Genomic DNA, 62,731 nt, shown 5'->3' with positions numbered 1-62,731 from the left:
CTCCTACACTTCAGTTAGTCTATAAGGTGCCACAGGACTCCTCGTCGCTTTTCTAGGGAAGTAGTGGACTCTCCATCTCTAGAGGTGTTTAAGTCTCAGCTTGACAAAGCCCTGGCCGGGTTGATTTAGTTGGAATTGGTCCTGCGTAGAGCAGGGGGCTGGACTTGATGACCTTCTGAGGTCTCTTTCAGTTCTATGATTTGTATGTAATTCTTTTGGGACTCCCAACAATTGTAATCATGACACCCTGTACATTACTATTGCTGTAGCTGTGGTCCTAGCTGCTGTATCCATCACATCCATTGCAGCCTGGAGAGCCAGTTTTTGCTATGGATTGGCCCTCTTTGATGATGGATTGGAGATGGTCTCTTGTTTTCAGGAAGGTCCTGTAAGAGATCTTGTAATCTGGAGTAATTGGCATAATCATAGTTAGCTAGGAGGGCAGTGTAATTTGATACTCTGAACTGGACAGTGGCAGAGAGTATATTTTCTGGCCCAACAGATCCAGTCATTTGTGTTCTCTCTCAAGCCATAGACTTGTTTTGAGGGTGTTTTGATCTGCGATGAACCGAGTCCACAACCAATGAATTTCGGTGGGGATGTGAGAAAAGAAAATCCATCTCTTTTGCCAGGACAAAGTATTTGCTAATCTGCTCTCCTGTTGGTGAGAGGGACAGAGGCTGGCATCTGATGGCTTCATGATTGTCTTATTGATGGGTAGTGCTAATGAGGATATAGCCAGTTGGAGTATTTTGAGCAATTTGTATTGTCTTGCACGTCTTGGAGTGCAATGTCCTGAGACTGAGCCACTCGCTTGAATAATTCTTAGAATTGTTTCAGGTTGTTTGCCAGTGAAGAGGACGGTACTTGAAAAACTGTCTCACCTGGAGAAGCAGAAGACTGTGGGGCTTCTGAATCAGACTGAGGTAAATTCTCATCATTGTGTGCTGGATCTGCCTTGGTTATTACCGAAGAAGGGGGATGAGAAAACGATGAATGTGCTGTGGTAGCCGGAGACTGTATAGCTGTATGCGCTGGTGTATCTCATGAGTTGTGGTGATGGGAGGAGTGGGGGTAATATTGATGCTGTGGCTCCCAGAGAGGCCACTGAGGGTATGTCTAGACTTCATGCCTCTGTCACAAGAGGCATGTAGATCAGACTACCCGGCATAGGGAAATGAAGCGGCGATTTAAATAATCACCACTTCATTTAAATTTAAATGGCTGCTACACTGAGCCAATCAGCTGTTTGTCAGCTCAGCGCGGTAGTCTGGACGCTCTGCGGTCAATATCAAAGGCATTTGTCGACCTCCCCAGTATGCCTCGTGGGATGAGATTTACTGGGGAAGTTGACAAATGCCTTTGATGTCGACCGCGGAGCGTCCAGACTACCGCGCTGAGCCGACAAACAGCGGATCGGCTCAGTGCGGCAGCCATTTAAATTTAAATAAAGCGACGATTATTTAAATTGCTGCTTCATTTTCCTATGCCGGATAGCCTAATCTACATGCCTCTGACAACAGAGGCATGTAGTCTAGATATACCCTGAGGTTGAAACTGTTGTGGTGGATATTGCCATAGGTGATTAAACCACAGAAGTTGTCGGGGTTGCTGAAAGGGAGGGTGCCGAGTGGAGTGCCATGAAGCCACTGATCCCATTGGGGATGAGTGGTATGACGAAAAATCTACTCCCCTGCCCCCTGCCATGGTCAGTTTGCTTTGACAATGGTGTGGGAGAGTAAGAAACCATTTCTGCACTTTGTCGATGTGGGCTGGAGTGAGATGTTGGTGAGCCTGGTGAGACTACTTCCTACACATATTGAGATGGTGCACTTGAGTGTAAGGCTTTTTGTATGTGGCACATCTTGTTAGCCGCTTTCTTATGCTCCAGTGCCAGAACATGCTTTAATTCCAACTGCCGGGAACCAGCTTGTTTGATTGATGCCAGCGGCAGCATGTCTGGTTTTGTCAGTGCCAGTCAGTTAACGGCATCGGTGGGTGCCAAGGGAGCAGTTTACCATTTTGGTTCTGACTTAGCTCTTAGGGGAGATCAATTTTCACTTCTCCATGGTGCTAGATGTGGATGGTACCGTGGAACGAGTGGCCTGGGACGTAGTGGGCAGTGATCATGCCAGAGAAGCCCATGGCACCCGAGAGCGTCTGGGGCGATGAACTAAGTCCTCGCACTAGAGGTGTTGAGTGTGCCCGTGTCTCTGGGGACTTATCCCCAAGTGGGTGGAGAGATTTCTCCCAGAAAAGATTCTTTAGCCTCATTTCCGTCTTTCCTTGTTCCTTTCACCTAAGCATTTAGTACAGGATGCATGTCCGTCAGAAGCCAGCATTGAGTCCCTACATAAATCACATTTCTTGAAGCCAAGAGAGCCTGTCATGTCGAACAAACAGGAGGAGTCAGAACTTGGAGAAAAATGAAGTAGAGGGGGAAAAAACTAGGGAAGCGGGTTCCCCCCTCCCTTAAATAAAGAGCTAGGTAAAGCTGACTAAACTATTAACTCGTAAACTAAACTACATTTAAAAAATTGTCAGAAAGGAGAGCACTGTTGTGACTCTGTCTTCAGCCGAGGATGGTAGAAAAGGAACTGAGGGAGGCTCGCTCCACGTACGCATCTAACAGAGAAAAACAGTGCAAGACAGCGACTGCTCATGTGCAGCACAGGCAGGCACTACTAGGCAAAATCTCTGATTAGTGGTGCAAGGACACACCAAGACTTGAGTGGAGCACTCATAGGGACACCACTTGAAGGAGAAAGAGGAGTTTCCTACTGACTTTTTAAACCTAGAAACTGCTATTTATACATCATACTAGGTATAAATAGGAGTAGGATACGGTTACTCAAATCTGTTTAGACTATTAACATTGAAAAAGGTACACAATTATTAAAATGAAAGTTTTGCTAGTTTATATGGCGTTTGTCAAATGCCATGCAAAATCTAGAGATAGGACAGTGTGCCAAAACGACTCTGATCCCAGACAAGACGTGGGATAGTAAATACTGGAATAGTAAACACTGGGAATATAGTCTGATAAAGCCTTGTGTTAGAGCCAAAGCTAGAGCAGCCTGGAAAACAAAATAATTTAATGCTTATAGGACAGTGGTGAGCTAATTTAACAAACTAAGCCTTCAACTTTAAATATTTATATCTTTATTGAATCAATTTTTATTCCTTAAAACCTAAAATTAAAAAAAACCCACCAACAACAAAGTTTGACATCTTCATTCAGCCATTTGGCTTATGCATACACAGATGGGAAGTGTATATTTTATATGTTTAACAATGTAACCAATTTTTTGATGTAAAATAAATCCTGAAAAAAAAAATCTCAAAAATGGGCACAGGTACAGCATTGGTTACATGAGCTCTCACATTCTGGCCCAAAATATGTCAAAAACCAGGCCAAGAAACAAATCTCATCCCAAAGAGACTAATCATGCAGTCTGAAATCACAATCCTTGGCTTCTCTGAGATTGACAAAGATAAAAACTCCATTCATCTGAAGAAGTGTGTGGTGGGTTATGCCCACAAAAGCTCATGATACCATCTACATTTTTTGTTAGTCTCTAACGTGGTGCAAGACTATTTGTTACGTTTTTCCAGTTACAGACTAACATGGCTATCCCTCAAACTTTTAAAGATAAAATTATGTTACAGAATGAACTAAGTCCACTAGCTCATTTCATAAGTGACACTAAAGTCTTAAGTGGATTTTCTCATTGGCATGGGATGAATTGAAGATTGTAACTACTCTACTTAAGAATCTATATACACAATACAGATATCCTAAGCTATTAACCCAAGCTTCCCATCTTCAAAATACATTAATATCCATTGAAAATTATATTTTTCAATACAATGTACATTCACATTAAACACACTCCACTTTTTAGTGATAATACAGCTACTTTAATAACTCAAATAGAGGCTCAGTGTGTTTCTTGTTTATTATACATGGTTGCACAGAGGCAGGTTAAATACAATCGATTTTCAAAGTCTCTTGTAATAGTTTCCAGATTACAACATGCAAGTGATCGTGAAAATATTTGGCATTTTTTTAAAAAAAATTCTGAACAGGCACTTACACGAGGGAGTTAAATTTGCACTCGTCCACATTTAAGAGAATTATTCAGTATAACTACACAGAATCTTCATCTGCTTTATCAAAGTGCCATAGTAGTAAAACATTTTACAGAAGTGTAATTCAATTATTTTGCTTACTCATAAAGTAAGGTCAACCAATAACACTTGCATTGAAGTTTAGAAAGAGTCTTGTCCAAGTGAACTACAATTGCAAGTAGCCTTCCACACAGCAGGCTTCATGTTGTGCTCAATCCACATATATTATGTCTGATAGCAGACTACGTGATTGTGAACAAATGGAGGCTAACTTTAAGTAATTTGTTCAAAGACTAACCTCAGACAAGAGATGATCAAAACAAAAGTGATCTGTTTTATCCTGACAAATTCCTGAACATTTACAGAACGCAGCCAATTTAAAAAAAAAAAAAAAAAAAAAGTTGTCTCCTACTCAGTTATAGGCCTAGATGAACAAGAATAAGTATGTTCTGAGAGGCTGTCATTTTTCTTCCTTCCCAAGGATGGCAAAGGAGTAAACGGCAAAGAGTGGGTAGATTTATGAATACAAGAGGAGATGAGTAAATATTGTGCATGTAAAAAGCTGATTTTGAGCACATAACACTGTCTTTGTTTAATCATTAAGAATCAGCTATGTTAAAACATTTCCATCCCTGCACCATCTTAGTTAAAGGAAAAACAGCAATGGGTGGGAAAATTGAGTTTCACACTTACTAGAAAAACAGACTGGTCAGTAAACTGTTTCTGGAAGTTCTAAGTAAAAACAGATATGGTTAGAGTAAATTATAAGAGCCCCCACAAATCTAAAAGGATAATCTTGGGAACAAATTTGTGAACATTCTTGTGAAAGATGCAAGATTCAAGTCTTCTGAGAACCACGGTATGGTCTTAAAAGACTCCAAACAAGTACAGTAAGTTTGTGGTATGTATATGTATGTGGTTTATAAAGTGTTGAACAACAATTATATGTATAGAATGAGGCATTCTTAGGACAAAAGATCCACCATAAACCCAGATTTTTAGTGTAATTTAGACAAGTATACTTATCTATTGGTTTCAAAAGAAGTGCAGATTAGCAGCATTGGAAGTATGCATGCGATAAGTGACATGAAGGGGAGAAATGCTTTAATCTACATATTATAAGTGATTAGCAAAAAATAAATATACAAGCCTACATGCATGGAAATATATAACTAGATTTGTCTAAGTTTTATGCATCTCAAGAGCATAACATTATCAAATAAAAGTAAAATGTGCAGTATAAAATAGTAGCTTAAGAAAGTTCCAGTGTTTGAGAAAGCACTTTATTTTAAATGTATATACACACTTAAATGTTTGCTTGACGAATGTTTTAGTAACACAGTAAATGCAGCACTGTAAGATGAAGGAAGACAGTAGTAATGTGAGTTTTTGCCTTCTCTTTTCCCACAGGCTGCTGCCATCTTTAACCTGCTGAAGTGTCAATAGTTTTTTCATCTCCAATACTAGTTCACATTTCAGGTTGCTCAGCAGATGCTTGTGGTTCTGGAGATTCAAATCTCTGGTGAAAATTTGTTCGTTGTTTCCTCAGTTTCTCAGGAGCTTTTCTCCAAAGAATTATTTCCTATTTAGGAGAAGCAAATGCTCAGTTAGTAGTGAGCTGTTTGCTCAAATATTGACCCCATAACTTCAACATGAAATAAGGTTCTGTGGATACAAGATTTTCAAAATATTTTGTATCACTATTTCTATTCTATAATAAGCTATGTTTCATTAAATCAGGTAGATTGATTTGAAAACACAACCAATTCAGTTTAGGAATATCAAGATTGTATATCTATGGCTATGTCTAGACTGCAAGCCTCTTTCAAAAGATACTTTCGGAAGAGCCTCTTTCGAAAGAGAGCGTCTAGACTGCACGCGGAACTTTCGAAAAAGCAAGCCCTTTTTCAAAAGAAAGCACCCAGTGAGTCTGGATGCTCTCTTTCGAAGAAGCCCTATTTACATTCAAGAACGCCTTCTTTCGAAAGAGCACTTTCGAAAGAAGGCGTTCTTCCTCGTGAAATGAGGTTTACCGCCGTCGAAAGAAAAGCCGCGTTCTTTCGATTTAATTTCGAAAGAACGCGGCTGCAGTCTAGACGCAGGTGAAGTTTTTTCGGAAAAAGGCTACTTTTTCCGAAAAAAACCCTGAGTCTGGACACAGCCTATGTGTCTTGTGCTCTCTCCTAAGTCAGTTCCTTCCTCTCTGGCTACATCAATTCTCACTTTGTTCATTGTGAAATATTCTTGCTCAAAATATGAATCATGCAGCTCCCCTCTTCTAATTCTTCTGGCTTCCTCTTGGTTTCAGTTTTATTCCTACGCATATTTCCTCTTATGGCCACAAAGCATCCACCCTGCTCTTTATATCCAGAATTAACCCACTCAAGGGAAAAGATGATGCCGCACAGCTAGTAATTAAAAAAAATAATGCTCCAATAATCTCCTTTTAGACATGCAGCAATTTGTACCAAATTGCATCAATATTGTTTTGACAAGCTATTTCGATTGCAAGGTATATGGAGCATCAGTCATGCTTTTCTTGCATTTTGTGCCACACTAACACCTCATCTGTACTAAAAGTAGTTGCTCAAGGAGTTCTGCTACCATTCATTCATGTGTGATTGGCAGTCTTCATAGCCCTTCATAGTGTCCATCCTCCCATTCTTGCTCCTTGCTTACAAATTTTTTGTGTTCATTAATCAGCACAGAAAATGGGAGAAAAGAAAGCCTTTCACATTTCTATTTATAGCACAGAATTTGTAGCCCACCCGAGTGCCAATGAAAATAAACTCGCATGTCACTGATGGCATGCCAACCCCAACACAGTTTACTCATTCTGCTTCCAAACATAAAAGACTAAAACAAACACGTACCTATTCACAACAAAAGCTATCTTGCCACAAGACTCCAGCTTTAAAACACTATACCTGTTGTTTGAAGTACCGTCTGTCTTCTTCATCCACAAGCACTAGATTCAAAAAGTATCTCACTGAAAATTTTTTATTCACATCCCTCATTGTAGGAGTTGGATCATAGCCTGCTAAGAAAAGTCTTATAGGAATTGATTCACCTGGAAGAGGAAAGAAAAAAAAAGTTAGAATTAGTTTCACCTGAAAGAACTTTGTTTTGTTTTTTTAAAAACAACTGGTCACCTGAAGAAGTTAGCTGTGCCCATGAAAGCTCATACCACCATCTACATGCTTTGTTAGTCTTTAAGTGCTACCAGACTATTTGTTGTTTTTTAAAAGTTTGTTAAAATATATTCCACAAAATACATGGGATACGCAGGGGTCTGTTTTGGGACCAGTTCTGTTCAATATCTTCATCAACTATTCAGATATTGGCATTGAAAATACACTTATTAAGTTTGCAGATGATACCAAGCTGGGAGGGGTTGCAACTGCTTTGGAGGATAGGGTCATAATTCAAAATGATCTGGACAAATTGGAGAAATGGTCTGAGGTAAACAGGATGAAGTTTAATAAGGACCAATATAAAGTGCTCCACTTAGGAAGAAACAATCAGTTTCACACATACAGAATGGGAAGCGACTGTCTAGGAAGGAGTACAGCAGAAAGGGATCTAGGGGTTATAGTGGACCACAAGCTGAATATGAGTCAGCAGTGTGATGCTGTTGCAAGAAAAGCAAACCTGATTCTGGGATGTGTTAACAGGTGTGTTGTGAGCAAGACACAAGTCATTCTTCCGCTCTACTCTGCACTGGTTAGGCCTCAGTTGGAGTATTGTGTCCAGTTCTGGGCACCATATTTCAAGAAAGATGTGGAGAAATTGGAGAAGGTCCAGAGAAGAGCAACAAGAATGATTAAAGGTCTAGAAAACATGACCTATGAAGGAAGGCTGAAAGAATTGGGTTTGTTTAGTTTGGAAAAGAGAAGATTGAGGGGGGACATGATGATAGATTTCAGGTATCTAAAAGGGTGTCATAAGGAAGAGGGAGAAAACTTGTTCATCTTGGCTTCTGAGGATAGAACAAGAAGCAATGGGCTTAAACTGCAGCAAGGGAGGTTTAGGTGGGACATTAGGAAAAAGTTCCTAACTGTCAGGGTGGTTAAACACTGGAATAAATTGCCCAGGGAGGTTGCAGAATCTCCATCTGTGGAGATATTTAAGAGCAGGTTAGATAAATATCTATTAGGGATGGTCTAGACAGTACTTGGTCCTGCCATGAGGGCAGGGGACTGGACTCAATGACCTCTCGAGGTCTCTTCCAGTCCTAGTATTCTATGAAATGGGTAAGAATGGGTAAAAAAAAGTGATGGTCTTCTATCAAAGCACTCTTCAGATTCTAATGGTGTAGGCCTTTATCTGAGAAACCCAGCACGGGTCCCAAATTTTAGAAAGGTATCTGCCAGAAAATGGCATAGGAGAGAAGCTGTTTCACCTAGCTGAGTTCCAGATCATTCACGGCTTTAAAAGACCAAGACTTTGAACACCAATTTTATAAGAAGTCAGTGTGTCAAATACAAACTATCACCCTTTGTATTACTCTTTTGGGGACCTCTCATCAGTTACTAAATGATCTAAATCTTGTCAGCACTCATGTGAAAATGCTCATATAGCTCTAAATCAGTAAGAGCAAAACTCTCTCAAAACCAGATCAGACAACTATTGATCTGTCACTTTTCTTCAGTTTGATTCAGGCATAACTGATTTGGATCTACAGGATCCAAATTCTATTTGGAGCTTTTACAACACCATCTTCAGTTAGCTCTCTCTCAGGATCCTAAAAGTAGTTGCGCAAGGCGTTCTGCTACTATTCATTCACGTGTGACTGGAAGTCTTCATAGCCGTACATCCTCCCTACCTACTTCCTTTCTCCCAGTGATTTTTCTTGAAGAGTTTAAAACCTCATGATCCTTCTTTTCTTCTACCTTTACCATCTCCCTCCCTAAACTCTTCGCTGAAAGTATGTTTGAGAATCATTAGCAGCAAGCATCTGCCTCCAGGACTCCTAATTTTCCACAATCTCCCCTGTTGACTGAGCGAACCAAGTTTTAGAGTTCCTTCAAGATGCCAATAGGGAAAAGGAAACTTTCTAGGGACATGGCTACACATGCAAACTTGCACCAGCTACTTAAATCTCTGTGTGGACACGCTTATAACCAGTTTTAAAGAGGTATCTAAGTATAGCTTGCCCTTTAGGGGCTACCAGTTTTAAAACAGATAAGTGTGTCCACATCAGCTATTTAACCTGACATATTTTAGTTTCCCCAACAAATCTGAACCAACTTAACTAAAATAAGTTAAAAAACTACACCATTAGTTAAACTGGTTTAGCTTAATGTTTAGACTAAGCCTAAACAGTATCTTTTCATCCAGTAAATTTCTGTAATTGAGGCACCCAAATTTTCATAGCACAGTGGCTATCCATGATCCCTTAGAACAGTGATTCTCAACCTTTCCAGACTAATATATATCTGATTTGTCTTGTGTACCCCAAGTTTTACTTCGCCTAAAATCAGACTTTTTTTTTGTATTTTTATCACAGCACACAATTAATGAAAAACTACTTGTCTGTATGAAAGCTTAAGTTGTACTTGCACTGCTTGTGCTTGTTATGTAGCCTGTTGTAAAACTAGGGAAATATCTAGAATTGGTGTACTCCCATAAAAACCTCTGTGTGCTCCTGGTTTAGAACCACCACCTTGTGAGGTTCAACAAGGACAAATGCAGAGTCCTGCACTTGGGATGGAAGAATCCCAACCATTGTTACAAGCTGGGGACCAACTGGCTAAGTAGCAGTTCGGCAGAAAAAAAGGACCTGGGGATTACAGTGGATGAGAAGCTGGATATGAGTCAACAATGTGCCCTTGTAGCCAAGAAGGCAAATGGAAAATTAGGCTGCATTAGGAGGAGCATTGCTAGCAAATCTAGAGAAGTGACTATTCCCCTTTATTCGTCACTAGTGGGGCTTCATCTGGAGTATTGCTTCCAGTTCTGGGCCCCCCCACTACAGAAAGGATGTGGACGCATAAGAGAGGGTCCAGTAGAGGGCAACCAAAATGATTAGTGAGCTGGAGCACATGACCGATGAGAAGAGGCTGAGAGATTTGGGCCTATTTAGTCTGCAGAAGAGAAGATTGAGGAGAGGATTTGATAGCAGCCTTCAACTTCCTGAAGGAAGGTTCTAAAGAGGATGGAGAGAGGCTGTTGTCAGTAGTGACGGATGGCAGAACAAGGAGCAATGGCCTCAAGTTACAGTGGAGGAGGTCTAGGTTGGATATTAGGAAAAACTATTTCACTAGGAGGGTGGTGAAGCACTGGAATGGGTTACACCTAAGAAGGTGGTGGAATCTCCATCCCTAGAGGTTTTTAAGTCTCAGCTTGACAAAGCCCTGGCTGGGATGATTTAGTTGGGATTGCTCCTGCTTTGGGTAGGAGGCTTGACTTGACCTCCTGAGGTCTCTTCCAGCCCTAGGATTCTAAGAGCGGCTGCAGATCCTGATAGTAGGCACTAGCTAGCTTGTGCTCAGAAGTTAGCTGATGAGTCTGCTTCCAGAGAGGCAAACATGGTGGAGATGAGAAGTGGAAGTTCTTAATACTTAAAAGGAAGGGAGCACATAGTAGCAAAGTGAGAGAAAAGAAAGACTGTTTCCCCCCTTTTCAGGGGGAATATTCTTCACTTCCTCCTAGATAGGGAGTTAGGTAAAAATAGGTTTGAACTGGAATCCCAAATAAGATCAGATATATTGGTGGGAGGAAAAGTAGGAACAGTAAGAGGACTGAATGTCAAATTTCATGGTTAGAGCCCCCATCTCCAGATTAAGTAATAACTATTGCCACACACAGTTTTGGGTGTTCTCTACCTTACTATACCATTTTACAAACACACAATTTAGCTTTTTCCCCCCAATACAATCAATTCCTATCCATACAAAAGCAAACATTTCAAAAACCTGGTTACAATTTTTAAATACTAGAACACTCTTGAAAGTTCAAGTGCAATTATTTACCTTTGACTGGTGCACCATCCATTATTTCATACTTAGCAATGGTTTCTGTCTCCGTTGTGGTACTGGGCCCTGATTTAAAAAAAAAAAAAAAAAAAAAAAAAAAAAGGTGCAAGGTGTTGATTTGAGACTTTTGGAACATTTACCCGATATGCTTTTCTAGTGCAACTATGGGACTTCAAACTATAGTCTTATGGCAATTCCTGCCCAAAACCAGTGTTTTCATTATAAGTAACATACTTTTTGGTTTCCCTTTGTATGTCTAAGAAAGATTGTGTATATTGAGGTTTTTTCCCCCTTAACTTTCAATAGTGTTTATATTCATAAGTGACAAAAAAACCCACTAGGCAGAGCTATATGTTAGTGATGTCATCATGTAGATGGCTGCATGATTAACCAATAAGCTTGAGTTTATTGGTTAATTTCACTGACTACAGGCATTCCCACCCCACTCCCTCAGCCTTGCTGCCTCTGTATCAGGTCTGCATCAGAGACAGCAAGACAGGCGATGGGGGGATGGGAAGCCAGTGCCAGTGAGAAGCTGTCTTAAAAGGCAGCAGTGCGGAGGGTGAGGGGGGAAGACTGGAGCCAATATGAGCAGCAAGCTGGTTTTCAGGCAGGCTCCCCTCATGTGCCAAGTTCCCGGACCCACCTCGCACCCCTTGTTGACTCCTACAGAGTCAGCAGGGGCAGGCAAGAGCCCTCTGCCACACCACTGCAGCGTGGGGTGAAAAAGGGCTCCCTGGGAATGGGACTGGGAGTGCACTGGCTGCTGCCCCGTCCCGGGGACTACTGTATAGTTACGTAACTGCTAAAACTTCATTACACAATATCTAATATCCCTACTATATATAGTATGAATAAATATTTTGCAAGCTATACCTGGCAATCATCCATCTACTCCTGCTTCAAACCTCTTTTGAGTTAACACTTAATTTACCAAATTGTATTCTGATTTCAAGAAATTGAAATATCTACTGTAATCCCTCAAATTAAGGAGTCAATTGAAGGGCTCTGTAGCAAGTCCACGAGTCAAGAAGTATTTAACAAAAATGTAGTGCTTGAAGATCTAAACATTGTCTTGAAAAACAAAAGAAATTATTCATATCTTTTCTGACATATTACAGCAGCTTAAGTTCCAAGGAAAGAAGTTTTTCTGCTTCTTAAAAACCACCACACACACACACACACCCTACAACAGCACGTTTCAAATTCTTGTAGACCCTGGAAAATCGTAACGTGGTAGAAGAGCTTGTAAAATTTTGGCATCACAGAAACTTGCTTTTAATAACTCCTATTTAATTCGAATGACTAATGGACATTCAAAGAGAGAATGTCTTTTAAAGATGCTGCATCAGTAACTCCTCAGATGAAGCATGAGTATTCAAACATCACTTCCAGTCATCCTTCCACACAAAAAACAAGAAACTCAACACTGATATTTGTAAAGTTAGATTTTTCTTGGAGGTTTTTTTTTTTCCCCAAAAGTCTTCCAGTTCTTATTGCAAGAACTGAGCAGCTGAACAAGCCACATGTCACAGTCTCACATATGCTTTCCATATGTATCTCCTTTAATGTAGATGAAGGGTAACATTTTCAAAAATACCTAAATAACATAGGCTTCTGAGAGTCCCTTTTTCAACAGTTACTTATAAAACTTCTGTTAGAGGTCAATGGGACTTGAGCATTTTTTGGAAATTTTACTCTAGCCTCATAATTATCTGTAGTTCAAACACCACCACCTACCTCCTCAACAGTAAAAAAGGCCAATTTCATATAGGGTGTGTCTAGACTACAGAGTTTTGTCGCCAAAAGTGGACTTTTGTCAACAAAACTATACCTGCGTCTACACTACCACTGAGTTCTGTCGACATAACTCAGCAGTTTTGTCGACGCTGGTAAACCTCATTTTACGAGGCATAACGCCTTCTGTCGACAGAATTCTGTTGACAGGTGTTATTGCATGTAGGGTTGTGTCTAGACTACAGGGTTGTGTCGACAAAGCAGCTTGCTTTGTCGACAGAACTGAATGTAGTCTAGACGCTCTTTGTCAATAGAAGCTTTGTCGACAGTATCTATCGACAAAACTTCTGTCGACAAAAGCCTGTAGTCTAGACGTACCCATAGACTCAAGTGAATAACCATGCCAAGTTATAGTTTGAGTGTTAAGAGTGTTATTAATAGTGTATAAATTTAAGTGATATAGGATGAGCTCTCCAATCTCAAAGCAAACTTTGTATTCTAGTTTGAACTACATGTCTACTACTAGGTATAGCTAATTCTATACTAAATAGTGATTTTTATTCTAAACCCTAGATGAACAGAAAACCCAACAAAATGTTGGATGAAGCTTCTTACCAGTAGGTTTGAATCAACCTTAACTATACAAATGACTAGCTCATATTTGTGGGGGGTTTTGGGGGGGTTTTTTTGCACTCATCTTACCAATTCCAGTGATCTCCTTTTTGATCAGCTGCAATTCCATGTGCTGAATTTTTATTCTTACTAAGAGGAAATAAATTTTTCCAACAATCACATCCTTTAAGTGATACCTTTAGGAAAACAAACATGGCTTTCAGTTAAAGGCTCACCTAATAAACATTAGCTAAAATCATGTGTAAGAAAACAACAAAACAGATTTATCATTTTTTATTGCTGAAACTGAACTGAATACTACCCTTCTGTTAAGGTGGGCTTCACACTCACCCAAGTGAGGCTAGAACATCCCTACCATTATAGATTCCAACTGACAGTATAATACAGAAACACAAATAGAGAGATTGATTCCAGGAAATAAATTTAAGTCACTAGCAAGTTTGCAAGAGACTGAAGGCTAAGCACTAAAAATGGCATTTGGCAACTATTCTAAAAATTGAAGTCTTTGCCATCATTTTGTTTTTACATCTCTAGGATCTTTCAAAAATATCTGAATTCAAGAATCATTATGATAAATCATTCTGAAGTCATCTGTATCACAAAGGTTTCTCTCTTCTTGGTCAGTTCAACTACTACTATTTGTGTAGGTTTTGAGTCACACTTACTTCGACTTGTTATATTCAAATTCTATATGCAGGCAGTCTTCAATGCCTACTTCCATTTTTATAGAGTTGTTAACATCTGGATATGTCGCAAGCTGATGAACAATAAGGTCGTATTCTTTTACCAGGTCTGACAGTCGTCTTACTATTGTCACTTTAAGAAAATACCTACAAAGTAAATAGTGCAGTTAATAGAAACTCAGTTATGCAAGACATTTTTTATGGATAAAGTTGACACTAATGAAATAACTAAAAACCAAAATAAGACAAGAGGATAATTGTATAGTCAGTAATTAGACATTTCTTTTTAAACCCAACATGCTACAGAATTTTATCCATTGTTTTACTCATTGGCTAGTGAAGTAAATGCATCAGCAACACATATGCCTTCAGTCTCATTTCCTTTAGTTACGCTGATACATATCAAGAACCAGAACGCTATGAACAAAAATCCTCCTTATGATCACACATTTATAAGATTTCTTCACATACATCAAAGTGTACTTTCTATCTTGGCGTTCTTCAACTTATACTAAGTAGTGGGTGAAATGTTACTTTCTTACTTAATGCTCTTTGCTAACTAGAGATATAAGGGAGTAGTCAACTACGTGATAAACCTATGTTTTGCTGCAACAGCCCTTGCGTGTGGGAGGTCCCAACTGCCCGCTGGGACCCTCTATGCAGGGACTGCTGCTGGCAGCTCAACTCAGTCCCAGCACGTGCCCGGTGCAGGACCAAACCCTGCTGCGGCTCTGCAATTTAAAAGGCAGTAGGAGCTAGGGGGATGTAATCCAGCACGAGCAAGAACTGAGCTGGGTTGCCTATTGACTAATCAAGTAATCGAATCAACTACTTGATTAGTTAAATACCTGCCTCTTGTTAACAGGAAACAACCAAAACATTGTGATGAATCCAATCTACTTCTCACTAAGTTAACTATCAATTACAAAAGGGGGCATACAGTGATTTGATAGCCTCTAAAACCAAGAACAGAACTAAAAGGTATTTTGAACTCAGAAGCAGCCTTGGTATGAGAGTTTTGGGAGACCAATCACATGTTTTGAGTTGTCTTTGGTATCATGTGATCCTGATGCTTCCAAAGAGATGAGCCCACTACAAAATTATCCCCTTGGGAAACCTTCACTTTACAGAAGGTCTGGACTTCATTAAAAGTGAAATGAATAAAATACCAACCCATTTTCTATGTGGGAGTTTCACTGTCCATTCACAAATAAGTGCTATTTTGTGTGTGAGAACAGTAATATCCTTTAGTACCATATACAAGGTTTGAGAAAAATGCATAGTTTAGTTTGGTAATACAGCCGTTTCACAACATAATGGGAAACAGACTTGAAAGGATTACCATTCTGTTGAACACATACTCTGTTTTACATGTAACCTAACCTGACTGCTTATATGCATATTATCATACCTCAATCTGACATTGGCGCCAATGTAGGATTCATATGGCTTCTCAACTTGCATAAACTCAAAGTCATAACTTCTGCTTTGTGTCAGTTCTCCTGGTAAGGCCAGTTCTTTCACTAGGTTTACAAATTCATGAGTATTGCTCTTGTCATTGAAAAGTTCTGAAATTGAGAAATCAAAACAAAGTTTATTAACAAATTCAAATGTTGAAGTGAACATCATCTGAAACATTTTTGTAGCTCTAGTCTTTTGGGAGTGAGAGGAATATGGAGGGAAGAGACGAGACAGTGGAATTTAAAACACATTCAGCCATCTTCAGCATCAAATTACAACAACTAGATCAGAAAGGTAATTCATAAAAGTAAGAAAAGGCCCCAATTATTAGAGATATTAAAAACAAGAAAGGATTGTGTGTGTTGAACCTGTAATGATCCAAACTGGCCAAGATATGATTTTTTGCTAAGCTGGCAAATGACAATGACATCTCTTGTTAAAGAGTATGAAAAAACAAAGCTTTTACATGGTTCATTGCCAATATCTGCCTCATCAAGCTGGAGCCACCCAATACAGGTCTAAGCATTCCTGCATTTATCCTGTTTGTAAACATTTAATCAAAATACTTACAAAGTGTTTTTGTTACTGTCTGGATGCAGTAAAATGCTTATTATTTAGAGCAACAGTATAAAGATCATTAAGAATTTCGGGACTAAATTAGTATTATACTAACACCCTGCATAAATCATACAGATCCAACAGATCATAATGGAGTCTCCATGTGCACTCAGCATCTGGCAGTTACAGCAAAAGGGCTAGAATACAATTAGCAGCAACATGGACACCACCATTTAATCTCCTATAATTATTATTACCAACCAGTCACTTAGATCCAATTCTGGCATGCTATAAACTAGGGTTTCCAAATCCCATTGAACTCATTAAACATGACGGTTAACCAATTTAAAGGGAGGCAGGCTGAAGTGCCCGTCCCTCTTACCACAGGCAGGGGCTGCTCCAGCCCAGCAGGAGCAATCCCTGCCTGGGGCCCACCCACCATGTATGATGCTTCCACCTACCCCTGTCGGGGTAGAGCAGCCCCCTGCCCATGGAGCTGCTTCAACCCTCACAGGTAACCAGCTATCCTGTCAGAGCCTTACTATACACCACACACACTGTATTCAGTGTGAGCCTTAAAAAAGTGCTTATCTTTGAGCCACCCAGTGTTCACATGATGCATATTTTTAACTTTACAAAACCTATGAGAAAAACTATTTCTACTTCTAAATTGTTCATTACTGAATATATTTTCAGAAACTCATTATTACTCTAAGCAGGTTCATAATTAAATATTCTATAACCCAAGAAATAATGCATCATTAAATCAGCTTTAGAAATACAAAAGAACAATATTTAAGTGATAGACACTTAAGTTACTGTTTTTGCATGTAACAAAATAATTATAAAATAATGTTAATGTATTTTGTTTGTTGCTTAATTTTAAATTATACTACATGATTTACTAGTACATTTACTATTGTGTTGTGAAACTATATGTTATCTCACTATAACCATTTTGTTATTTTTTTGTTGAAGCAAGGAGAATAGTTTTGTATAAGTCAGGGAAGCTCTTCTGTGAACAGAAAAAATGGAATTTCATAATAGATCTAAGGTGTATAGAGAGTATATTTCAAGTATTTTTGGGTAAAGTTTGTAATAGACCTTTGAACCAAACCAAATGATGCAGAGATTCTTCACAATTTTAGTTTCTAAATCAGAATTTAAAAAACAGAAATTTAGTTTAATGCAATGTTACCAGGCTATATTATATACAGTCTTTGCACTTTTGAAATATTTAAGACACTAAGTTAAGTAAGAGTACACAACTACAAATTAGAGGATTGGTAGGGCCACAGAGGTACTTCTACAAAAAGAGGTAATTATAGACCACTATCACCTTTTTTCTTGTGCTTCCTTTCCTTCTAAATCCAGGATTAAAGATTGCAAAAATTAATCTGGGCACACACTTGGCATTTAGCTTGATATTCTAAAGACAACGTGATAAATGAGCAGGGGAGAGGTTCTATTTTACATGCAATTGCCACTCGTGATTTTTTTAAAAAGTCTAAAATTTTCCAGGTCTTAATTTAGAATATACACATTTGATTATAAAATCCCATCTAGACTGCGAACACCAGTTCTGCATAGGGATGTTAAGGACTAGTCAACTATCTGATAAGCAAATCCCTATTGGATAGTCAACTAGTCGCCCCACCCTGCCCACCCCATTGCTGCCTCTATCAGATATTCTCAGGTGCTGTGCGGCGAGGCCACTTTGAAATGCCTTAGCAGCATTTCAAAGGGGTGCTGCTGCATGGAGCCTGGGATCAGCTGTGCGGCGCTTTCAAAACGCCAGTGCCATGTGGAGCCTGGGATCAGCTTGGGAGTCCCCAGTTGATTCCAGGCTCCATGCAGGTTTTCAAAGCAGAAACATTGCACTGAGCCTGGGGTCAGCTGGGAAGTCCCCAGCTGACCCTGGGCTCTGTGCAGCATTTCAAAGTGGCAGCACCACTTGGAGCCTGGGATCAGCTGGGGAGTCCCAGCTGATACCAGGCTTATGCGGTCTGCCAACTTTGAAATGTACAGAAGTCCCCAGTAGGGGCTTTTGTGCATTTCAAAGAGGAAGCGCAGCATGGAGCCTGGGGTCAGCGCGAGACTAGTCCCTTGCTGACCTCATGCTCCATGCAGGCGCTTCTGATTTGAAATTCACAAGTGCCCTTTCAGGGACTCTTGTACATTTCAAAGGTGGAACACAAAAGCGCTTATCGACTAGTTGAGTAGTTGATGGAAATTCCAACGACTACTCGACTAGTAAATTAAACATTAGTTAACATCCCTAATTCTGCAGCCATCGCATCTGGTAGTAAGTTGTGTAAATGGCAAGCATGATGTCTGGCTGGCCTTATAATGTTTTTCCAGTATCCCGTAAAAATAATCAATTTTTAAATAGACTAGTGAAAGATGAAAGAGGAAGATACACTGGTCAGAAAGGATGCATCTACACAGCAGGGCTGAACTCAATTGTGCAGCTTATTTCAAAATAGCTTATTGTGAGTAGGGGAGCGTCTACACAGCACTTATTTCAAAATAGAGCGCTCTTCCTCCAACTTCCCTTACTCCTTGTACAATGAGGGTTAAAGGAGTCAGAGAAAGAAGTCCCCCAGCTTGACAGTATTTCAACATTATTTCGAAGTAATTGCCTGCTGTGTAGACACGAACTAAGTTATTTTTGAATAACGCTAATTATTTCGAAATAATGTTGCTGTGTAGATGTACCCAAATTGAAAAAGCAAAGTGGCACATTACTTCTAAGTTAGAATGATTAAGACATTGTCTTACTTCAGCACTTGGTAATCTCTTCTAATATAGTCATGAGGACTAAGCCTGAATGCGGACCATCACAATTGTAAAGTTTCACTAGGGGGCTGTGCCCCATGCTCACTAAGTACACCAACTCCTCTCTTGCTGGCCACTTTTGAAGCCAGAGTCCCTGTTAATTTTGCACTGAGCCCAGCTGCATTCTCCATGGCCCCAAGACACTTGCACTCGTCTTGACTCCTGCCTACCACACCCCTGGATGGGCCCCTCTATCTGAACGCTCTTGGTCTATCCTGCCCACTCGTACCCTTCAATCACCATCCATTCCCTCTTACCCCCTCACCAATAAAATAGTTCACTTGCGTGCAGAGTTCGGAGACTCTCCTGTTCAGATAGCTCGGGGCTACGGAGAAGTGACCTGACAGGAAGGGCCATGCTCTGTGGGCTTGCGGGCCTCACGTGTAAACGAAAACCAAACACAATCAATAAAATGGAGCCCAACTCCAAATTAATCCTCTTTATTCTGGGTATTCCTAGGCACCCAGCTTGCTAGCAAGGGGCAAGGGATAGATTATGAGTGAGTGGCCAGGTACGGAAACAACCGGGCATGGAGAACAGGGAATTACTGCCTCTCTTTGCAGGGTGGCAGTGCTCCACATGTGCCATTCCAGCTGGTAAGAGAGCTCCTGTTGCAGAGGTGGGACATACTCAGTGAAGACAAGGCACAATGGAGAGACATGGAACCATAGGGGAGCCCCCATCTTTACAAACCTGCACCCGACTGAGAACCAGATTTGGGTCATGCAGGAAGAGTCCAGTGGGATAATCTGGGCCGCTAGTCCTTATCCTGGAGCTCCATGTGGGGAGCTGCTCCAGGTGCCGTGACAGCCGGATCTGGGATCTTGGCTGGAGAGAAGGGGCAGCAAGAGTGGCATTGCTGGGGTACCGTAAAACAGAAAAGGGGAATGTCTGTGGGCAGAAGAAATTGAAAGGAAGCAGAGAAAGAGGCTGGAGGGAGGTGCAGAGAGTGGGATTGCCTGTGGGATGCCAGGTTGAGAAGGGGAGATGGTAGTCTGTGAGGGGGCAGGAGAGGGGCTCAGGACACACATGGATGGAAAGAGGACCAGGAGGGTGAGGGTGGGGTGTGTCTGGGCACCATCATGCAGAGGCAGCCCTCCTCCCCCAACTATCCCAACCTCACTTGGCCATGTTGACAGCAACTTCAAACACTGACGGGCCTCCCTTGTGACACCTCAGGGATTGCCAGGCTGCGCAAATCAGCCTGGCGCTGGACACACAACGTGGCCACTTGGGGCATGGTAGAGGATGGGGCTGCGGGTGGCTGGGGAAATGGAGCACGTCTCCATTCCCAGCATGAGTGGGCCACACCCTATGCCTTCCACCAGCTGAAGTTGCCCCCGCTTGGGAGGAGCACGACCTTGTGGCTTCCGTCCCCAGGTAGTGAGCCAAAGGTCAGCCTGCCCCATACATGCAGTTGTGCACTATAAGCCACCTCCAGAAGGGGATGTGGCAGTGGTTGCTTCCCCCAAGTAGGGGGTCACCAAGGCCAAGTTGGTGTGCAGCCAGTGCCTCCCCTCAGCCACCAGGCCCCAGGCCACTTCCCCTATGGATCTGCTCCTGCATGGCACCTCAGAATCTCTGGCCACTGAGAAGGCCCCCCCAACATCCCTAAGTCCAGCCTCCCTGGAACCTCTACCTGGGCTCTCCCCTCACAGCAATGGCAGCAGTGCTGCTGCAGCCCTGTTCCCTGTGGCAGGCTGATGCGAAGTGGCACCCTGGCCCCAGATACAGTCACTCCCTGCCCTGGACATTTTTCAGGAACCGGCAAAGCCACCTGGCAGCCCAGCCCGGGCAGATTCTGCCTCTTGAAAGGCTGCGGCCAGAGGCGAGCGGGCAGGATCTTTGGGAGGTGGAATATGTGCAGGTTGGGCTGCCAGGTGGTTCTGTCGGTCCCCAAACAGCGTCCAGGGCAGGGAGGTCGTGTGAGGGCAGAGCCTGTGGGACACAGAGAGACACACACACACACACACACACACACACACATCACATCACATCTGCCTACACCCCAGTGTCAGTTTCGAAACTCACCAATTTGTCCTACAAATTCAATTCTAATTCCTTGGTGCTCTAACCTCTTTCCATGCTGTTTAAAGGCTATGTTCACCTGGAAAACAAACACAAAAACCAAGAATAGTAGTTAGAGACTTTCATACTTTTTCGCTGTAGCACTATAGGTGTTCACTTTCGTTTCTAGACAAAGATCAGTTATTTGGGTGTGTCCAGACAAATATCTCCTTACTTCATCTTTTTCCACTCCATGACTTCTAAGGACTTAAGCTTGTGTAAAACCTTAAGGATTATATGCAAGATAATGTATTAAGGGAAAATAAAGACCATTCAAGGAAGTTTAAAACTGCCATTAAATCAGGGTAGATAATTGATTTTTTTTTTAAATAAAAAATGTATTTTGATTTTTAAAGAAAATACTAAATTTCTCATTTAAAATAAATTACAATTAAATTTCATCACAAATGCGCCACACACACACACACACAAAAATCAATTAATTGCTCCAGTCTGTCCAGCATAACTACTAGCTCTTCCCTTGCATGTTCTGGGCTTCTAATTTCTATTTCTCAGCAGACTAAAAGGTAATGTATGCAAACAGACACAAACTGGATAGGACTATTTTTGTTCTGTGTTTATATGGCAGTGGACCTTAGCCAAGCAAGGCAGAGGAGTTAGTTAAGACAACGTCTTAAGACGGAGAGACAATAAAGTCCAGAGGAAGCATAGGAAAACAGTGGAAAAATTGACCAAAAAGAAAAAGGGAAGACATTCAGTACACATACACCTTCCTATATTCCCCTACACTTTTGCCACAGAAAAACTATCATGGTTTCTGGGAGCAAGAGAGACCCTATCTGGGAATATTTTGAAGAAGTTTGTTCCCTGGGAAAAAAGGAAAATGTATCAAATGTAATCAGTACAAGATAATGATGATGATGCAGGGCATACTTGCAAGAATGTATCATCATAAAGAAAACTGCTTATTGGGAGAAAATGATGTACATGAAGCTGTGAATATGGCTGAGTGGATCAGCTGGTTAGGAACCTAAATAATTCACTTTGTAATGCATCATTCTTCAAAACTGTGACATAGTATAAATGTGATTTGATTAGTAAATTTCCAAGCTGTTTGTAGTATTGGATGTTGATAGAAAAAAGAGTTTAGCCTAGCTAATCCCTATGGCTTGTTTAATTAGTTAACTAGGTTTAGAATCTGTCATTCAAATATACAATACAGAAAGCTGCAATAAGAGAGATCTAGAGTTGCAGTGATCAGTGGCATTTTTTATTACATAAAATACATGCCCCTTATTTTGGGGCATCATGGTCACAGACCATAATGGTGATGTCATAAGTCAGATTCATCCTTCCTGATCCCAAAATTGAAGGAGCAGACCAAATGATTTTCTTCCAAGAGGAAGGCCATCAGGCCCTGATCTTGCTTAAGGAAATTTGTTTACCTAAAAAAATTGTTTTTCATCATGACATCCAGTCCTCAGTCAGAATATCCAATTACCAACACTGCAGAGGTACACAAGATCCTATTTTGTCTTCCATCCCTGTTGTAATACTTTCTGCACCATTTCCTTCCTCCTGTCCTTTTTAATCAGCTTTTCATCAAATCTTGAAATCAAATGCACTGCATCAGCACAGCAAGATGAGTCGGTCACAACTCAGCCCCATGTAAGGAGAAAGGACTTTATCGGATGGTTTTCAATCAGATCAGAGACATCATGATTCATGCAGTAGGTGTCATGGTCAACCCGCCAACCAAAGCATCCATTTTTAATTAGCCAGCCATCCAAAATTCTAAAACTCAACAGAAGCCATATTCCCCACCTCTTCTTGCTAGTATTTCCACTAACTTGTGCCTGTTAAAAACAGAAGATGTGATTACGCCTCACACATTAGCACTAATAACAGAATTACTTTTCCTTTTAATCAAAAAGGTAGTTAATGAAAGACTGATTTTTTGACTCCAAAAGGAAAGAGAATTCAGATTAAAGTTCTGGGATTTTTGCATAATTATTCAGTTTCAATATAAATACTTTTTATTTATTATTCTCTCTTATGTTTGATCAGTAAGCTTTCAACTTTAGATGGAAAATACCCAAAAGCAATCATTCTAAGAAAACGAGTGAATCATAGCCTCTATAAAAACCCTAAACTTTGTATCACTGTTTTAATGTTGGACAGTAAAAGTTTATAATACTTTTAACTCTTTTGACCTTTGAGATTAAGACCATCTTTCTTTCCCTGCCCCTTCTCTCTCCTAATCAAGAAGACGGCAAGCCAAAGAAGCCTAGCAGGGCATCAAAACCCCATGGAGGAGAAGCCAGGTCAAGCCTGAAGACATCACAGCTCAAGGGTAAGAGCTATGGATGTGAATGGCTAACTGGTGAGCGACCCCACAGTGGGAGAGCTACTCCAGTCAGGCTGATGCAACCTCCACTCTATTTAACCAGTTAACCAATTAAAATCTTACATCCATCCCTAGTAGAAACTCCTCTAACAAGTATGCTGCCAACTATTAAAAAAATTAAGGAAATGTTAAAGGTATTGTAATTCAGTGTTTAAATAATTTTTGGAATACAAGCTATTTTATTAACATACGTCACTCCTTAAAAGGGGGAAAAAAAAAAACACAGAAGTTTAAGGGCTAACTTGACAACTCATGACAGTGTTAGCACAGAGATGCATTTGATTTTGTTTGCCTGCAGAGAACTCAATTTTCAAGATTTTTGTAAAAACATACTATATTAAGTTGATCTTATGGAGTACTGAGCTCTCTATTATTTTCTGATCCCCCTTCACAGCCCCAGGCAAGTATGACTTTCTACCAGGCTAGCTGCCTAATGGCTGTCCCTAGAATAAATGGAGGAGGAGAAGTCTGAGCAGCCTCCCAAGTAGCCCTTCTCAATACAGGTGACTTTGAGCACAATGGCTGAGGGGAGAAAGGGGAAGTAGAAGGGGAGAAAAGCAGCTTTAGAAGAACTGGTGAGAAAAATTCTATTGCTAACACATTCATATGACATAACCGCATTAGCATTTTGAACTGAGGGGCAAGCGTATTTATTGGTGGAAACAGATCAAAACAAGTTAGCATAGGTATTCGGTAGCCTAGTGGGGGGAAGACTTTGCCTTCCTAAACCTGCTGTTCTAGGAGCAGAATGTTGCTGCTCTCAGCGCTCACCCTCCCCTGGTGCCCCAGGGAGGTGGGAGCTGCACTGCATGCTCTCCTTTCTCCCCTACTGCTCTGGGCCAGGGCGCTCCTTTCATCTCTTCTCTTCCGGGGGGGGAGGGGAGGGAGGGACTATGCACTCGGCATGCTGCCCCACCTCATCCCCTCCCTGTGGAGGGGGAGGGGAGGAGGGAGAAGAGGCGGGCCTCGGCAGAGGGAGTGGGGTGGGGGGCCTGCCTCCTCAGGATGTAACAGTGTAGTCGATTACCCGAGAAGCAAAAGCTTTAAGGTTAATGCAGTGGTCTCCAAACTTTTTACATCCAAGATCACTTTTTAAATGTCAGGACAAGCCAAGATCTACCCCATCCCTTCCTTTTTCCCCTTCTCTCCATCACTTGCTATCCCCAGCCCTTACAGCCTCTCAGGGTACAGCTACATTGCCGCCACTTTTTATCCTTATGTTTGAGGAGATTTTTCCGACGTTTGGCCTGTCTAGACTGGGCCAAATGTCAGAAAAACCCCTTCTCTTGGAAGCCCCCTTATTCCTCGTGGAACAAAGAATACAGGGGCTGCCAAAAGAGCATTTGCGCCGGAAAAACTCCTGTAGTCTAGCTGTACCTTCACTGGGTTGCAACAGCAGGTACAGGCTCTGGGGTAGAAACGAGGGATTTGGGTGTGGGAAGGGGTGAGAGGTGCAAGCTCTGGGAGGGAATTTGGATGCAGCAGGATGTGGCGAAGGGAATGCTGGCTCACGGAAGGGGCTCCACGCTGGGGAGTGTTCAGCTCAGGTGAAGGGTTGGGGTGCTGAGCAAGCCACAGGCTTGTGGATGTGGGGGTACAGGAGTTTGGGGATGGGAGAGGCTCAGGACAGGGGGTTTCAGTGTATGATAGGCTCGGATTTGGGATGGGGGGGTACAGGAGTGTTCTGATGCTGGGGCCAGATGAGGACTTAGCCCCAATTGGGGGCTTGTTGGCCAGGCTTCGTTTGTAAATAAAATATGTCAAAACACAAAAGATTTCAGCATTGTCCTTAGGAGGGGGCAGGGAACCTGTTTTGACTCAAGGGTCACTGACCTACAGAAAAGTGAGTTGGGTCCACACAAGTGAGATACAAAAACACAATCCCTCCAAAACCTTTGTCCATCATTATATGAAATTAAGGATTACCAAGGGAGGTGACAGAAATTCCTTCCTTTATGTCATCTCGTATAGTGGCGGAGATGCCCCTTAAATGCATAATTTTAGAAACAATCCACTCACAAGCCAGATAAGCCTGGCTACTATTCAGTTTAAGATGTGAATCCTGTTAGGTTAACTGTTTCCACGCTAGGGATGTAAAAGGTTAACCCATTACACGGTAAGTATTAGCCTTACCAGTACACCAATTAACCGTAGGGCTGGCTGAAGCAGCTCCTGCCCTCCCCCCCGCGGTGTGGTGAGATCCTGGTCAGCTGAAGCAGCCACCCACCAGAGCAGCCCCTCACCTGCAGCAGGCAGGCCACACCCCAGCCACACAGTTAATTGGTTAAACAATTACAATTATAATCGTTTAACCAGTTAACTTTAAGGGATATTCCACACAATTTTGATCCATCTTCTATGGATATTTGCCCCTCAAGCAGACTGTGCTGAGATTTATTTTGTTTAAGTCTAGTAAACATAAATCCCTCGTAGCTGGGAATGGAGCTTGCAGCACGGTTTAAAAGAATATTGGGGAAGGGGTGGGGGAAAACACAGAAAGCATGATGTACTGTCAATTTTAAACTATTTAAGCCACCTTATTAGTGTTCAGGAATCAAGAATAAGTCACCATCTCATCTCCCTGGGGCTAGAAGATCCTTTCTATGGAAATATGAAGTACACAGTATTTCCTTGCTTACAGCTGTGAGCTCATGAATTGTTGTGCCTTGCACTTCAGAATGTCACTAGTGATCTGTTAATGTCTGGGACAGAAAGTGCAAGAGATCATGCAAGCAGTTATCTTATGGTGAAGAGGAAAAAAGGAGAAGGGAATGGAAGTTGCCTACTGAGCCAACTGTCTTCAGATCCAGTTGCAACTGCTTTAGTCTAAGCTCCACAGGGACCTCCCAGCAATTAATAAGCAAAGCACAGACTGTCTCCTTTTTTTAAAAAGTATCAGCAAGTATATAAAAGATGATGCTTACTTCCTCTTAAAAAACACACTAGCTCTTGAGTGTTAGACATTTCACGAGAAAGTTTCAGTTCTCTAGAAAGACATTTCAGGAACTCCTTGATGTCTGTGTGGGGAAAGAAGGCGGTCTGAAGAGTGGCAGCATTTTCTAATGGTGAACAGGTGCCTTGAGAAAAAGGTTGAGATACTGCTTGTATTTAATCAACTTCTGCTCAGTTTCTTTGAGGGAAGAAATTGATTAAACACAAAATGTAATCCACAGCGTGAAAAAGCTTTATGATGACAAAACAAGAATAGGGTAAGACACTCTTCAGCAAGATACTGAATGATTAAGAATTCCCTGACTCCTTGCTGGAAGCAATTTGGGCTTCCTAATCCTCGCCTAAAACACTCTCTCTACAGAACTGGTAGTCAGCTGAACGAAAGATTCCTTGAGGTACTACCAGATGCCACTTCAGGATATGAGCATTAACTTCAGGATGTATAGAACAAGCGAGTAATTGAGGTCCAAAGACTATTGCTATAAATGGTGCCTTCTTTTCTTCAGATTCCAAAGATTATTGCTTCCAACAAGAAAAATTATTCCAAAGTGGCATGGATGCCTTTGGCTGCACCAGCCTCTTTAGAGACAGGAGGAAAACAAGAAACGAAAGGAAGATTGAAGTGTCATAAATATATCAATTTGTTCCAAAACCTCTTCCTAACAATAACAAGTCACCGGGACCGGATGGCATTAACCCAAAAATTCTGTAAGAACTCAAATGGGAAATTGCAGAACTATTAATTGTGGTTTGTAACCTATCCTTTAAATCGGCTTCTGTACCTAATGATTGAAAGATAGCTAATGTGCCGCCAATATTTAAAAAGGGCTCCAGAGGTGATCCTGGCAATTACAGACCGCTAAGTCTAACATCAGTACCGGGCAGATTAATTGAAACCATAGCAAAGAATAAAATTGTCAGAAACATGGATGAATTAATTTGCTGGGAGAAGTCAACATGATTTCTGTAAAGGCAAATCATGCCTTACTAATCTGCTAGAGTCTTTGAGGGGGTCAACAAATATGTGGACAAGGGGGATTCCAGTGGATATAGTATACTTAGATTTCCAGAAAGCCTTTGATAAGGTCCCTCACCAAAGGCTCTTAAGTAAAGTAAGTTGTCATGGGATAAGAGGGAATGTCCTTTCATGGACTGATAACTGGTTAAGAGACAGGAAACAAAGGGCAGGAATAAATGGTAAGTTTTCAGAGTGGAGAGAAGTAACTAATGGGGTCCAAGGGTCTGTCCTGGGATCCATCCTATTGGACTTATATATAAATGATCTGGAGAAAGGGATAAACACTAAGGTGGCAAAATTTGCAGATGATACCAAACTTCAAGATAGTTAAGACCAAAGCAGACTGAAGAGCTTCAAAAAGATCTCACCAAGCTAAGTGATTGGGCAACAAAATGGCAAACGAAATTTTAGTGATGATAAATGTGAAGTAATGCACATTGGAAAGCATAATCTCAACTATACATATAATATGATGGGGAATAATTTGGCTACAACTGCTCAAGAGAGAGATCTTGGAATCATTGTGGATAGTTCTCTGAAAACATCCACTCAGTGTGCAGCAGCAGTCAAAAAAAACAAACAGACCATTAGGAATCATTAAAGGGACAGAGAATAAGACAGAAAATATTTTATTGCCTCTCTATAAAAAAAAATGGTATGACCACCTCTTGAATACAGCATGCAGATATGGTTGCCTCATCTCAAAAAGGATATACAGTAGACTTCTGATAATCCGAAACCCATGGGACCTAGGTGGCGCCGGATTATCAAATAAACCGGACTATCAGGAGGTACTATAAGCTGGTTATATATACAGGCAGTCCCCGGGATACATGGATCCGACTTACATCAGATCCCTACTTACAAACGGGGTGAGGCAACCCCACACTAGCTGCTTCCCCCCAGCAGACCAGGGAGACGCGAAGCTAGCGCCCCCCCCCCCCCCCCAGAAGACCAGGGAGATGCGGAGTGGCTTTTCTCAGCAGACACCTCAGCTTGAGAATAGAGGACTGAGGGAAGAGAGGTGTGGGAGAATAAAACTGAGCTCTGGAGAAATGTTTGGCTAGAGTTTCCCCTACAATATGTACCAGTTCTGACTTGCATACAAATTCAACTTAAGAACAAACCTACAGTCCCTATCTTGTACGTAACCCGGGGACTGCCTGTACACTTTATACATTATATACTGTATATAAAGTGTTCTTAACCCTTTTTATTGTACATACTGTATACAGTATACTGTAATCTGTTAGGCTTTTTTAAGCCTTTTTTACCCTTTGTGCTCAGTTCAGCTGCTGCCGCTGTTACCTTGTAACTCATTTTTTGCCGAAGCTCACTCACTAGGCTCTTGCCATTTTGATGCCGGACTATCAGGAGTGCCGGACTATTGGAGTTTTACTGTATTGGCATTGGAAAAGGTTCAGAAGAGGGAAACAAAAATGATTAGGGTTTTGGCACAGGCCCAATATGAAGAGAGATTAAAAATACTTGGACTTTTCAGCTTAGAAAAGAGGAGACTAAGGGGAGATATGATAGAGGTCTATAAAATCATGACTGGTATAGAAAAAGTGAATAAGGAAAAGTTATTTACTTCTTCCCACAATATAAGAACTAGGGGTCACCAAATGAAATTAATAGGCAGCAGGTTAAAAAAAAAGTTTTTCTTCACTCAGTGCATAGTCAACCTGTGCAACTCCTTTCCAGAGGATGCAGTGAAGGCTACAACTTTAACAGTGTTCAAAAAAAGAGCTAGATAGATTCATGGAGGTTAGGTCCATCAATGTCTATTAGCCAGGATGGGTTGGAATGATATCCCTAGCCTCTGTTTCTCTTGAAGCAGATGACAGGGGAGGGATCACGTGAGGATTACCTGTTGTGATCCCTCCCTCCTTCTGGGGCATCTGGTATTGGTCACTGTTGGCAGACAGGATACTAGGCTTGATGGACCTTTGGTCTGACCCAGAATGGCCATTCTTACGTTCTTATGAATCAGCAATAGGCTAACGAAAAGAGATTACCATTAATTATTACACTAATATGAAAGAACTGAAGTTTGTAAAACATGCACAAGTAGGAATATAACAATTTTCTGGCCTTTAAGAGCAAATGCAGACCAAAGAATTAAGCTACTGTTCAGACCTGTTTACCTAGCCCCAAGAAAAACTTACATCTCATGTTTGATATCCAGTTTTTATTTCTGTGCTACAAAAAGTAAAAGAATTATTAGAAACACACACATCTTACCTTTCCTGAAACAGATTCACCATCATAGAAGAGGAAGTGTTTTTCTATTTTGCCCTCTTCAGTTTTAATTTCTGCTGTTTTCCGTGTTTCTGCATCATTAAGATGAATGTCAATCTCACAAATAGGACCAAAAAAGCCTCCAAGAAAACTCTGCAATAAAATATATATATATTTCAGATTATCACAGTGGAAAAGATAAATATACTTTCTGAAATAAGATCTTATTTGTGGTGGTGATGTCGAAGACTGGGGGATGAAAATATGTTCACAATTACCTTCAGTAAACAGAAAATTTGTGTAAGACCTGTTTGCAGTCATTCAGCACAGAAATTTTTAGAATACACAAATGATTTCATTGTAGGGGTTAGGAATGTAAGCAAGTAGTCGACTACCCAATAAGCCTAGACTTATGGGGCAGCCAACTACTTACTTCCCCCCCTCCACTTGCTGCAAGAGTGAGGGGGAAAGCAGGAACCAGTGCAAGGGAGAGCCAGCTTGAAAAACAGTTCCTTGCAGCACCATCTCTGTAGTGCCGCCTGCCCACCTCCCGCTGCTGTCTCTTTTTGAGGCAGCAGCACAGGGGGGAGGAAGGGTAGCAATGGAAGCAGCCGTGAAGCAGCCTCTGCCTGCAGCAGGCCCAACCTTGCCACAGGCAGAGGCTGTTCTGGTAGCAGTCCCTGTCCTGGGGATGGGGGGTCCCAGCTCCCCTCCGGATCTCCTCCTCCCCTCCGCAGACAGGGGCTGCTGGAACTGGTACAAGCCAGGACTGAGCAAGCCCAGCTCAGTCCCAGCTCATGCCTAGTCTGGGATCTACCCCTGCTGCCTGCATTCCCGGCTCTTACCGTATTTAAACTGCAGAGCCACCACCGGGGTAGCTCCTGGAGCCGACGCAAGCTGGGACTGAGGAAGCTTCCCTTATCGACTAATTGTGTAGTTCATTAAAATTTTATCAACTACATGATCAGTGGATAACCTGCCTTTTAACATCTTTAGTAAAGTTATAAAGGGGTACCTGGTTAACCAGTTACCCAGTAAGCATTGCTTTACCAGCAAGTGTACTGGGGTAACTAGCAGGGTTCCCTCTAAGATTTTCCATCCATGAGCAGAGGGGCTGCGAGTCCCTGCCTGGTGCCCAGGGTTTACAGGGAGTGAGGCAGCAACGTGTGGGGAGCTGGCAGGGGGCTCAGGGCCAGAGATAGTGACGGGGGGGGGGGCGAAAGAAGAGCAGCAGCAGGGACCCCAACCCCAAGAGCAGCTGCACACAGCGTGGCTCCAGTCCACCACGCAGGCCTGGCCGCAACGCCAGTCCTGCTAAGCTGCTCCTGCGGCAGGGCCGCATGGTGAGCAGCTGCCTGGTGTACCAAGAATGGTGTGCCGCACTGCGGTGCGGTGCAGTGCAGTGCGGCTGCTCCTGGGACACATTATGACATTGTAGCAAACTGTTTATTGGAATCCGAGCAGGTAGGTCACAAACTGAAAGATATGGGAGACAATGTATAGGAAACACAGAAGAACTTGAAAAAGATGTTTCTTGATTCAAGATTGTGTACCAAACTCTAGCTTGAGGAGGAAGGAAAGGAACATTTCAAATGATCTGTGACCGCTCTTGAACAGAACTTTCTAAATGCAAAGCACACACACAAAACTAAATGTAGTGCCTCACTTTCTTCTGTTGAGTACATTTGGTAATCTATAACGTGGTGTCTCATTTTATATACGGTTTTTGACTACATGATGAGATATAACTTGTAGTGTTTGATGGCCTCAAAAGGAGAGAGATTTAAAATCTTAAATGAAGTGTAGAACTAATGATACAAGAAAGCTGTTCCAAACAGGCACTGCCGAGAGGAAAGTTCTCACATCAGTGAGTGTGACACTGTGTGGGGAACAGAAGATATAGGATCACAAGGCAGGTTGAAGCAAGGACAGAAAAAGCAATTTTTTTCTTATGAAATGTCAAGATACAAAAGGCTGAATAAGAGGTTCCTGTACTTGGTTTCTGTCACAGTAATGAGCGTCAAGTAAACAGCTGAAAAACACTTTAGGGAGCTGTGCAACACTTTCTGTAAAGGCAAGCTAAATTAGCTACCCAGTACTGAGTGGAAGTCTTGGGCTACGTACAGATTATATTCGTGTAAGATAATCATTTAAACAGCTATGCATTAACTGATAAGCTTAAGCAGGAACCAGTGCCTGTGAGGAGCCGGCTCTCCACCATACTAGTTCCCATGGAGCCACCTGGCCCCTCCTACAGCATCATGGAGGACAAGCTGGAGCTAGTGCTCAAGCCACCTATCCCTATCCCCCAACCCATGCTGCTGTCTCCATATCAGCTCATCCTCCCTCCTCCCACCCCCCAGACAGGAGCTGCTGCCACGGAGCAACCTGTCAGCAATGGACCTGGGCTCACTGAGGATAGAGGCTTCTCCATGGGATGCTGGCATAGCCTGTCCATGAGGAGCTCGGATCCGCTGCAGACAGAGGCTGCTGCCACCCCACTCTGCCTCCTTCCCCTCTCCCCTCCCCCCCCCCAATTTTTAAACTGGCTTCTCCTACCAGCCCATGCTGCAGCTTTTGATACATAGGCAGAAAGAGTTGGTGGGCTCCATTTGGAGAAAGGAGCCAGATTGTTGGTGTGGAGCCTTTTCTAGGCCAGGAGCTGTTGTACTGAAACTAGAGCCTGTTACGGACAGCCTCCTGGGGCTTAGATCTAACAGGGTGCTTCAGGGGCTGTTGGTGATTGTCCATGGAGGGGAGAAACCCTGGCTGTGCCTGTGGAGAGAAGGGCCTGCATAAATTTGCATAGAAGGTACTGAGAGTAACTGTGGCTGTTTGGGAAAGTGCTGGCTGGGACAGAGCTCAGAAGACAGACTGACACTGAGTCCAAAGAGAGCTAGTGACCTGCCTAGTGAACCAGAGCAGCTGGCATTTAGTGTGTAGTGGGTGTTCCAGTGGCAGAGGGATTTTGGATCTGACTGCTTAGCTTGGACTGACACACACAGAGCTTGCTTAGTAATGTCTCCACTCTAGCTGTTGCTCTTTAAGCATGCCCACACAAGTGTCTGGGACTCAGATCCAGAGGAGTGTATACTCTGGGATGGGATAAATGGTGGCAGGGCAAATGCCAGTTAGATAAGTTTCCTTTATTTCTGTGTACTTTGTTGATTGATTGTATTTGCTTTTAGTCTATTAAACCCTGTTCTTTAAGTGGTTAAGTAAAGGTGTGTTAATTCTAATTTGATCAATTAGATGTATATTATTTATAATTGTTGTTCGGCGTTAGATCCAGAATATCACTGGAATAATTCTATTCCTGTAAGCTCCCAAGGCACACCATTAAGTCTGTACAGGGCCAGCCAGGAGGAGGCACCACCATGGCATATTCTTTAGGAGCAAGTGACTGAAGCAAGGGGGTGGATAAGGAATCCCCAACTAAACACCACCACCACTGTGGTGCTCAGGATCTCCTTTTACATTAAAACTATCAGGCGCCAGGCACACAGGCAAGTGTGGCCTGCTCCCGAATAACCCAGGGAGGAAAGAGGAGGGTTACACTTGGTACCAGGGTTAAACCTTAACTGCTGAAGAAGAGGAGTTGGCTAAGACATGGGCATCCAGGAAGCATCCCTCCATAATACCAATTATAATAAACTTCAAAGCTAAGGGTTTGTCAAAATAGCTCATAGGTAAACAGACCAACCAAACAGACTGCTATATCTTGCATATCAAGAAATGTTTGCTGCTGCTGTTTTAAAGTAAGTCACACCAGCAAACATGTGGAAGTCACTTAACCATTTGGATTCAGGGACTATTGAAGTGAGAATATCACTTAGCAGCAGTAGTTTCTTTCGCTGGTACAGAAAGAATATTTTCTTCCTTTGGACTACTTCATTCCAAACTGAGAAATCATTTGGAACCTGAAAAAGCAGGAAAGCCCATTTTTTCTTTTCCAGATTTCAAACAGGAAAATGAAGGTGAAGAAGCCAATATTTTAAGTTTCTTATGTTGACCTGGCTGACAGTTGATTTAATTTTTTTAAAGATATTTCGTACAACTGTTTTAGTTAACAATAAACAAAAAAAATGTGAATGTTAAACTAAATTTAAAAAATCATAATAGTTTAACAAAACAAGCATATGTTTTATACTGAAGAAAAAATCTAGAACATATAATGTTGTTTTATTTAAGTAAAACAATTTAAATGCCTGTCTGGTGATATTCTCTACCTAATACAGCATGGAATGAAAATCCTCCATATATTAATGATTAACCTGTTGAACTGGAGATATTTTTGAAGTCATTAGGAGGTGAACTATCAGCTTCAATTACTTTTAATAAATGAAATAACCAAACAATCATTATCTGATATAGCTGTAAAACTATTTTTTCAAAATTAATCACTGTTCAAAAACATTTAGGCTATGTCTACACTAGCGCCAAGCCTCATTTGCATATCTAATGAGCCGCCATTTTTGCAGAAGAGGCTCTTGCGCCAGAAGGAGCTATCTACACTGCCCCTTCTTGCGCAAGAAAAACCCTCTTGCGCAATGCTGCTACGCTGATTATTTTCCAGGAATAACAGCACTGCACAAGAGGTTTTTCTTGCACTTGTGCAATGCCGTTATTCCTGAAAATAATCAGCGTAGCAACATTGCTCAAGAGGCAGTGTAGACAGCTCCTTCTGGCACAAAAGCCTCTTTCGCAAAAATGGTGGCTCATTAGATATGCAAATGAGGCTCGGCGATATTCCACGCTTAGTCTCATTCGCATATCTCTGGCGCAAGATTGCGCCAGCGTAGACATAGCCTTAGTGTGTACCTTTTAAAAATGAAACCTACATCTCTCTAAGTTATAACATTAATACATATTATTTACAACAACCAACATGAACACATTTTTATATGGAAACTATGATTAAATGGAGTCTTCCTGACTAGTGATTTAAATCAAATGCACCCAGATCAGTATTTTAATAAAAACACCATCACGTTCCCTACTTTTTCAAAATAGCTTATATGTAAAAAGACCATCCAAATAGACTTATATACCTTGCATATAAAATTAAGATCACAGACCTTTAAAATACTGTAAGACAGTTGCAAAGACTCAAATTCATTGGTAAATTCTGAAGTTACGCTCCTTCCCAAAAGCACTAGTTCCTATTTAGCATGGATAAATAAAACAAAATTTGGAATTTCAAGGCTAAGCCATTTAAAAAAAATTCTAAAAATGAAAACCTTAATATTTTTAAATTAGTCTATTGATCTCAAACTTTTCCTAAAGAGAATTCCTACTAAAGCAGTGGATTTAAAAAAAATAAATAAATGTTGTGTGTACTAATTTCTTCTTATCGCGTCTCCTTGCTAAACACACTGTAATAGCAAGTAATCAGTCTTAAATATCAATGAGGACACATCCTTATGATATGAAACGGTCCTAAATCTTTCCAAATCTTGCTGGGCACTTTCAACTACAAAGGCTAGTGTATTTCAGTAACCCCCACACAGAATTAGTAAGGCATTTTGGGATATTGCGTATTATTTTTATGGCATTCCAAGTTATCAGTGGTTCACAGTCAAGCTAAAAGGGCACACTGATCTCCACAGGATTGGGCTCAGTCCTGAGTCTGGTTTAATCAATGCTTTCAATAACGGCATAGACAGAACGTTTGCAGAAGATACCGAGCTAGGAGAGCTTACAAGTGGTTTGGAGCATAAGATTGTCATGCCCCACCATGCTTTATGAAAATTGGCTTATAAATATGCTTAATTATGATGCTTTAGGCAAAACGCATTATATGACACGTCATTTAAATACCAGTTACAATCTGCTGAATCTGTGCATTCTATTTCTGTGTATGTATCATTCTTGTAGGTGAAGTTAGAAATATGAAGCATGAACTCATTTATAATTCAAAATGTGCTAATAAGGGCCATTAGTGATACTCCAGAAACGTAGTGGCTTGGTACCCAAATCAATGATCTGTGAATGGCTTCTCCCCCCCCCCCCCCGTAAACTTGAACTGTGATTGGTCCTGCCAGACCACCTGATGCTGACCCCATATGGATCTTTTACATTTCCACTGAAAGTGAGAAAAGTCTGAACTGAATACAGAGAATTCCTATGTTGGGCAAAAGGTGGGAGACCAAACAACAGGAAGAGGCCAGATTCCAGGAGACCTCCACTTACTACCCAAGATGCCTGCTGGAAACATCTAAGATTGAACAGGTGGAAGGATCAGTCCCAGCAAGGAGGCTGCTAGCTTGTGGAAAAAATTATTAGAACTACGGTTAAGGGAAGAATTTGAATGTAACAAATTTCTTAGTATATTAAGCTTAATTGGTGTGTGGGTTTTTTTTTTTTAATTTTGGCTTAGTAATTACTTCAAACAGTATTTTTTCCACTTGAAATCACTTAAATCCTACTTTTTATACTTAACACAAGTGTTTTTATTATTAATCTAGTGTAAATAATGATTGGAGGGGAGGAAGGAAAGCCGCAGCTGTGCATATTTCCATCATTGATACTGAGAGCTAACCTTCTGAACTTTCACTGCATAAAACTTTTATACAGAGACAGGGTACGTCTAGACAGTTAACTGCATTTTAACATCCTTAATCTAGGCCCAGCCTAAGAGACTGAGTTTGGTCCCTATTGGGGATTGTGTTCCTGGGTGCTGTCAAAGCCCTATTGCTGAGCTCTACCAGAACTAAGCTGGTTCAGAATCTGTCTTGCTCTGCTGGAGATATTATCCCAACTGTGCAATGGCTGGGGGAGAACTCTATGATCAAATCTGTCACGAAGATTAAAACTTAAAGTGATCAGTACAAACTGCAAAAATGACCTAAAGTAAATAGGATCAAATTCAATAAGGACAAAAGCAAAGTACTCCACTTAGGAAAGAACAAGTCAGTTGTACACCTACAATATGGGAAATAATTGTGTTGGACAAAATACCATGAAAAGGAATCGAGGGGGGGAGGGTCATAATGCACCACAAGCTAAATATGAGTCAAGAGCATGACACTTTTGAAAAAAACAAAAATCATTCAGTGATGTATTAGCAGAAGTGTTGTAAGCAAGATATGAAGTAATTTTTCTGCTTCACTCAATACTGATTAGGCCTCTATAGGAATAGTACGTCCAATTCTCAGCACCATATTTCAGGAAAGATGTGGACAAATTGGAGTAAGTCTAAAGAGCAACCAATATGATTAAAGGTCTAAAAACATGAGCTATAAAGGAAGATTGAAAAAACTGGTTTTGTTTAGTCTGGAGATGAAAACACACATGGTAAAAGTTGTGAAGTACATAAAAGGTTGTTATAAGGAGAAGAGTTATTCTTCTGAACCTCTGACAAGATGTAATGAGCTTAAATTGCAACAAGGGTAGTTTAGGTTGGACATTAGGAAAACTTATGAATAACTTCCTTAGGGAAGAGTGTGGAATCACCATTATCAGAGATGTTTAAGAACAGGTTAGACAAGCACCTGTCAGGGAAGAGTGCTGGGGGACTGTAATAGATGATTTTTTGAATTTCCTTCCAGTCCTATGATTGCACGATGTGTTTTCTCTCAGAAGTGACACCCACCCACGTGGCACTAGATCCAGTTTTTTATTGCTCTGGTTCCCCCTCAAGCATGCCCATAGCGTGGGTAAAGAGATCGCCCCAGGCTCGGGCACTGAAACGGTTCTCCGCAGCGTGCCCACCCCTACCAACCACAGGCTCTGCAGCCCCAAGGTACACTGCTCGCCAGACCCGCCCTGCAGTCGCGCTGCCGACAGTGACTTGGCAGGCGTGGGGGGCGGGCTGATGGGCCCTGCAGGACAAGGTAGAGAGCCCCAGCCCAGCTTCTGACAACTCCGCTGGGCCCACCGGGGGGACAAGGGAGCGCAACGCGCCGCGGCTGGGAGGGGAGGCCGAGGCAGCCACTTGCAGGATCAGAGGTCGAACGCCACCGACTAGGGGGAGCCGGGCAGGCAGCCGCCTCAGGCCGAGCGCGCAGGGCCCAGCGGCAGGCGGGGGCGTCTCTCAGCCAGGGAGGGCGCCCCCGAGTCGTGCCCCCCGCGCCGCCACCACAGACGGGAATCCGCGTCCCCAGGCGCTTCCTCCACGGGAGCGAGCCGCCGCCACGGGCCCTGCTCCTCCTCACCGCACCCAGACTCCTCCCAACCCCCGGGGCCGCGCCGCACGCGGCAGGGGGACGCGGCAGCCGCCGCCTCAGAGCCGGAGAGGCGCCAGACGCTCACCCCTGCGACCTGAGGGGCCAACTCGTCCCGCTCGCGCGCACTCACCATGGCCACTTCCCCTCAGACCCCAACCAGCAACAGCTCCAGCCCGCGCCCCTGTCATGTGACCCTAGAGGCGGTCACGCCCCGCCCCCACCACGTGACCGCCCCTCCCTAGTCCCTACACCTACAGAGAAGGGAAAGGCGAGGAGGTGGGGGTGGAGTGTGCGCCGCTTGCAGGGAACTTCCGCCCCCTGGGCCGATAGAGGGCGCTGCCCTCGAGCGCCCTGCGTGGGGCGGTGTTCCCTAGCAACCGGACTGAGCCGCAGGGCATGCCGTGGCCCCGGGCCTAGGGCGGCTCCCGGCCTCTACCCCCCCCGTGCGCCGCACTTAGTTTCGAACAGCCCGTGGGCCCAACCTCTGACCTCCCAGACCTCTCCTCATGCCTCCTCCAGGCCTGGGGCCCACCCCACCCCTCTCCCATGTGGCCTCAGGCACCAAAGACCAACCACCATCTGCCTATGTGACATGTCACCGCAAGGCCGGTGGTTGCCAGTCCCTTTTCCATCTGCTGCATCACCCCCTGGGTCTGCACTCCTAGAACTCTTGCCTTACAATAACTGGCAGTCTGGGAACCCCACAGTTATGCCCACAGGGTCCTGGGATCCCCTCCCCCCATCTTGCTTGCTCACCTCTCTTAATAGCAACTTTGGGGTTTGCTTGGGATTGTCGTCCTTTGTTTGGGGGTTTTGTTTAAAATTTCTTGGGTTTTATTTGCAGTTTATTAGAAAAAATGAAAGAAGGGTGAAAATTGGTGTGAAAATTAGTTTTATCATTTTCTGGTATGTATCTGGTTTAATATTGTGGAAAAAGAGGACAGGAAAAAGCAACATTTGGAGAAAAGTACAAGAATTGAAAATAAAAGCAGCTTAATGATGTCTTAGTTCCTTAACTATATAGTTGCAGTGTGTACACATATGCATGCTTTCTGTATTCTACTACATTACCTTTTTTCACAGCCTCACTTTTCCATTTAGACTAATTTATTATTAGCACAGCTATATGATATAATGTATTGTGTTTTCTTAATCAGTATTTTCATGTACCTGGGTGAAAAGTAAAACATTAATCTCAGGGTAGCTGTGTTAGTTTGTAAAAACAATTGTAAAAACAATGAGTCCTGTGGTATCTTAAAGACTAACCAATTTAGGTAGGCATAAGCTTTCAAGGGTAAAAACAACTCTGTTAGATGTTAGAACCACTGACAAAGTAGTTTTTACCCACAAAAGCATATGCCCAAATAAATGTGTTAGTCTTTAAAGTGCCACAGGATCCCTCTTTTTAAAAAAATAGTTTTTGTAAAACCAGGACAGTTTGGGCTGAAGTTAATAAAAATTATAAACTTCTTAACCATGCTTCTAGGACCTAAGAAAGGCATTCAACTTACAGAAACAACCAATCTGCATCAGTGGACACTGTTCTGTCTGTCTGTGTGTATATATATATTGATTCTCAAAACTAACCAAAACCCAATGGTGGTAACTTTTTTTGACTGCCATTTCAACTTCATAGCACTACAGTTTATTTAATGAGTTGCATTAGTTACAAATGAAAGATATTTACTATAGCTTGTAAATGAAATTTTGCACTTTTCATACTGGAACAAGAAAAGAAGCTTTTTTGCCACAAGTATTCGTGTAAACAATATGCACACTGTGACGGAGCCAGTGTGCTCCTCACCCTCAAACCGCCAGCCCCCCATAACGGCGAACAACCAGGAGCGCCGACTTCCCCGGGGAGCTCCGGCGGCGGTGGAGCCGGGGCCGTGCACTTGGGAGAGGCGGCCCGGGACTCGCCACCGGAGGCAGAAGCCAGAGGGGACATGGTGCCTCGGCCAGACACCAGCGCAGGCGCTCTGGCATCTGGGGAAGAAGCCGGCAGGGGAATGGCACCGCGGCCAGATGCCAGCACAGTCACATTAGCGCTCGCAGGTACCCGCGGGGGGAATCTGCCTATCATGGCAAGGGGGGGGGGGGGCGTAGGCACCAGCGGGGAAGCACCCTGTGGGTGGGTGTAGCCAGACATGAACCCCATCTTGTTTTTTCCCTCTCTTCTCCTCCCCCCCCCCCCCGAGAGCAAGAGAAAGGCAGTTAGCCTTTGATGCCCTGGGAACACAGGTGTGCTGCCTGTCCCTGACTCTACCATAAACAGAAACTAGACAGTAAATGGGCTAGCTGACGACCCGGGGCCTCCCGCCACCCTGATGGGTAGTACCAGTAATTGACACGCCTGCACTGTCCCAGGAGAGGAATCTTCGCCCATCACATACCAGAGATGACCATTGTCTGCATTTTCCCAGGTGTGAATTATGCTTTGCACCCTTTGTGGGAAACTTGGCATTCAAAGCCATTTTTCCTAATTGGCCACTTGAGACCAGGAAGAAGCCTACGTAACCCAAGGGATATAAAGAGGGGTTTAGTAGCCCACCCCGTTTGAGCTCCAATCATCTATACCTGCTGGCAGGTATTGATTGTCTCCCGAGGTCTGTGGGACGCCCAACCTTGCCCTACTTCTTCCTGAGGGATGAGAAAGACGCTGGCCACGCCAAGTCTGGAACGCAGGGGTGAGAATATATACCTGCTAGGTGTCTATTTTGCATGCATTTAATAAGAGCTCAGATAACCAAAAGGGTTTCATGGTACCTGTAAGTGACTTCTTAGTGTAATTTCTGTCCTGTCCTTTGTAGTGGCTGTGTTATCTATAACACAGTAGTAGCATTTAACAGCTAAGTTTACCCTGTAACAATAAAATAGTAACTGTTTAAGCTGTTACCTGACTCCTTCAGTTGCTATAACAAAACCAAGCACAATTTTAAAAAGAACTCAGCTGGTCATAAGGGACAGATATAGGGAAAGCTTGAGCATTGGATTGTGTTGCTTCCAGGAGACAGATCCGTTGGGGCATCTCTCAGCCTCCCCAGGCTGCCCGCAGCGAAGGGATCGTGTATCGCCGGGAAGAGTAGACTCTGACTTAAAGGGGGAGGTGTGTGACGGAGCCGGCGGGCTCCTCACCCCCAAACAGCTGGTCCCCCACAGCAGTGAGCACACGGGAACGCTGACTTCCCCGGGGAGCTCCACCGGCGGCGGGGCCGGGGCCGTGTACTTGGGAGAGGCAGCCCGGGACACGCCGCCAGAGGCAGAAGCCGGCAGGGACATGGCGCCTCAGCCAGACACCAGCGCAGGCGCTCTGGCATCTGGGGAAGAAGCCGGCAGAGGAATGGCGCCACGGCCAGACACTAGCGCAGTCGCATTAGCGCCCACAGGTACCCACGGAGGGAACCTGCCTATCGTGGCAAGGGGGGGGCATAGGCACCGGCGGGGAGGCGCCCTGTGGGTAGGGCAACCCCGAGGGTGCGGGCTTTAAAATGGGCCAACCCCCAGGTGGGGGAGGAGGATCTCAGGGAGTATCCAGGTTCCAAGGGGGCTGAATGCCTCTGAGGAAAAGAGTCCGGGACGAGGCACGATCGAGCTGTAAGGCATTAGCCCCGGAGTGAGACGGGGTGAGTAGGAAGAAGCCCAGGGCAGGGTTTTGGGCTTGTGGGTCACTGCATTTCGGGCGGCATCCCCGCTGACCACAGGAGGTGGAGAGAAAGATCTGTCCCCGTCCCTAGGGTCCTGGGCTGGGACCCGGAGGTGAGGGCAGGCCCGGGTCCCTCTACTCCCCGCCCCGTGGTGGAAAGGCAAGGAGTGCTCCAAGAGGTGTTAGGGCCTCAGTGAAGTCCGAGTGGGACTGGTGTGGTGATCAATAAAAAGGTTGGACACAGCCCAAGTGGGGTGTAATGGACTAAAACAAAGAAAACGGGGCAGGGAGCCCAGTGGAGGAGACAACCCACACACACACACCACCCCGCCCCCCCCCCCCCCCCCATTGAAGAGATATTTAGGGTTTGTTCAGATAACTTCATGACCACTAGCTAAAAGCAATAAAATAAAATGAGTGGCCTGCAGCTATGTTTGATGTGCAAAGCCTGATTACTGGAAAGTATCAACAGCAAAAAACCTAGCAATTATCTAAAATACTTTAAGTGATTCTATATAGACTAAGATGGATCATTTTTAAATCAGAGATTTTCTCTTGAAATTAAAATGCCTTAACAGACCAACAAAGATCTTTTTGAAATCTATTCCTTCTGCCTAATGATTGACAGTACTTATTTGCTGGATACAAAATTCTAAAAATGTATGTAATAATGGAAATTAATTGTGCCCAAAGTTTCAGATCAGTAGGGGTGAAGTTCATGTGCACTGCCTCATATTATCCACCTATTAATGTCCCTGTTAAAAGTTGTATACATACATCTAAACAAGAGATTCAGGATTTAAAACAGGAATGCTACATGTAGCAGTACCCTTTACTAAGGTTTGGGAGTGGAGGAATTGTTTTGCTCCAACAGTGCAGTGAATTACTGATGAGTCAATGTATATATTCATATCTGGACCTCATAAAACCAGAGATGTATGGCTATGCTGATGTGGAGCAAACAAGCTCTTTTTATGAGAACCCATCAGAAAACAGCTGTCAAATAAAATTTTTAAACAGCAATTTTGTACATCAGCGGTGAAATGAACCTCAAAGAGCGAAGTGGTGACCAGATGAAGCACGGGTGGGAAACCTTTTTTGGGTGAAGGGCACTCATCCACTGAAAAATCAGTTGGGGCCACACACAAGTGAAAAGCAAGATAGGAAGCCCCTGGCTGAGAAGAAAAAAAAACACTCCCCACATTCCTCTGGTACACCACAACCTAGTGAGGCCCATGCTAGTTGATTTTGTGTGCTCAACTGTGCGGGTGGCTGGCTGGACAGGCTCCCCTATGCTGAGTTTTGGGGGCTGGATCTGAACCCATGCCTGAGATAAAGCATCAAAAGCAGGTCCTCTATCCTACATTGTTTAGTATGATCCAGGGACAATGGCTCCAATTTGAGAGTTTGATTGGGAAGACTTCCTCGATAGAAGGCAGCATTTAATCCTTCAAGCACGGCAGGCAGAAGAGCCAGAGAGGGCAGTACGTGACCAAGAAGAGAACTGGCAGCATGTAACCTCTAGAAGGGGATAAAGGCCAGCACGGGAATCCCCCGATGCTATAGAGGTAAGCAATCGCTTTCAAGCTCTCTCCACAGGCTCTGCAGTGCTGAAAGCTCTGGAAGGGACCTCACAAGGAAGAAACCAGAAGGGAACACCATCTACTGGAAGGCATGGGATGCGTAGTCCTACGGATGGGGGTTCCATGGCCACCACCCCCAAAAGGAAACGATGGGTGGTGGTGGTCGGGGACTCCCTCCTAAGAGGGACTGAGCCATCCCTCTGCCGTCCGGACCTGGAATCTCGAGAGGTGTGCTGCTTACCGGGAGCTCGCATTCAGGATGTCACTGAGAGGCTTACCAAGCTGATCAAACCTTCGGATCACTACCCCTTCCTGCTTCTCCACGTGGGAACTAATGATACGGCCAAGAATGATCTTGAGCGTGTTACTGCGGATTATGTAGCGCTAGGAAGAAGGATCCAAGAATTTGGAGCGCAAGTGGTATTCTCCTCCATCCTGCCTGTTGAAGGGAAAGGACTGGGCAGGGATTGTCGAATTGAGGACGTAAATGCGTGGTTGCGCAGATGGTGTCGCAGAGAGGGCTTTGGTTTCTTCGACCATGGGACTCTGTTCCGGGCACAAGGATTGTTAGGAAGAGATGGGATCCACCTAATGAAGAGAGGAAGGAGCATCTTCGCGGGCAGGCTTGCAAACCTAGTGAGGAGGGCTTTAAACTAGGTTCGTCGGGGGACAGTGACCAAAACCCTGAGGGGAGTGGGGAAGTCGGATACCGAGAAGAAATGCAGAGAGGAAGGGGCAATAAAGGAGGACCCATGTTTCGAATGGAGAAGATAGGACGATCAACTGGTTACCTGAAGTGTTTGTACACTAATGCGAGAAGCCTGGGCAACAAACAGGAAGACCTGGAGGCCCTGGCCCAGACCAAGAAATATGATTTAATTGGGATAACAGAGACTTGGTGGGATGACTCGCATGACTGGAGCACTGTCATGGAAGGGTATAGACTGTTCAGGAACAACAGGCAGGGGAGAAAAGGAGGAGGAGTTGCACTATATGTAAGAGAGCACTACGATTGCTCTGAACTCCAGTATAAAGAGGGAGAAAAACCTGTTGAGAGTCTATGGGTAAAGTTTAAAGGAGCAAACAACAGCATTGATGTTGTGGTTGGTGTTTGCTACAGGCCACCGAATCAGGTGGATGAGGTAGATGACGCTATCTTCGGACAACTGAGCGAAGCTTCCAGATCGCAGGCCCTGGTTCTCGTGGGGGACTTTAATCACCCTGACATCTGCTGGGAAACCTATACGGCAGTACACAGGCAATCCAGGAAGTTTTGGGAGAATGTTGGGGATAACTTCTTGACACAGGTGCTGAAGGATCCGACCAGGGGCCGTGCGCAGCTTGACCTTCTGCTCACAAACAGGGAGGAACTAATAGGGGAAGTGGAGGTGGGTGACAACCTGGGAAGCAGTGATCATGAGATGGTAGATTTCAGGATCCTGACCAAAGGAAGAAAAGAGAGTAGTCAAATACACACATTGGACTTCAAAAAAGCAGATTTTGACTCCCTCCGAGATCTGATGGGCAGAATCCCCTGGGATGTTAACATGAAGGGGAAAGGAGTCCAGGCTAGCTGGCAGTATTTTAAAGAAGCCTTATTGAAGGCACAGAAAGAAACCATCTCAACGCGTAGCAAGAGAGGCAAACATGGTAGGAGACCGGACTGGCTTACCGGGGCAATCCTTGGTGAACTTAAGCACAAAAAGGAAGCTTACAAAGAGTGGAAACTTGGACAAATGACCAGGGAGGAGTTTAAATGACCAGGGAGAGGTATAAATGTATAGCTCGAGAATGCCGGGGGGTTATCAGGAAGGCGAAAGTGCAAATGGAATTACGACTGGCTAAGGATGTGAAGGATAACAAGAAAGGTTTCTACAGACATGTTAACAAGAAGAAGGTGCTCAGAGAGGGTGTACGGCCCCTAATGGATGAAGGAGGTAACCTGGTGACAGATGATGTGGGGAAAGCTGAAGTACTCAATGCTTTCTTTGCCTCTGTATTCACGGACAAGGTCGGCTCCTGGACTTCTGCGCCAAGTGACGCAAGATGGGATGAAGATGGACAGCCCGTGGTGGGTAAAGAACAGGTTAGGAACTATTTAGAAATGCTAAACGTACATAAATCCATGGGTCCGGACTTAGTGCATCTGAGGGTACTGAGGGAGTTGGCAAATGTCATTGTGGAACCTTTGGCTATTATCTTTGAAAAGTCGTGAAGATCGGGAGAAATCCCGGATGACTGGAAAAAGGCAAATGTAGTGCCCATCTTCAAAAAAGAGAAGAAGGACGATCCAGGGAACTATAGGCCAGTCAATATTACCTCGGTTCTTGGAAAAATCATGGAAGGGATCCTTAAGGAATCCATATTGAGGCACTTGGATGAGAGGAAAGTGATTAAGAATAGTCAGCATGGATTCACAAAGGGCAAGTCGTGCCTGACCAATCTGATTAGCTTCTATGATGAGGTAACTGGCTCGGTGGACGTGGAGAAGTCAGTGGATGTTATATACCTTGACTTTAGCAAGGCTTTTGATACGGTCTCCCACAATATTCTTGCCAGCAAGTTAAGGGATTGTGGATTGGATAAATGGACAGTAAGATGGATAGAAAGATGGCTAGAAGGCTGGGCCCAGCGGGTACTGATCAATGGCTCGATGTCAGGTTGGCGGTCGGTTTCTAGCGGAGTGCCCCAAGGTTCGGTTCTAGGACCGGTTTTGTTCAATATCATTATTAATGACCTGGATGAGGGGATGGATTGCACCGTCAGCAAGTTTGCGGATGACACTAAGCTGGGGGGAGAGGTAGATACGCTTAAGGGCAGAGATAGGGTACAGAATGACTTAGACAAATTGGAGGATTGGGCCACAAGAAATCTGATGAGGTTCAACAAGGACAAGTGTAGAGTCCTGCACTTGGGACGGAAGAATCCCAAGCATAGTTACAAGCTGGGGACCAACCGGTTAAGTAGTAGTTCTGCAGAAAAGGACCTGGGGGTTAGAGTGGATGAGAAGCTAGATATGAGTCAACAGTGTGCCCTTGTAGCCAAGAAGGCTAATGGCATATTAGGTTGCATTAAGAGGAGCATTGCCAGCAGATCCAGAGATGTCATCATTCCCCTTTATTCGGCTTTGGTGAGGCCGCATCTGGAGTATTGTGTCCAGTTCTGGGCCCCCCACTACAAAAAGGATGTGGACACATTGGAGAGGGTCCAGCGGAGGGCAACCAAAATGATTAGGGGGCTGGAGCATATGACTTATGAGGAGAGGCTGAGGGACTTGGGTCTGTTTAGTCTGCAGAAGTGAAGAGTGAGGGGGGATTTGATAGCAGCCTTCAACTTCCTGAAGGGAGGTTCCAAAGAGGATGGAAAGAGGCTGTTCTCAGTAGTGACAGATGGCAGAACAAGGAACAATGGTCTCAAGTTGTGGTGGGAGAGGTCCAGGTTGGATATTAGGAAAAACTATTTAACTAGGAGGGTGGTGAAGCACTGGAATGGGTTACCTAGGGAAGTAATGGAGTCTCCATCCCTAGAGGTGTTTAAGTCTCAGCTTGACAAAACCCTGGCTGGGTTGATTTAGTTGGAATTGGTCCTGCCTAGAGCAGGGGGCTGGACTTGACGACCTTCTGAGGTCTCTTCCAGTTCTATGATTCTATGATCTACAATGGGGTTAAGAGCCAAGAAATCCTAAGTCCCAATATAATGCTTTGCTTGCTGTCAACTGGGGTTCTGCATGTGGTACATGAGACATTTTGTTTACCATTGCCCATTAGCAGGGTTGCTGGATTCTAGGTACATAAGAACAGTTAGCAAAACTACCCTATCCCATGAGATCTTTTTGGTTAGGACAATCTTGTGGCCCAGTGATATGATAGCAGGCCACTCATGTAACCCATTCAGTAGCCTAGTTTGCCCATCACTGCACTAGATAGTCTCAGGACATTCAGATCTCAGTCAATGCTTCCATCAGAAAAATGGTAGAGCTTACAACAACAATACCAAAGAAAAACATCCAACAGTACTACTTGAAACATCAGAAGTAGATGGAGAAACCTAATGTATTGTACTAACTGCGAAGGTAATCTTTAACTGTTGAGAATCATTGTTTATATTAAAAGTACATCTGGAATTATGAACTCTTTGTTATAGTCACACTACCAATCTATTTTCCAGTCCATGTTTTGGAACAAATACTTAGATGACCAACACGTTGGGTATTTGAAAGTTTAGCTTGTTAAAATGTAGGCTTGTAGTTTCAGCACCAGATGGCACTGTTACTTGGTATACGCAGTTATCTTCTGTGTGCTTTGCTATCATTGGTCTCAAATTTAGGGTTGCCAGATGGTTTCAATAAAAATACCGGACACACTTGGCATTATATCACAATCGACATTACATCTTATTTAGAAAATACCAGACATTTATATTTTCTCAATTTGTTTCCCAAACAGAAAGCTCAAATACTGGACTATCCAGTTCAAAACCAGACACCTGGCAACCCTAGTCTCAATCCTGCAAGCTGCTGAGGACTCTAGCCACAATCCAGCAAAGCACCTAACCTCATGCTGAGCTTCAAGCACAAGTAGTTCTATTGACTTGAACTACTCGCACAGTTAAGTGGTTTGCTGGGTTAGGTCCTTTGAATGAAGCAGTTATTTCCAGTACAGTGTTTCTCAAAGTGGACCGTGAACCCACTCTGAGAAAGCTGTTACCAGGCCACTCTGTTTTGTTTACTTACCAGCTCCACAGCTACAGAGCCTTGCAGCCCTCATTGGCTGCAGTTCGCCATTGGCAGCAAAGGGGAGCCACAGCTGTGTTTACTGTGCTCCAGTAAACTCAGTCAATATTACCATCATTATATTACTGCCTATAGAATTGTGCTTGATTTATATTTAAAAACAGAATATTGTGTACCTCCAATATTATTTCTGTGATAGAGAGATAGTTTTGGTTTTTTACATTTTATTTAAAAGGCAGTTGTTATCATGGGAGAATGGTGACACTTGTTCTGTAAACCTTCATGCAACCTGTTAAAATTTTATTAATAATTTTAACAGTTGTCTGTGTTACCAAGTACATTGTTCTTCCTTGTAGACCACAATATTGTTATCCCTTTCTTCTGAATAAATCTAGGACTAAGTTTTTAGACCACTGTCAGAAAAATCAGCATGTGAAAGGGATGGAAAAGTGACTGTGATGGGGCTGAGAGTTATTTCATATGAAATACTAAAGCATTCTCTTTCTATCAGAGTAGAAAAATCAAACATAAAAGCATTTGGGCAAACAATTGCAAGTATTTCCTAGTCAGCAGAGATAATGTCTCCATTACTTTCTAAAATTAATCCTGCTCCCTATGAATCAATGGCAAAATTAGCACTGACTTCATAATGAGTTGTGGGTGATCAGCAACTGGAGGAACTAGAAATTATTGTATTTTAAAATACATTTTAAATGATAATTTAAAATCTGGGAAACTTGTGGAAAGATCTTAAATCCTCAAAAATGGTGGATTTTCGGCAGCAATGGATTTAATATGCCTCTGATTACAACCTTTTCACAACTAGAATATTTTAGATTCTATTTTCAGAATGGCTACTAGAAACCAAAATTGTTTATTGTTCATTACTACCTATATTTTTGAATGCTCCAGCACTTAAAGAAAAAAACAGTATTTGGCTACATTGAAGTTTTAATAGAATTACAACTAATAGATGTAAATACAAGGAAAAATATTCAATCTGCAATTTAAAAATATAACAAGTGCAGTTGTTCTTTAACCACTTTTATTAATAGTAACATAGAAGGAATGTAGAAGGTACTATGATTCTTGGACCTACAGGGTCTGTCATTTCTACTAACAGGGAAAGCTAAAATCATATTATAATATTGTAAAAAGTCCAATTATTAAAATAACATTGTATTTGTTATTGTATAACATGGAATACAATTTATAATATCAAATAATTAATTTTACATATAAGCTTACTAGTACTTTATAGGGAAAAATTGTCTAGGGAGAGCAAAGAAAAAATTTGGGGGAGTTTACTTTTAGTTACATCAACTTTGTATGTGTCTGACTCCTGGATTGCTGCTTGAATACACATACCTAATTTCTTCCAGTCATTTTCTTTTCTATACTAATATTTGTCTCAAGTGAGACTATCGTGGAGCTTTTAAATTAAATTTCCCCATGATTTCAGAAATATTCTAAGCTTAGACATATACTGTACATATACATTTAGAGTGAGGTTGCATTTAACAAAGTTTTTTTTCAGCAAGGAAAAGCAATAAAGATTATAAAGGCGGTTTTTATAATGTTTATAAAACTGTTTGTCGTAAGACTATTCACTTAGTTATACAACATAGAAGAAGTATTGTAAATAAACTTCATGATAGAGATAAAGTCTTCTTTCTTACAGCATTAAATCTTCATTTGTTAGTTCCTGCTTCAACTCCTCTTTTTGAACAAAGCCAGAAGATGAAAAGTTAGGATATTCAACATTATAATCAATTCCTGATCCAGATTCTGGTTCTGTTTCAGGTATGTCATCAGTCCCAGATCCAGATTCCTCACCATAAAATTGGAAAATACCAGATTGCTCCTGAAATCTTTTCATCCTGAAATACACAAGAAAAATAACAATCAAAATTTATTCACAAGGACAAATGTGATTGTCCCATTCTGCTTAATATCCAATAGCTGATACTGAACTGCATTGTTTCTCAGAGACACAAGTTATGTGAAGTAATATCTGTTACTGCACCAACTTCTGTTGGTGAGAGAGACATGCCGTTTAGAGCTACACAGACCTCTTCTTCAGGTCTACGAAATAGACTGTCACAGCTAAATGCAAGGTCAAACAGATAGCATATGTGCTAACTATACTTAACTGAGAGACCATTGACCTCTAGTCATAAGACAAAAAGAGGGGTTATGGATAATAGATTGTTGTAAAAAGCCATGGATCCAGTGTCTTTATTAAGATCAGGAGTCTCAAACTCTCGGCCTGAGAACCATCACTGGCCAGAGTAGTTGCGTAATCTGCCCAGAAGTACCAGCAGGCTGGGGGGCGGTAGGGAGAACGTGCCCATTCCAGTCCCCCAAGCTCTGCCCCTTCCTGTTACCTACCCACCCTCTCCCCTCATGACATCCCATCCATTGAGGGAGTGGCCTCATAGATTTATAGGCAGGGCACAGCAGCAGCAATCAGGACCCCCTGCATTCTCCACTGTGGTGAGAGATGTAGGGAAGCAAAGGGAGTGCACTCGCTGACTGCACTCCACTTCTCTGTGGCTCCCACTGCCATGAGGAGTGCAGGAGGCCTGACCACTGCTGCCGCACCATGCCAGGCCCCTCCTGGATATCCCTGAGGCTGCTTCCTTGATGGACAGGGTACTATCGGGGAGAGAGGGCAGGGAGGTGGCAGGAACGGGCGGGGCTTGGAGTATGGAAACGGAGAGCCCCACCCCCAACCCACTAATACTCCTGGGCTGGATTGCACAACTGCTCTGACTGGAGATGGCCTGCGGGCTGGGAGTTTGAGACTCCTGATTAAGTTAATGATTTGTAGTGTCTAGAAAAATTATTATTTTAAGCTCCAAGATTCATCTTTAGAAAGTATTCTTGTGGTTTTCTCAGTGTGAAGCACCTTATATCCATTGCTTAAAGAGGTCACATTACTCAGGATTAACCAGGGTCCCCAAACCCTTACTAGCAGGTGAATTTAGATCAATAGAAGGAAATACCTTACACAGCTTGCAGTCAAATTGAGAACGGACTCCTCCAGGAGGTCAAATACCATCAATGAATTTTTTTAGAGAGAAATTTTCTGACCAACAACATTTATAATTATACAAGCTAAATAATGGCATTCAAGCCTCAAGCTTATGAACATATGCTGAAGTCAGGAAACAATATTTCCATTCCCGCACTGACATACATAAGCACAAGTGGCTAGTTTATTTGTGCCCTCTTTAGAAACATGAAGGATTTGTCACTCCATATGATGAGATACCAGAGTTAATGGGTATTTACCTGATTGGCTATGACAAATTCTGCTCAATATACTAATTTGTCTCCTTAGGCTTTAATGAAATATGATAATCATCCACATTAGTTTACTGTAATTTTCAAAATCAAGCCATGTTTGTACTATTACTTTTAAAAATTCAGACTCTTTCAACATGCAAAAGAAAATCAAATGCATAACGATAGATAGATAGATAGATAGATAGATAGATAGATAGATAGATAGATAGATAGATAGATAGATAGATAGATAGATAGATAGATAGATATTTAAAACCATAACAGGGTTCAAAAAAGAACTATATATGTTCACGGAGGATAGACCCATCAATGGCTATTAACCAGGCAGGTCAGAGATGAAATCCCATTCTCTGAGTGTCTCTAGCCTCTGTTTGCCAGAAGCTGGAAATGAACAGTGGGGGATAGATCACTTGGTTTCCAGTTCTTTTAAGCATCTGGCACTGGCCACTCTTGGAAGATAGATATTGGGCTAGATGGACCATTGGTCTGATCTACAATGGCAGTTTTTATGTATATTAGAAGTCAAAGATGTAAGCACTTTAGTTAGGAATACTGAAAGCTTATTGATGTCAACCACAAATATTGAGGGGTTAATTCATTTACTTACAGAAATGGATCAGCCTTGGGAGGGAGAATTCTGTTAGCTCCGCCTTCAGAAATTTCAAACAACGGTCCTTTTTCTTCAATGCAGTTAGCAGACAAGATGTCTGGTCTGCATCTTACCCTCTGGAATCTTGCTTTCTGCACTGGAACACCTGATCAAATTATTTGTACACTATTAGTATGAATGAATGCAGTCAATATTATGGACTATGTTAATTTATGAACTTCTGATTAGGAAACTGGCAGTTATAACTGTATGCATGTATTTAGTAATTGCCCAACCATAAACAATTCTGGCAAGATATTTTTTAATTAATCAGTAATATTCCTGTATTCCATATTACATCCATATGCGCACAGCTTCCAAACACTACAGAAATTCCATGTGAAACAGCTATATAAAGTTCGATGTCTCTCATGCCAAAAAGAGTAGATTTCCAAATTATACGGACAGGGATGAAAAAGACACACAGAGGCTGGAAAGGCACATAGCAATGTGCAAAGTATGGTTCTAATCTTATGAAGTGCCGAGCACACTATAGCTCCCAGGTGCCAGAGCTGGCGTGGAGACTGAGAGCCTTTCTGTGGATTTCCCTACCCTTCCGCAGATGCCGCAGAATGTCAAAGGTAACCAACCTCCCCAACAGAATTAAGAACCCTAACAGAGATTTCCTCCCTAACCTCCTGTGGGATCTCTACATTAATAATAAGGCTCTGTAGCATAGAGTGCAGTGTGTATTTATTGACTTGGAAAGTAGCTGCTGCAGATATTCACTAAACACTTTTCAGATGCTCTTTCACTTCCTCCCGTCCCCTCAGTGTCTAACCTACATTCACATCTAATTTTGAAAAAGCTTTTTTTAAAAAATTTAAGTTGCAAAATAAAAAATAAACCAACAAACAACTGTTTGAAACCAAAATTTTCATTCTTCTTTTGCTGTCATTAACTAATCGCATCTGAATCCTCATGTTATATTCTCCTTCTCTGGGTATTTCAATCTAATTTCGTTTTATTCTTTGAAAATGTCTCTTCTTGGTAACTACAGTCCCTTGTAACATTGTCTATTACCACGTTGTACTGAATCACTCTTCCAAGGTACAATGTAACTCTCCAAGCACATTCTTTCCTCCAGTGGGTTAAAACCTGTTCCGACACTGATACACACATTTCTTCTACAGGAGACAGAAAGTGCTTGGAGAGTTACTTATAACAATTATTTCACATCTCTCTCAGAGTCTTTTCTTTTAATTGTTATTCTATTTGTATATTATTAAAAATAAAGTCTGTGTATAATAAATGTAGAAAGTACCATGCCTTTTGTGTGCATAAAAGTCAGGTAATAATCAACCAAAGAAAATAATATTTAGGATGGAAACACCAGTAGGTATCTAATTAATGCAGATAACTGTGATAATATCTCTACAGGAAATACACGTATATAGCTTGAAAACTAGATGTCTCTAATAAGTCCAGGATGTCTGTGTCATTGTGAACCAACGTTTCCTTTTAGCTGTTATAGTGCATGGTGTTGTAATTCTTGCTGTATTGAATAAAACCCTTAACTTCCCCATACTTACACAAATGTCCTATTTCCCCATGAAAAAAATGAATCTATAATATGAGAAATATGCATCTTCTCAAATATTTTCTTAACTGTTAAGATCTTACATTCAACAATCTGTTATAATCCCAAAACAAACACATTAATGTCAATACATTGAAAGGGTATAAATGAGAGCAAAATTGGGCACCATAGCTGCTTTTACAAAGTAACTTTCTGTAATTTTACATATTATCTATAGGTGATTTATCAGCCTTATTGTTGATTGAAACAACTCCAATAAAGGTCTACTTGAAGTCCTTACTTCCTGAAATGTAGATCCATTTTAGATTGCTGTATTTCAGACTCAGTTGAATGAAAAAATCTGTAAATTACTCAGATAATAGCACGATGTTGATGTATTTCACCCACTACAAAAACAGTTGGCTAAGAAATTCATATAGATAGAACTTCGATAACTTTTTATAGCCATCAATTACATCATTTTTATAAAATAAATTCTAATACTAACTACACATAACATCTACATAAGAAGGACAGAAAAGATCCACTTGCCAAAGGCAGTTTTATCACAATTTGCATGATACAAAAAGTTATGCTGATGGAAAATTTAACAAAAAAAAATCATTTTATAAAAAGTAGGTTTTATTATTTCTACTTTAAGGTCAATTGTCAGAATTCTTCTTTAAAATCAACAGTACCTTACTTGGCCTATACTACATAGTTTAGAAAGAGGATTATAGAAATAACAACCATTCACTGTTTTACCTTGTGCTGAGTATCCCATAAAGAGGATTATACAAACAGCCAGGAAAATCCTCCCATTACGTCTCACAAGAGTCTGCATTTTGGCTTGCATTCCTCCACACTCTGCCACTCTTCACTACAGCTTCACACTTAGGAAATAAAACGAGGGGCAATGAGATAGACTTTTAGAAAAGGTTTCCAAAACCTCAAACCCAGCCCATATCCTGCGTCACAACTTCCTGATTGAACTGAAGCATCTACAATAAAAAACTAGAGTCTTGTTATGTGGTTCTTACTCAGACAAAAATCACCACTGACTTCAAGAGACGTTTTTCCTGAGTTACTGAGGTCCCAGTAAGCACCATAATAAAAAAGTTACTTCAGCGATTAGAAATGAGAGGCCAGAAATATGTGACACAATCCAGCCTGCCTATAGACTTTCCCCAAAGCATATAGTATCTGCAGACATGTCAGCCGCCAGAGGTCTACTGAAAATTTGTCACTCCTAATTAAAAACCAGGTAGCAATCTGTTGATATCCCAAACTTTCAGGCAAGTAGGCAACTGTAGTGCTGCATTGGCAACAGAAGTAAATTTCCCCTTTCTAAAGCAAGCCATAAGCATATTATTTGTAGCATAATCAGTGTGAAACTTGAAGCTTACAGAGCTTGTGAAACTCTCACTTTGCAAAAATTCTTAAATTCAGGATTTGTATTCCAACTGTTTTTTTATTTCTTGAAGGGTGAAAACCTGGACCTACTTAATAGGAATGAGGAGAATTTTTTCTGAATATTTAGGAGAAATTCCACTTGATTCCCCAGGGGTCCAGCTAGGTTTTAGAACAATATGTCACAATTCCAAAATAACTGCACCTTTGACCCATGCATGACTTCTTTGAGGGCATCTTGTTTAGTTCTCATATCTCTAGCTTTCACCTTTCTGGAAATGGATCCCACAATGCCCTTTCTCCAGACTGGGGATTTATACTGCAGATTCCTGTAATTCATTGTGATTCTCTTAGGCCATCTCACTATAGGTCAGCACCTAGGGTGTGTCTAAACTACATGACTCCGTCGATGGAGCCATGTAGATTAGGCTGATCGGCAGAGGGAAATGAAGCCGCAATTTAAATAATCGCAGCTTCATTTACATTTAAATGGCTGCCGCACTGAGCCGACAAACAGCTGATCAGCTGTTTGTCGGCTCAGCGCGCTAGTCTGGACGCTCCCGCACCGACCTGAAAGCCCTTTATCGACCTCCCCGTTATGCCTCGTACGATGAGGTTTACCGGGGAGGTCGATAAAGGGCTTTCATGTCGACAGAGGAGCGTCCAGATTAGCGTGCTGAGCCGACAAACAACTGATCAGCTGTTTGTCGGCTCAGCGCGGCAGCCATTTAAATTTAAATGAAGCCACGATTATTTAAATCGAGGCTTCATTTCTCTTTTCCGAACAAAGAAATCTACATGGCTCTGTCGATGGAGCCATGTAGTCTAGACGTACCCTTGCAGTCCTGTTCTCTCAGTAGCAATAACAGAGTTAACCAATGCCCATCAAGCTTTCATAAGGCAAAGTGCTTTTGTTCTGATTAAATAGCATTACAGAGAAAATATATAATAAAAATAAACAGTTTATTTGCAGATCAAATTTACCAGGCAGTCAGCTATCTTCCATATGGTGACTCAGATAAAATTAAAGTGCTTCAGGCACTTTCAACATGGCCTGAACTGTTTCATGACAATTGCCAGATAAGAACAACCTCCTTATACAGTTTACAGTTCTTTGTTTGCCAGGCCTTTTCAACAGGACAAATTGATATATGTGCTATCTCCTCTGGGTATGAAACTTCCACATACTTGTTACTTGCATTAAAATTTGCATTATTTCCTGCCCCCTTGCCCAGTGATTTTAATTGGTGAATTTCATTTGGAACCATTTGTCTCACCCATTGACCTAGAAATACAATCACTAGCATAAAGATACATATAACATACAAAGGTAATGAAATAGTCTGTGAATATTCTCAGGTATCCATAGCATTTGTCACATCTCAATGTAAAAGTCTTTGAATATTCTGTGTTTCCAATGTATTGCATCTATCACACAGAAATATGAGTATTAACAAAAATCACATTTACTCAAGATACAAGTTTTGCAGGTTGGGCCTATCCTTTTAACCTTCTCTGGTAATGTTGAGGCTTACTTCAAAGATTAACATATTTTACATTACATTCTGGATTCCTTACAAATGGGACCATTTTAATAATGTTTCCTTTCACAAATACTTTGATTCACAAGTGACATAACTAAGGCTGGCATAAACAATGACGTGCTTGACACATTCTTTCATCACAGTAATGCCAATATACAGGAGAATGCACACGGGAAGATAAGAAGGGGCCTGGGTCCTACCACTAACTAGCAGGGACACAGAACTCCTCCAGCCCCAGTTCTGCAGCCCTGGGACCTTGTCAGGATACAGAACCTGCCAGTATAGTTATAGTGGAAAAAGCTATACTGAAAAAACTTCCCATGTGGGTAAGGCCTTTGTTCTTTCCAAAGGGAGGAGTCTCTTTCACGTATCTGAAGGAGATTTTAGGGCATACTTACACTACAACATTTACTGAAGTGCAGCTGCCCCAGTGCAGCTGTGCTGCTGTCCGCTCTCTGGTGCAGCCACTCTAAGCTGAAAGGAGAGAGCTCTCCCATTGATTTAACGTCTTAAGCTCCTGCAGGCACCAGCACTTATGTTGGTGTAACTGAAATCACTCAGGTAGGTGATCTATTTATCCCCCAAGTGACTTAGGTTATGTCAACATAAGCTGTAGTATAGACATAGCCTTAGTCTTCCTGTGGTATTTCCTACTGAAGACATGCCTCAGAATCCTGCTACAAAAACAATTCACTGGAGCTAGAGACTTGACAGTACTTTTTCAAAAAGAGGGCAAACCCTGAAAGGATTTCAGTATAGCTTAGCTCTCAGCCTATTGTACTCCAGCACTACCATCAATGCTGCTGAAGAACACAGAAACAGGGTGCATCTCAGGGTGCCAAATAAGATCACATTTTGTGGACTCAAAACTGACTGCCCCAGTGTCCATCCTTATTTTATCAATTGCTTTATATTTCTCATTAAAGTTACATTCCTAATATCTTTGAATTGGAAAAGTAAAATAAATCTATCTACACACACACGGTAAGGCTTTCCATTATAGAAGCCAGCAAAGTGGACCTCTGACCCATTAGATGAGTGGAGTTCTTTTCAGAGGACAACTTGTACCTTTTTTCAGTGCCACATTTCAGACCAGAGTGTTTATAAGTTGCTGCTTGCTTTCATAAGGGAACAACAGTGAAAGCACAAGAGAGTTCAATGGAAGAGGAGGGCAGATATTTCATTAATAATCACAATTTCATTTTTGTATGAAATTCAGTGTGATCTTCACCTGAATGCCACAAGCCTATTTCTTAAGTCCTACAGTAACAATAAACAACCTGCATGCCCTTGCAATTTCTGGAAGACAACAGATTGTAGAGGCTTCCTTACTCTTCTGAAATTTTGCATAGATTTAAGAAGTCAGAAGCCAGAAATGAGAAAAGCAATGAGTAAAAGGAGATATCTGAGTGATAACTAGCAAACAACTTAGAAGGAAAAATCTTAAAGAAAAACTTGAAGGACTCAGATTTAACATTAAGAGTCAACAAAAACCTGAAAGGGGCAGTAAAGAAAAACTCACATCTATAACAGATCCTGTTTGCAGGAGTGGAATCTAAATTCACAAACTGAGGAGTCTTGTTAGAGGCCTGTTGAAATTTTCCCTATCCATACTCTCCAAATATCTAATAAGTGTTTTTTTCTGGATAAATACACACTGTACCCTCTTAGACTTGATCCCTGATAATAGGTGTTAAAAGAGTTCATTGTACTTTAAAATATATTATTAATTTTCTGCATAAATAAATTATAGGTTTCCTAGAACATGGGAATCACTAAAAGGTGTTGATCAACACAATATGGACTATGAAAGCAATGATTAGGACAAAAGCACTAAAATGCATAAGCGCTATCTACAGTATCCACCTTCCATTTTCATGGAACTGAACTGAAAACCACCATAACTTTAGTAGCTTCTGATGCAGAGTTATTTTCACTATGAACCTATGTAACCCATACAGGCGTAACATATTTTGACCTAGTATTATTTACTGCAATTGAATTACTTGATCAGCTTTCTAATTGAGGTAGTGAATTTAGGACACAATTCCACATTGCTGAAGTTTGTCTACATGTGAAGTTGCACTAGTTTAATTAAACTTCTGAAACCCCTTGTGTGGACATATGTACAGAAGTTTAAAACTGAATTCTCCATTTAGCTTGTCCTGTTCTTAAATCTATTTATGAGCATCCACACATGAAGTTGCATCACGTTAGCTCCCATGCAGAAGAATCAAGCCCAAGATTTCTGTTCCATATAATTGTACCAGTTTCAAGTTGCAAAGATACTTGTCAATAGCCACATCATTTTAATGATTCCATGAGTAAAAGTGAGCTTAACTAATTTACTTTACTCTCCACCCCCCCAACCCCCACCTCCCCAGTAAACCTCTGCATATAGACAAAAACTGTGTGTGTGTCAGGTTTCAGATTCACATTTTAACTCTGACTTTTTTAGTAGTGGGAAAAAACCAGATCCAAAGTTATTGCAATACAGGCAGTCCCCGGGTTACGTACAAGATAGGGACTGTAGGTTTGTTCTTAAGTTGAATTTGTATGTAAGTCGGAACTGGTACATATTGTAGGGGAAACTCTAGCCAAACATTTCTCCAGAGTTCAGTTTTATTCTCCCACACCTCACTTCCCTCAGTCCTTTATTCTCAAGCTGAGGTGTCTGCTGAGGAAAGCCACTCTGCGTCTCCCTGGTCTGCTGGGGGGGCGCTAGCTTCACATCTCCCTGGTCTGCTGGGGGGAAGCAGCTAGTGCAGGGTTGCCGCACCCCATTTGTAAGTAGGGATTTGATGTAAGTCGGATCCATGTAACCTGGGGACTGCCTGTACTCTATTTAATAACACTCTTAGGGCATATCTACACAGCAGGCCTTAACTCAAAATTGGGAGCATCTACACAGCACTTATTTCGAAATAGAGCACTCTTCCTCCAACTTCTCTTACTCCTCATATAATGAGGGTTACAGGAGTCGAAGTAAGAAGTCCTATGCACCATTCAAAGATGTCAACCACAGTCTCATCTACAGTTCCATTTGTTTTAGTTTGTATCCTACTCTTCTGTTAGGGAACTTCTGAAAATGTACAAAGGCTGTTGATGTGAATCACACATCAAGAAGCTGACCACATTTGGCCGTTATTCTTACTACCGCATGTGCTACTTCCTATTTTTAACATTAACTATTTTTTTAAGTTGTGATCATCATCAGTAGGAAACAAAGAAAATATACACTGAAATGTTATCAGCTTTAACCTCCTCTAGGTCACAGAAATTTTTCTGACAATAACATCAACTTTCCACTGATCATGGGAAAATATTATAGCATGTGAAACTCCACAGGAATATCTTACATAGAATCTATATAATGGTGAATAAGACCCTCCATACAAGCTTAGACATACTTGCTCAGTGCCTTGCCCACCTTTGTGCTGAAACTCCTCCAACTTCAAGTATTACCAAGATTCAGGGCACTTGTTGACCAAAACCACATGTTCACCCATAAAATGCATTAACTCCTTCTCCTCTTCTTCTCTTTAAGGTTTGTTTTGGTTTTCTGAGCAAGCCACAGGATATGAAAGTCATTTAGTGGTGGGTGGAACCCATAAAAAATAATTCTAGAGAGGGATCCAGTCACCTATTCATTCCAGCAGCACAAAGTAGCTATAAAGCTGGTATTTTTGGCCATTTGGGAACATTTGAATGTTTTGCTTTCTTACCCATTCCCCCATCTCCGCTGAGAACCAGAAGAACTAAGTATAAGTATTTAACAACTATTAACATAAAAAGGAGAGGTACTTGCATTACATTTCCCATACCCCGGGCCAATTCTCCACTGTCTTGCACTTCCCACAGTAATTTATACCTGAATAATGTAGACTCACTGGTGAAGTGTGGCATCCATGCAGCATGCAATGGACTGAAAACCTGAGTTTTAAGCCATTCTTGCACCATCCCACACCAATTTATGCTCAACTTATACACTCCAGGATCTAGCCTAATAAGCACCCAGAGTGTAAACAAAATACCATTGTTAGTAGCCTTTTCTCTACTAGAGAAATTTGACTTGCTAATCACTGTGTGGTCCCCTTATCAGAGTGGTACTACATCTCCCAATGCTCCCAACAGGCAGGATAATCATTGTTTGGATTGGATTCCCTTTGAGCATGGCTGACCACTACTGTCTCATCCATCTACTCTAGTGGGAGCAGAGATCACTGGTACAATAGCTAATGGTGCAAATGGACCTCCAGGGCCACCCCACCAGCACTGATCATTTATTATTAGGTCACCTGTCCAGTCTACTTTCTGTACACTACACACAGGAGCCAACTTGGCTGGAAGATGGATTCATACAAATAGTGCTTATTACATACAGTGAAGCTGAGGCTATGTCTAGACTGCAGGCTTCTTTTGGAAGTAGCTTTTCCAGAAGAGATTTTCTGAAAAAAATTCTTCTGGAAGAGAGCGTCTACACAGCAAAAGCACATTGAAAACACAATATACTTTTTCAAAAGATAGCATCCAGACTGAATCTCGCATTTAAGCCGTGATTACTATGTACCAGGGCACCTGTGCTTTTTCCTCTTTTCTCTGCTTTTGAAAGAACTCCCTCTTCCCCGTCCACACACACCTTTTTCTGAAAGAGCTCTTTCGGAAAAAGGCTTCTTCCTTGTAGAATGAGGATTACCAATGTCCGAAAAACCTCTCTGTTCTTTTGATTTACTTTTGAAAGAACATGATTGCAGTGTGGACGTTTCTCAAGTTTTGTTGGAAAAATAGCTGTTTTTCCAACAAAACTCTGTAGGGTAGACATACCCTGAGGCGCATACTGTTTTCACAGCAATCAACTTCATCTTTGACCTGTTCAGCTTACTCTGACTCTGTTATTTGCTTATCTCATATGAAAGTACTGCCAACTAGCCTGAAGCCAGTGTTCAAGTGCTAGTAGCTCTCAGAGGGGAAGAGAGGCTCTAGGACCAAATGAACTTTGTCATTCATGACAAATGTTATAACCAGGTGCCTAAGTGATTGGTCAAGATGGGGTATAACTTGAAGTAGAACCCAGAGTCCTGAAAAGATAATGGGAATATATAAGACAAGGGACAGCAGTAGGAGGTCTAGGTCTTGTTAAAAAATGTCCCTCTTTCATAATGAACTGGTGCAAATGCTTGTAACTCTTGACTGAGTGCAGGCAGATTGTTCAGTACAGTGGGTAAGGCCAGTTGTGTGAACCCTGCAGACCAGCAGAACAAGGAAGTGGACCAGAAATTTCTGGAGATATTGCTAGATTTCACTACCTGTTTGAGAGAGAGTAAAAATCCAGGGACCAGAAATAACAGCAGAGATGGCTGAGGAGAAGGAAGTAGCAGCTGACAAGAGGTGGAGTACAGCAGGTATTCAGGTTTTTATTGTCAGATATACCACACACAGTCTGATTTTGCAAGCAAAGGGCTGTGGAATTTTCCAGGTTCCTGCAAATGCTAATATTAAAAAAAAAATGAAATGGTATAAGATACCCGTGAGAGAATTGTCACTAACTTCTCTCTCATTTCAGACTTTCAGATAAATCAAGTCTGATAGCAGATAGGAAAAGCTAATACCCATATGATTAAAATATTAAAGCTGCTAATCAGCAAAAAGAAAGACTGTTTCCTGTTTAGATGAGCAATCACACAAAACCTACATGACCCACACTTCAAACTCTACATTATCTGATGAGTAAAGGCCCTGTGCTATTGGGGGGCCATTTATTCCACTCTCTAAACAAGGCACAGAAGCTTCATTGTTTGCCATTTTTTAAATTACTGTAGCAAAATATTAGAGAATATGTTGAAGGAAACACTCTTGCATTTCCAGGGAGATAGAAACTGGGAGCTGTAAATCACCCATTAGAATGGATTGTCTGTTATAGTAAAGGGGCCAGACAAAGGAGTTGTACAACAGGTGGAAATCACTGTTTAAAAGAAATTAAAGGATTTTATATGATAAAATATTATCACTTAGCCCTGGTCTACACTAGGGCTTTATTTCAAAATAGAACACCCCCCCCCCCCAGTCAAATTCATGAGTGGAGTGTCCTCACTACCAACCTCATTATTTCAAAATAACGGGCTGCTTATTTTGAAATCTGTACTCTTGCTTTTCTCGAGAAATAACGCTAAATTCAGAACAGTTATTTTGAAATAGCATTAGTGGGGATATGCCGGTGCCGCTGTTTTGAAATAATTGGCCTCCGGAGGCCGCTCACAACTGCAGCTCTGACTGCTCTGGCCACACCTGGCATCTCCACTGCTCCCCTTCTCCTGCAGAGCTTAAAAGTCCCAGGAGCAGGAGAAAGGCTTTTCGCACGTAACCAGCTTTGAAAACCCTGTGTGAGACACCACCACCTGAGGCAGGCATGAGTGACCCCAACGCTCCCTTGAACCCTTCCACGACTGCCAGAACTTCTGCTGCGTCCTCTGCAGCCACTGCCCAGCCTGGACTAGAATGGAGATCCTA

At 42.2% G+C, this 62,731-nt stretch overlaps 2 protein-coding genes across 3 annotated transcripts; both read right to left on the bottom strand.

Annotated features, from left to right (window-relative positions):
• Positions 1-3,139: 3,139 nt before the first annotated feature.
• Positions 3,140-38,086, bottom strand: VPS26A (VPS26 retromer complex component A). 2 transcript variants are annotated; one of them, XM_006111254.4, is made up of 9 exons: positions 37,963-38,086; positions 29,668-29,817; positions 21,050-21,125; positions 15,573-15,729; positions 14,144-14,308; positions 13,548-13,654; positions 11,106-11,174; positions 7,059-7,201; positions 3,140-5,713 (listed from the first exon to the last, which is right to left on the bottom strand). In XM_006111254.4, the coding sequence occupies exons 1-9, from the start codon at positions 37,963-37,965 to the stop codon at positions 5,600-5,602; spliced, it is 984 nt and encodes a 327-aa protein (XP_006111316.1). In that variant the 5' UTR covers positions 37,966-38,086; the 3' UTR covers positions 3,140-5,599. The 2 variants fall into 2 exon arrangements, with proteins under 2 accessions (XP_006111316.1, XP_075791051.1); XM_075934936.2 differs by having other exon boundaries at positions 37,918-37,980.
• A 10,732-nt stretch (positions 38,087-48,818) lies between these two features.
• On the bottom strand, positions 48,819-54,191 carry SRGN (serglycin). Its single transcript, XM_006125245.5, has 3 exons — positions 54,036-54,191; positions 51,710-51,857; positions 48,819-49,670 (listed from the first exon to the last, which is right to left on the bottom strand). Exons 1-3 carry the CDS (start codon positions 54,124-54,126, stop codon positions 49,466-49,468), a joined length of 444 nt encoding a protein of 147 aa, XP_006125307.1. The 5' UTR covers positions 54,127-54,191; the 3' UTR covers positions 48,819-49,465.
• Between the last annotated feature and the right edge of the window lie 8,540 nt (positions 54,192-62,731).

The sequence above is a fragment of the Pelodiscus sinensis genome, chromosome 8, assembly GCF_052426305.1.
Source record: "Pelodiscus sinensis isolate ZL-2025 chromosome 8, ASM5242630v1, whole genome shotgun sequence".
NCBI lineage: Eukaryota > Metazoa > Chordata > Testudines > Trionychidae > Pelodiscus > Pelodiscus sinensis.
This window is presented reverse-complemented; position numbering and strand designations above follow the sequence as displayed.

Bases quoted from the DNA above. Each gene is read 5' to 3' on its own strand.
- VPS26A (XM_075934936.2), bottom strand. From the start codon at position 37,965: ATGGTGAGTGCGCGCGAGCGGGACGAGTTGGCCCCTCAGGTCGCAGGG. The intron at 14,309-15,572 runs GTATGATAATAT...TTTACTTTGTAG, and splicing joins GGCGCCAATGTCAGATTGAG to GTATTTTCTTAAAGTGACAA. The intron at 5,714-7,058 runs GTATAGTGTTTT...TCTCCTAAATAG, and splicing joins GACGGTACTTCAAACAACAG to GAAATAATTCTTTGGAGAAA.
- SRGN (XM_006125245.5), bottom strand. From the start codon at position 54,126: ATGCAAGCCAAAATGCAGACTCTTGTGAGACGTAATGGGAGGATTTTC. The intron at 51,858-54,035 runs GTAAAACAGTGA...TAATTTGATCAG, and splicing joins TATGGGATACTCAGCACAAG to GTGTTCCAGTGCAGAAAGCA. The intron at 49,671-51,709 runs GTAAGTAAATGA...TGTGTATTTCAG, and splicing joins CCCAAGGCTGATCCATTTCT to GATGAAAAGATTTCAGGAGC.